The sequence below is a fragment of the Ipomoea nil genome, unplaced genomic scaffold (genome assembly GCF_001879475.1).
Source record: "Ipomoea nil cultivar Tokyo-kokei standard unplaced genomic scaffold, Asagao_1.1 scaffold1977, whole genome shotgun sequence".
Taxonomy (NCBI): Eukaryota; Viridiplantae; Streptophyta; class Magnoliopsida; order Solanales; family Convolvulaceae; genus Ipomoea; species Ipomoea nil.
The window spans coordinates 1,026,925-1,098,565 of NW_017618405.1; the positions used below are offsets into that span (position 1 = coordinate 1,026,925).

General features: G+C 37.7%; 5 protein-coding genes, 2 long non-coding RNA genes and 1 pseudogene across 9 annotated transcripts; 5 read left to right on the top strand and 3 right to left on the bottom strand.

Annotated features, from left to right (window-relative positions):
* Positions 1-1,683: 1,683 nt before the first annotated feature.
* Positions 1,684-3,942, top strand: LOC109147128. The gene is made up of 3 exons (XM_019294771.1): positions 1,684-3,123; positions 3,217-3,358; positions 3,518-3,942. Exons 1-3 carry the CDS (start codon positions 1,684-1,686, stop codon positions 3,940-3,942), a joined length of 2,007 nt encoding a protein of 668 aa, XP_019150316.1.
* A 6,921-nt stretch (positions 3,943-10,863) lies between these two features.
* LOC109147129 lies at positions 10,864-11,875 on the top strand (annotated as a pseudogene).
* Positions 11,876-13,276: 1,401 nt separating this feature from the next.
* On the top strand, positions 13,277-21,722 carry LOC109147174 (endoplasmic reticulum metallopeptidase 1). Of its 2 annotated transcripts, none has more exons than XM_019294806.1 (21): positions 13,277-13,612; positions 13,844-13,929; positions 14,062-14,163; positions 14,272-14,378; positions 14,473-14,573; positions 15,011-15,098; positions 15,527-15,615; positions 15,750-15,889; positions 15,993-16,158; positions 16,288-16,423; positions 16,527-16,623; positions 16,878-17,007; positions 17,214-17,276; positions 17,437-17,555; positions 17,833-17,960; positions 18,100-18,324; positions 19,001-19,161; positions 19,895-20,058; positions 20,493-20,575; positions 20,665-20,750; positions 21,371-21,722. In XM_019294806.1, the coding sequence occupies exons 1-21, from the start codon at positions 13,400-13,402 to the stop codon at positions 21,512-21,514; spliced, it is 2,628 nt and encodes an 875-aa protein (XP_019150351.1). In that variant the 5' UTR covers positions 13,277-13,399; the 3' UTR covers positions 21,515-21,722. The 2 variants fall into 2 exon arrangements, with proteins under 2 accessions (XP_019150351.1, XP_019150352.1); XM_019294807.1 differs by having other exon boundaries at positions 13,400-13,612; positions 17,217-17,276; positions 21,371-21,514.
* Positions 21,723-23,772: 2,050 nt separating this feature from the next.
* LOC109147176 lies at positions 23,773-24,729 on the bottom strand. 2 transcript variants are annotated; one of them, XR_002048587.1, is made up of 3 exons: positions 24,681-24,729; positions 24,494-24,571; positions 23,773-24,042 (listed from the first exon to the last, which is right to left on the bottom strand). It is a non-coding gene; the product is annotated as an uncharacterized LOC109147176 (long non-coding RNA). The 2 variants fall into 2 exon arrangements; XR_002048586.1 differs by lacking the exon at positions 24,681-24,729 and having other exon boundaries at positions 24,494-24,586.
* A 40-nt stretch (positions 24,730-24,769) lies between these two features.
* On the bottom strand, positions 24,770-26,075 carry LOC109147175 (zinc finger BED domain-containing protein RICESLEEPER 1-like). Its single transcript, XM_019294808.1, has 2 exons — positions 24,985-26,075; positions 24,770-24,897 (listed from the first exon to the last, which is right to left on the bottom strand). Exons 1-2 carry the CDS (start codon positions 25,535-25,537, stop codon positions 24,854-24,856), a joined length of 597 nt encoding a protein of 198 aa, XP_019150353.1. The 5' UTR covers positions 25,538-26,075; the 3' UTR covers positions 24,770-24,853.
* A 1,240-nt stretch (positions 26,076-27,315) lies between these two features.
* LOC109147177 lies at positions 27,316-28,047 on the bottom strand. Its single transcript, XR_002048588.1, has 2 exons — positions 27,932-28,047; positions 27,316-27,800 (listed from the first exon to the last, which is right to left on the bottom strand). It is a non-coding gene; the product is annotated as an uncharacterized LOC109147177 (long non-coding RNA).
* Positions 28,048-50,548: 22,501 nt separating this feature from the next.
* On the top strand, positions 50,549-51,230 carry LOC109147130. The gene is made up of 3 exons (XM_019294772.1): positions 50,549-50,851; positions 50,910-51,086; positions 51,156-51,230. The coding sequence occupies exons 1-3, from the start codon at positions 50,549-50,551 to the stop codon at positions 51,228-51,230; spliced, it is 555 nt and encodes a 184-aa protein (XP_019150317.1).
* A 2,376-nt stretch (positions 51,231-53,606) lies between these two features.
* On the top strand, positions 53,607-54,840 carry LOC109147132 (uncharacterized mitochondrial protein AtMg00810-like). Its single transcript, XM_019294773.1, has 3 exons — positions 53,607-53,634; positions 53,739-53,809; positions 53,986-54,840. The coding sequence occupies exons 1-3, from the start codon at positions 53,607-53,609 to the stop codon at positions 54,838-54,840; spliced, it is 954 nt and encodes a 317-aa protein (XP_019150318.1).
* The last annotated feature ends 16,801 nt before the right edge of the window (positions 54,841-71,641 follow it).

Below are 71,641 nucleotides of genomic sequence, written 5' to 3' on the forward strand. Positions count from 1 at the left end.
TAATTATCTTAATATAGCTAGATATATTGTTCATTTAATTTAAGATATAATTATATGTATGGTAGACTAAGTACAGTAACATTGTGGTTAATGCATATTATACAAAGAAAATTTCACACAAGAGACGGTTTGTTTACATTTTACTACAACTCAAAATTCTATGTATGATATATTTCAAGGAAATGTTGGATACCCTCTACGCATACTATATAATAGTAAGTGTCAACTATTGACTACATTTTTTATTACTTTTTACCCGTGTAGTAGTTTTATAATGTGTGTTGAATTTTGTATGCAAGATGGGAGTTTAATATGATCTTAAATTAAGAATGCGGGTCAAATGGGTTGGGTTCATCTTCAAGTAACACGCAGTCGCATTGTACTTTGGAAAACATACAGACTTTTCACGTACACCCTGTATAATACAATTGGTTATCATAGAATTTATTGTTTTTTGTAGTACCATTTCTTGAAGTTTATTCAATACTAAAAATATATTTCAACGTGGCACTAAGTTATAATGTTCTTTCATGCAGGTAGTGAAAGAAATCTAATGAAGAGTCACTTATTGAAAAACGATTCACCGTTACCAACTAATTCAACTATCCATTTGAGTGATATTATAAATTGTACGTATGTATTGACTTGGAAGTACAAACATCATAACTATTTTAATTTGGGTGAACTATATATATGTTATATGAATACATTTTATGGTATATATGAAAGGATTGTTAATTAATCACATACACCACAAATGAAATACGTGGATCTCATATACAAACCGTTGCGTCCAAGAATCAGCGATGTATTCGTTCTGCCATAAATCTCTCGAACAAAAACCTAATATGTACATAATTTATGGTTCAAACATATGTAACTGTACAATGAGTTGGGGGCCATCATGCAAGCTGAGGAAGTCTTCTGGAAACAGAGATCTAAACAACTCTGGTTGAAGATGGCGATGCGAACACAAAGTACTTCCACAAAACGGCTACGGCTCGGCGTAAACAAAACCTTCTATCCCGAGTCAAAGATCATAATGGTAGCTGGACTGAGGGGGCGGAGATGAAAGTTGTGATTCTCAGGTACTATGAACACATTTTTTGTGCGGGCACTTGTGATGCCAATTTGTTTGGTCGGGTACGTGAGAGGGTGACACCCGAGATGAGAATCTCCTTGTCACAACCTTTCACCTTTGATGATGTCAAGACAGCTCTGTTTGATATGAAACCAGAAAAGGCACCGGGCCCGGACAGTATGTCCCTGGCATTCTTCCAGCATTTCTGGCCCATCCTGGGTCATGACTTGTTTGTCTTCATCATTAATTGTGCAGAAAGTAAACAGTTTCCACCGGGGTTAAATGCTTCCAATGTTGTTTTGATCCCTAAGAAATCCGTGCCGGAGAAAGTGTCGGATCTTCGCCCTATTGCACTTTGTAACGTTGTATACAAAGTGCTGGCAAAGATGCTTGCCAATAGATTGAAAGGCTGCCTGGATCAGGTGGTCTCTTAATCGCAGAGTGCTTTTGTCCCTAGCGGTTTGCTCACTGATAACATCATAGTGGCTGGAGAAATAGGACATTATTTACGGAGAAAGTCTGGTGGAGTCCAGGGATGGGCTGCCCTTAAATTAGACATGGCCAAGGCATACGATAGAATGGAATGACCCTTCCTGGAGGGAATGTTGAGGGCCTTGGGGTTTGGGGGTGACTGGGTGAATTTATTAATGCTCTGTGTCAATTCAGTGAGCTATTCGATCTTGGTAAACGGGGAGGTGGCAGGACAAGTTCGTCCCACTCGGGGCATTCGTCATGGTGACCCGCTGTCACCGTATCTTTTCATCATTTGTGCTGAGGGTTTTTCTACTCTCCTGCAAATGGCGGAGGCTTGCAGGGATATTCATGGTGTGAGGGTGGCCCGGGGGGCTCCGGCCATCACTCACTTATTTTTCGCTGATGACAGCTTGCTTTTTTTCAAGGCAAGTGAACGAGAAGCACTTAAAGTTAAAGAGTGTTTGGATGTGTATAGCCGGGCCTCGGGACAGCTTATCAATTTCGAGAAATCTAGTGCAGTGTACAGCTCAAACACTCCCTCTCATGTCCGGGCGGTAGTGTCTGAACTCATTGGGGTTCCCGAAGCGGCAGATCTAGGACGTTATTTGGGGCTGCCGTCGATGTTGGGACGTAACAAAACAGCAGTGTTTCGTTACATCGAAAGCAATGTTCGTGCACGGATTGGGATGTGGCAGAATAAACTTCTTTCTCGTGCTGGTAAGGAGGTCCTACTTAAGAGCATAGCACAAGCCTTACCAATTTTCACCATGTCAGTGTTCCTACTCCCGATGCGAGTCTGCGACACATTGGAAAAATTGTACAACCGCTTCTGGTGGGGCGGGGGAGGACAAGACAGACGAGGGATACATTGGCTTAGCTGGGGAAGAATGTGCATTCCCAAGTCGAGGGGCGGGCTAGGCTTTAAAAAACTACATGAATTCACCATGGCACTTCTGGCTAAACAAGGATGGAGGATATTAATCAATCCCGAGTCCTTAGTCAGTCGTTTGTTAAAAGCACGCTATTTTCCCACGAAGGATTTCATGGACGCACAGTTGGGGTGTAATCCGAGTTTTATATGGCGCAGCATCCATGCGGGGCGGAAAGTTTTAGATTTGGGAGTCACTAGGCGTGTTGGGGATGGGATGGATACGAAAATTTGGGGTAGGGGTTGGTTAGCGGGCGACTCGCATGTAAACTTACGCACTCCTTGTGTGGAGTATTTGCAAGACGCGAGGGTGCACGGACTGTTGGACGGTCAGGGACAGTGGGATTTAAGTATCCTTAGGGATATATTTTTGGAGGAGGATGTGCCCAAGATTTTGGCGACTCCGGTGAGCAGCCAATTTCGAGATAGTTGGCGTTGGGTGGGCGATGTACGTGGTTGCTATACTGTCAAAAATGGTTATCGGCGTCTTACGGAGGAGGCGAGTTCACAGAATACCGCCGATGGCTTTCAAGCGTGGAATGCTCTCTGGTCAGCGCCGATCCCCCCGAAGGTGAAAAACTTTCTTTGGCGGTGCGCACTAAATATCTTACCTGTTCGAGACAACTTGCGGATAAAGATGGTGTGGATTGGTGGTGGTTGCCCACTATGTAGTTACCCAACTGAATCACAGGAGCATCTTTTTTCTCGCTGTGTGTTTGCTGAGACTGTCTAGGGCAGTAAGAATGTTCTACAGGGCCGTAACTTCTTCGAATTTCTTTCGACTGTGATTGGTAACGCGACGGTGGATGTCGTCATGCATGCGGCTGCAGTTCTCTGGATTGTTTGGTCCACACGAAATGATGTAGTGTGGAAAGGTAAACAACCACCGGGCCCTGAAGTTCGAGAATAGGTTGCAAGGCTGCTGGAAAGTTGGAAGGAGGTATACATTAAAACTCTTTCTGACTCTACCGTTTCAATCAATAAAAGCTGGGTCCCACCTCCAAGCAATGCCATTAAATGTAATGTTGATGCAGCGGTGTTCGGGGCAGGCGCTAGCTTTGGCATCGTTGTTCGGGACCATGGGAGGCGATTCATTGCGGCGAAGAGTGGTTGGTTGAATGACGTGGACGATCCCTATATGGCTGAAGCAATTGGTGTAAGGGAAGCTCTAACGTGGCTCAAAGCTCAGGATCATAGTGTCATTATTTTAGAGTCTGATTGTTTAAACTTTTGTACTGCTTTTAATTCTGTTATTTCTGATTTTTCGTATGTTGGCCTAGTTGTGAAGCAATGTGTGTCGATTGCTAGGGACATGGGATCGGTGAAAGTATCCCATGTGAAGAGATCAGCGAATCGTGTGGCTCATGCGTTAGCTCGGGTGACCGTTTCTTTGTCTGACTCCGGGGTGTGGTATGGTATCCCACCTATTTGTATTGAGAATGTTTTAACCCAGGAATGAAAGTTTCGATGTTTTGCTCAAAAAAAAAAACATATGTAATCAATTATGTATACTTTTTAATTGTTTTCTAACCTATTTTTTAAGCATTTATAATAAATTATTAATATATATTTACACGTTTTAATACCATATATGAACAAATAGGGATTTCCAGTAAGACGTCTAAAACTCCAATTGATTGCGATATGGAAGTTGGTAAACAATCAGCATTCAATCCTAGAAATCTAACTCCTGATTTTGATGATGTTTCGCAACCAATCAAAATGGAAGCAAATAATAATAATTGTTAGTGTTCGACTATACTTTTGTATGTTTATAGTATTCTTGATTCAATTAGTATGAGGTTTTTTTTTACAATATGCAGACTTAGGTGACCCGGAATATACCTACGAGCATTGCAATGCCATTTTTTGGTATGAGGAAAGGGTTAATAAATCAATAGTGTGTAGGTCACCTAAATATTCAGCATGTTGCGCCCAGGGAAAGATTAAGTTACCGCCAATGACGGCTCCTCCAAGGTCAAACACTATTCATGTTGGGTTGCTATCGAAGAAACCGTTTTTGTACATGGCCAATTGTATGTTGCTTGTGTCTAGGGTTAGCAATCCTAAGGGTTTAAAATTTTTAATTTGTAATGATCTTAATAACAGTTGTACTTCTACGCCTAATTCGATTACCATGAAGTTCTTAATAATTTGTAAATACAATTACAATTTTTGGACTTATTATTATTGTGATATATGTATAGTTTATTATTATCATATATCCATTACTTTTTTGTTTATAACAATAACACCGTAAATTAAAATTTTATTTATAGACTGTGCATCGCACGGGTACAATATTAGTTAATAGTATAGAAGTATAGATAGATTTGGGGATTAGGAGTAATTGTTTCACTAGGAAAGAATTGGTTGGTAAGTTTTTTGTTTTGTTTTTGTTTTTTTTTTTTTTAAATGGGCGGTTAAAGGTCTAAACAACAAACAATATAAATTGTCCCTTTTGCCCTTCATTTTAACACCCACTTAACACCAAAGCTAATGGGTGACCATTTTGACTTAAAATTCAATAGTCAAAGGATCACTTTGGGTGCAATTAAAAGTCAATGAACCAATTTGAGAAAATGTCATAGTCGAAGGACCATTTTAGGAATTAACTCTTTTAAAAAATAAAAAATAAAATTAAAAATACTAGGGCGCCTTGTGACACCCCGGAAATTAATTCCTTAAATCCGAATTTAATTACTTAATTAAATCCTAATTGCTTTGCAATTCCTCCTTAATTCCCTTTTAGCATAGTTGAGGGACCTAATTTGACTAAGTCCTTGGCTTTTTTAATTTAGTCAATGGGAAGACTTGGTGCTTTATTGCTTGTACTCTAGCCTTTAATTATCTCCTAACTTTCTTGTGGAAGGAAGAGGTCATTTTGGTCTTTTCACAATCCTAACTTGGAACCCAAGACATTTCCCCAGACTCCCACCTTAGCATTCCTCACTTAAACAAGAAACACCTTTCTCTCTACACTCTAGCTTTCTCTCCAAGTCTAACACCCCGTGTTACGGCCTTCAAACCCGGATTAATTATTAAAGTAATCCCGTTAACAAATGGTTAAAAAGGATTTAATTTGGTTAGGATTCCCTTAATTAATTAGTGTGGTCCACAATGGATCGTGGACCCTTGCCTATATTAAAGACTTTAAGCTGGATAAGAACAAGGAGAGTTGACCTTCTACCACCCAGACTCTAATTAGGATTCCCTAACTCTATAAATAGGGGATTAGGAAGCAATTAGAACCCTCTCACCTCTCATAACTCTATTACACGAAATTCCCCAAAGAATCGTAACAAAAGGGATTCCCCACCACCGAGCCTAGGAAGATCAATCAAATGAGAATCTTAGAGAAGGACCTTAGTAGCCAAGGGAAAATTGATATAGGCTAAGAGGTAACACATGTCTTACAAAACCTATTTTCCTTGCTATCTTTTATTGATTGGCTCCGTTGAATGATTGAATGTATGGTTTTGTATTTGTGCTTTGTTAGAGCTTGTCTATAGGAATCTGTGGTATGGATTATTGTTATTCTTGATATTCTTGATGGCCCTATGTGGTCTTGGTATGTTCCTGTATTTAATTATGTTTAGAGTTCGTCCTTAGGGTTGATATTGTAAATCTTGTTGTTGTGATGTTCTTGGTGTTCTTGGGTGGGTTTAAGCATGCTCGGGTGTTGATTCAAGGTTAGGGCTTGTTCTTAGGGCTTTGCATATAGATTCCTTGATGATATTGAGGTTCTTAATGCTCTTGGACCATTTTGTGTATAATCTCGAGTCTTGACATGTTTAGGAATTGTGTTTAGGGTATAATTGTGGTGTTTCTTGGTTTAATTCTTGTTGTTCGAGTCCATGTTGTTATTGATATATGTTGGGATGTGTTTGGACTTGGTTTTGGGTTTAACTGATGAATTTCCTGAAAGGGAAAAATGCCGAATTACCACCGTACCAGTGGGGGGGTCGATGGGGGAACGAACCCCACTTGACCACCCGCCGGGTACCGTCCATCGTACCAGCGGGTGGACGACCACCCACCGTGTACCCGCTGGTACAGTACCCCCGCCGGCGGGTGGACGGCGGGTGGTCACCACCAACTGGCACAGGCGGGGCGGGGTGTTGATTTACCCTGTTTGTTGTTTCCCCATGCCCCGTTGTGCCCCGTTTGGTGTTTATGATGTCTCGTGTGATGTTTTGAGTACCGTTTTAAGAGTTGTGTGCCGTGGTTATTGTTGTTGTTGTTGAGGATTGCTTATTGTGGTTGATTGAGTGTTGTCGATTGCTGTTATCATCGTGTATTGGTTATGGTGATTGATTGGTCCATGATGAGAAAAGAGATGTGATTGGTGGAAAGGATTTGTTGGTGGTATAGCACAACGAGTGCTCGGTCATTGTGTTATAGGCACAGACCACCCTTGGTTTTCTTGCTAAAGGCATGGATCAAGTTATAAGCGCTGTGGTGCCACGTCAATGCTATAGGCACTGACCCCTTGATTATAGTGCTATAGGCACGGGTCATGCGAATGGTACTGCGGTGCTACCATGTTGGTGGTATGTCGGTGGGGAGCATGCATGCTCCGGAGGGATAAGGGAGGCGTTATAAGGGTGGCCTGGAGGTACAGGTTGGAACTGATATAAGGATGGAGAGGAGTAAAGGTTGGAACTTGGTATAAGGTTGGATCATGGATGTACTCTCTATTGACTGCTTGATGTTATGGATTGTTGTTGAACCTCATTGTTGCCGTTGTTTGTTATTATTAAGCTTTGTTATTATCTTATCGTGCGAGCTTAGGATGCATGGTAGTATCTTTATGAAGTCAACTTGTTGTTGTATCTTGAGTTTTGATCTTAGTTTTAAAGTTAGCGTTGTTTAGGATTATATATGTATTTCAGTCTCAAAAGGATTTCCTAAACTATTACTTATTGTATTCAACGGGTGAGAGTGGGTTACTCAGCATTATTCGCTAACGGTTGTTACACCATATGTTTTTCAGGTGCAGATCAGTAGCTTCGGAGTGCGCTAGATGGATGCAAGGACTTAGCTTAGATAGTTTTAGCCTTGGAAGATGGCCTGCGTGCCTTGACTTGTATTTTGGATATTGAACTTGAATTATGTTCGGTTTAGTTAGTTAGCCTGTGCATCTAAGTTCTCAAGCTTGAATGTGGCATATCACCCCGACTCTTATGCTTAGTTTCTGCTCTGTTTGGGTAATTAATGATAGATTCGCCTTTATTTCATAAGCTTTAAATGTTTTAAAAATTAGGGGTGTTACACCAAGCTACCCTAAACCCTCCCAACCTAACAAGAGAAATCTTTCATCTTCTCTACCTTGAAGGCCACCAAGTTTCCACCTTTCCTCATCTACAACCTTAGGAAGGGTAAGTTCTAGGCTTTATTGGTTTTATTACTTAGTTTTTCACCTCCTTTACCTAAGACTTCTTGTATTTGTTGGGTTTTTTGTTTGTGTTTGAAAGATCTTTTGGAAGAGGACCTTCAAGGAGGATCTTAGGAGTTGAGGGAGTGTTGATTAGGCTACAAAGGTAACCCATGTCTTACAAAATCTATTTACACTTGCTATTTATGATTTCTTGATGCTATTGAGTGATTCTATACATTTTTCTTGTGTAAATGCCTTGTTAGAGCTTGTATTTAGGGTTCTTTAATGCTATTCAATGAGCTATTCTATGTGTTTAATTTCCTTTATTTATTGATGTGAGTTTTGAGGTGTTTTGGACTTGAACTTGAGGATTTTGACAATTTTCCCAAAGTGGGATTTGGACTCTCTGTTTGGTACCAACGGGTACATTGGTGGGCAGTGTGCCACCTGCCAGTCCACCCGCTGGTATGGGGTTGGTAGTGGCAGGGGGGGGGGAGGGCGGTCCACGGGTGGTTGACCACCCGTTGGTACGTGTCGGGTTGTGTGGCGGGTGGTTTGCCACCAACCGTGCCGCCCACTGATACGTTGGTTTTTTGCCTCCGTTTTGTTGACCCGTTGTGCACTTTTGTGTCTTCATTGATGTTTCGTAAGTCTAGAACGATGTCTTAAGTACCTGTGATAGGACTTGTGAGTCTTGAATCATGTTTTGTGATCCAACTTGGTGATTCGTTGGATTTATGTGAAGTCTATGATGTTCGTATGAGCCTTTATGGTTATCTTGTTGAATTGCATGCTAGCTACGTTGTTCGTTGGTACTAGTATGTGTTTTCCTCGTATTGGTCGTGCTTATCCTTAATGAGGATTGGTGACTTGTGTTCACCAATCGTTGTGGTCTTTTGATTTGGAAATCCTTCGATATTGTGGCAATACCTTTGAATGTCTCCTTCGTATTTCTCTTGAATTCCTTCGATTGAACCTATCGTTGTGAGCTTGTACAATTGTTGTACTTATCTTGAATGGGCTATTGATTGAGCCTTGATTGTTGTATCGATGACTATGTGTTATGATTGTTACGAGATTGGTGGTAATGAGCTTTGCTCAAAATGAGATCGGCAGTATATTATCACGTGATAATGAATTATATTTATATTTATGAGATCGGCGGAAATTGATTGGCGGTAAGATTGGCGGGGAGCTAAGTCTCCATGATGGTATAAGGTTGGACTTGGTGTACAGGGTGGCACTGGGAGGTACAGGATGGAACGGTGTAGAGGTTGGAACTTGGCATAAGGTTGGAACTTGGTCATTAATTATGATTCTTGTATCTCTTGCTTATGAGCATATCTTCATATGTGACCTTTTGATGATTGTTTGTTGATTTCCTCTCTTTGATGATTACTCTTGTATTGAGTCATTGTCTCTTGATTGGATTCTATTGTTTAGCCATATGTTGATCGGTATGATTGAGTGTATCTCTCGATGAGTCAAATGATGTTTCTATCTCTCTAGTTTTTAAAAGCTAGTGTTGCTAAGATTATACTTACGTATTCCAAGTCTCGAAAGTGGTTTTCTTATAAAACACACACACACACACACACACACACACACACACACACACACACACACACACACACACACACACACACACACACACACACACACATATATATATATATATATATATATATATTGTACCCAACGCGTTTGAGTGGTTACTTAGCAATTTTCGCTAACGGTTGTAATAACATATGTTTTTCAGGTACAGAGTAGTACGTCCAAGAGCGCGCTAGTTGGAGCCGTGTAGCTAGTCCTAGTTTCCCCTTGTTAGACTCTAGTTCTTTTGGTGGCCTGTGAGCCCGTTATGTTATACTTTGACTTATGAATAGTATACTGTGGTTGATAGATGTTTTTGGCCTGTGCATCTAAGTTCGTAACTTAGATGTGGCGTAGCACCCCAACACTGTTTACTTTAGCTTCCGCGTTAATTAAATCATCATGGTTAGATTTGGCTTACTTCTTAAGTTTAAACTGCTTTAAATTATGCTTAAAATCGGGGGGTGTTACACGCCTAGCGATTTTTTCAACCATGATTATACTAGAGACAACACTTGCGTTTGGCGTAATTTAAAAAAAAAATTTAATTTTTTTTTTAAGAAACTTATTTGATAGATGCGTTTATGACATGAAACACAGGTCCCAAATGAGTTTTTCCTTAAATTATATATATATATATTTTAAAACCTTCCTATTTTTGTCATTGTCTTGTCTTTTCGTCTTATTAACCTTGCAGATCAAGCCCACGAGACCCGCATTTTCGCTGGTAAAAAAATTCTAGACCCTAACTCGCCTAATCGCGGGGTAGTTTAGGGCTGGGCTGCGGCTTCGGCTAGCCTTGACGCCCTTGCATTATATTCAATCATTATTATGTGGATGAGTAAATACCAGCCAAGGTCCCTCGAGTTTAGTGGTTCCGCCATCAATGGTCCTAAACTTTCGTTTTGACATTCCATCATCCTCCGAGTTTCAAAATTGGCCTCCAATAGTCCATCCGTTAAGTTTTTCCGTCTCAACCATGAAATCTTAGGGGTATAATAGTCTTTTTGTTTAATTCACACCCAAATATAGTCTGTCCAGCAGATCACTTAAAAAATGAGTAAATACCTCCAATAGTCCTTCCGTAAATGGGACTATCCTCCTTATTATACCAGCCAAGGTCCCTTGAGTAAATACCTCCAAACGAGTAAATACCAGTCAAGGTCCCTCGAGTTTAGTGGTTCCGCCATCAATGGTCCTAAACTTTCGTTTTGACATTCCGTCATCCTGCGAATTTCAAAATTGGCCTCCAATAGTCCTTTCGTTAAGTTTGTCCATCTCAGCCGTGAAATCTTAGGGGCATAATAGTTTTTTTGTTTAATTCCCCCCAAATACAGTCTGTCAAGCAGATCACTTAAAAAACGAGTAAATACCTCCAATAGTCCTTCCATAAATTGGACTCTCCCCCATATTATATCTCTTTCCCTTCTCATCTGTATGTACATTCGCCGGAGATGAACCCTAGTATGAAGCATCCGATGGCAGAGGTGAACGAGGAGAGTCCATTTGGCTCCTTGACTGCCGACGAGTTTTACTTGCGCCACTCGGTGAGTCACGATTCCGAGTTCGTCAGCAATCCTCGCGGTCTCAAGTTGTTCACTCACTGGTGGACCCCGCTCCCTACGACGAAGGTGATTGGCGCCGTCTACGTCGTCTACGGCTTCACCGGCGACTCTAACTGGCTCATCTAGCTCACCGTCGTGCACATCGCAAAGCAAGGGTTCGCTGTATGTGCCATCGACCATCAGGGCCACGGCTACATCGAGGGGTTGAAGGCTCACATACCAGACATCAACCCCGTCGTCGACGATTGCGTAGCGTTCTTCAACTCGTTCCGTGACCGCCACGTGCCGCCTGAGCTGCCTTCGTTCCTCTATGCCGAGTCTCTCGGCAGTGCGATTGCTCTGCTTGTAATCCTCCGCCACTGTGATTCTGCCCTGAAACGGTGCTTCGACGGCGTCATTTATAACGGGGCCATGTGCGGCATCAATGATAAGTTCAAGCCGCCGTGGCCGCTGGAACATTTCCTTGACATTGCGGCATACTTAATCCCGACTTGGCAAGTGGTCCCCATGCGCGGCTCCATACCTGACGTCTCATTCAACGTAAGATATTTCCTTTTCCGCCATTAAATTCCGTTTTAGAGTAGTTTCAAGTCTCATCGAATTTGGTTTTGAATTTCCGTCACGTACGAATGATGAAGTAGGAATGGAAGCGGAAACTAGTGATAGCAAGCCCCACTAGGACCATGGCGAGGCGACGAACGGCGACGGTGCCTGAGCTATTGAGGGTGTGTAGGGATTTGCAAGCGAGGTTCGAAGAAGTAGAAGTCTCGTTCCTGATCATTCACGGCGGGGAAGACGTCGTTTGCGACCCGGCGTGCGTGGAAGAGCTGTACCAACGCCCTAAACTTTCGTGATGGGTTTTTTTAGTGAGGGAGTGATGATTTTTTTTTTTTTGAGGGAAATCGATTAAGTTTGTTGAGCAGACAGACTGTGTATTTGGGGGAATTAAACAAAAAGACTATTATGCCATAAGATTTCACGGCTGAGACGGACAAACTTAATGGAAAGATTGTTGGAGGCCAATTTTGAAATTCGGAGGATGACGAAGGCCAAACCGAAAGTTTAGGACCATTGATTGTAGAACCACTCAACTCGAGGAACCTTGGCTGATATTTACTCTTATGTGGACCATACTATCAAATAATGTACATTCAGTACAAAAATAATGTACTTTTAATATATTAAAAATGTACATTGTATTCAGAGAAAGTATATTTTTTTTTTATATAATGTACATTCAGTACACGAATAATGTACTTTTAATATATTAAAATGTACTTTTTGTTATGGTCCACAACATTGTATTTTGCCCATTATATTACAGAGCAAAATAGAATTAAATTTGTATGGAAACTTACAGCTGTGTGGAGCATGGTAAAAAAACCATGTCATTTTGCTTAATTTTATTTTTTCGTACGCCCATTTGCAACCTACATTTTTTAAACTCATAATGTACATTATTCTAAAATATAATTGATACGAATCTGGTTGGCCCGATCTTTACATTCCAATAAAAAATAATATTTTAGAAACGTTTATTAGGCTAGGTGAAATCTGACTTGAAGGTTTAATTTAGGTTTGGTAAGGGTTGTTTTTGTGGTTTTTGAATTGATTCTCGCCCCACGCCCGGTTATAGAGCGATATGAGAATGGTTTGACGCCACAAGTATGATTTCACACTTGATAAGTCAGGAATGCCATAAATCACTCATGACCGAACTCATCCCGAGTTCTAGAAAACCATCTCAGTTTTCATTCTCAAAAATTCATCACGAATCTATTTTATTCATAACTTGTCTCCCTATAGTTGTAGAGTTTTAGTAATTTAGGACTATAATCCTCAAAATAACTAAAATCCCAACAAACTACAAATAGATAAATACAAAATTAATCTGAAGATAAATACAAATAATAAAATAAGCATAACAAAATTAATCTAAAATAGTTATCCTAATTAATTTAATTATTCTAATTAAATAATAAAACTAATTATAAAATAATTCAACGGTAAATTGTTGTTTCCTGTGGTCGCAACAATAATGTACAATATTCTAAAGCATAATGTACATTATTTTAAAACATAGTATACATTATATTACGCAAAATGTTTCAATATTCTAATACGTAATGTACATTATTTTAACACATAATAATATTATGGTATACAAGTCCACACAAAGAATTTGGCCCAATAAGCTGCCAAAAGTGCGCAAGTTTTGAACGTCATTTTGAGCTGATTCCCTTTGTATTCTAAATTCCTATAAGTGCCCCTTCTACTCCACCTTCCTCACTCTCCCTCTCTTTTCTTCGGATTTCGGACTGAGATCTCCGTTCCAGCAGATTTCTACCGGTGAAATCGGAGGCAGGAGCTTTAACGGAATGGCTTTGACGTTGAACTCCGGCGACGTTGCCGGATTCAAGGTTCTCTTCTCGCTGGTAATCCTCTATGGACTCGTATCATTCCTAGCCTACTCAGTCCTCCACATGAAGTTCATCACGCCTCTCGGCATGGATGCCTCCCTCGACCGATTCTCCGAAGCCCGAGCCGTCGAACACGTCCGCGTCTTAGCCAAAGACATCGGCGGCCGACAAGTAAGAAATCATATCTATCTCCAATTTATACACGCTCTCTAGACTATGTGTATGCTCTTAGAGCTCTGCTTTTAATTTCGTGCGCATGTAGATGAAATCTCTTATGTGATTGTGAAGCTTAAGTTTGAGATGAAAGAAAAAAAAAACATTGTTTGAAGTTTTTGCATTCGTGATGCCTTGTTATATATAACTTCGCAGCTTCTTGGCTTTATAAACAATTAATTAATGTAGGTAGGGACTCCGGGTTTGAGACAAGCCGCGGAATACATAAAAACGGAGTTGGAGACCTTGAAGAAGAGAGCTGGACGCAATGTTAGGTTGTTTCTCATTTTCTTTTTCCTTGTTGATACACATAATTATGTTATGCTTGCTTATTGATGCTGAGCATTTTGAAGTTCGTAGTCACTATATTTTAATTCATTAACTTACTGATGTTTTGATTGTTGAAGAGTGGAGATTGAAGAGACCGCAGTCAATGGTTCTTTCAGTATGATCTTTTTAGGTTACAGCATCTCTTTTACTTATAGGAACCTTACTAATATTATTATGAGGTACACCAACAAGCTATTTTTTTCCTCTTCTTTTAAGACTAAGTTGTAGACAATAGCCTTAAAATGTGTTGTCTATATGACATTTAACTATTTTGAATTGGGTTACAGAATCTCATCAGTTCAATCAGGAGATAATGACCCATCAGTGTTAGTAAATGGCCACTTTGATACTACACCTGGTTCTCCAGGTGCTGGTGATTGTGGCTCATGTGTAGGTAGGTTTTGGGGTGGTTTTTCACTTTTACATTTTTACTGGAGTGTAATAATCTGTGATTTGTATATTGATTGTGTTTTCTCTACTTTTACCAGCTTCGATACTAGAATTAGCCAGGGTTACAATTGATTCTGGTTGGATTCCTCCTAGACCAGTTATATTTCTATTCAATGGTGCAGAAGAACTCTTTATGCTGGTAAGAATTCTTTGAAAAGTTTCTTGTCAAAAGAAGGGTTCCTTCTCTTAAGAATTCTTTAAGAGTTTAATATTTTCCATAATGATTAAAATAAAACCCTCTCGGTTTTTTTTTTTTTTTTTTTTTTTTTAATTTGACAAAAGTAGTTCTTGATACCACCTGTAATATTGCAACTTACAATTAGATTATCTGGTGTTCTTTTATTGATACTCGTGGTAGATTATTATTATAGGATCTCGTTTATAGTGTGCTCTACTCATTGTTTTCACTGGAACTTGAGTATAATAATCTGTCTACATTTTCATGGTATTGTATTGCAACATTGATTTAAGTTATCTTGTGATGGTATTATAAAACAATAGTCATACTGCTTCTATGCAAACCAATTTGGTTACTGTTATCTTATTTATTTGTTTCTTTTATTTTTATATTTTCAGGGCTCACATGGGTTCATAACAACACATAGATGGCGTGAGACAATTGGAGCATTCATAAATGTTGAGGCTTCTGGAATAGGAGGGTCTGGTAGGTAATTGATTGTTTATTATTTTACATGTGTTTTAGGCATTGTTTACATGCTAACTATTTTTTAAATTGAAACCAATCCTTTTATGTAAGCCTTATTATTATTATTATTCATTTTCATAATTTTAATCTAAGAGCTGCTTGTTGTGTAATCACTCTATAGAGGATATATATATATATATATATATATATATATATATATATATATATATATATATAGAGAGAGAGAGAGAGAGAGAGCTTTTGATAATATGCTTGCTATTGCCATTTGTCCCCATATAAGAAAACTTGCAGTTATGCTCTAATGCTTGTTCTTGCATTCTGCATCAGAAAGAGTTCAAATTTTATTTTCTTGCGCATTGATATTTGCTACATTCTCCTTTACAGTGGAATGCATGTTGATTGTTTACATATTTTCTACTTAACAGATTTAGTGTGTCAATCTGGACCTAGCACTTGGCCTTCACAAGTTTATTCACAGGCAGCTTTATATCCTATGGCAAATAGTGCAGCTCAGGTTTTGGATTTACCTCACTAAATCCATTTTCTAGAACATGATCTGCTTTAGGGTTTTTTTTTTTTTTTTTTTTTTTTTTTCCCCAACAAAATCCAATTAGTGTTGCTCAAAATATTCTGCCAATGTTTTTGCAGGATGTTTTTGGTTTTGTTCCTGGTGATACAGATTACAGAATGTTTGCTCAAGACTATGGCGATATTCCTGGATTGGATATTATCTTTCTCCTGGGGGGTCGTTTTTATCATACCTCCTCTGATACTGTTGAAAGACTATTGTATGCATCACAATTGGTGTTTTGGTATAGTTTCACTTTATTGAAATTCTTATATTTCTTTGTTTACTTGTATTTGATCTGATACATCAATTTTGTAAATCAGACCTGGAAGCCTGCAAGCACGTGGGGACAATTTGGTCAGTCTGATAAGAGCATTCACCAACTCCTCTGAACTTCGGAATGCACATGAACGAAAATTGCATACAGCTTCTCAACATGGATTAGTTGATGAGCGTGCAGTTTTCTTCGATTTTTTCTCTTGGTTCTTGGTAAGGCACATATCTCTAATTTTTTTTACTTCTATATATTTTTTCCCTTCCGTTTTACTCTATAGAGTCAGAGATTAACTGTGGCCGAATTGACATCCATTTGTTTTTGAATATTTTTAAATGATTCAGATATTCTACACAAGAAAAGCTGCCATCCTGCTTTATAGTGTTCCTCTTGCTATCTTTCTTTTTATGCCGCTTCTCTTACGTTTTCGGACTTGGGGATTGACCTGTTCTTTTGCTACCCTTTTTGATTATATTAAAGGTAATGGCCATTCTTGAATCAAGAATTATTTTATTTGATTGGAACGTTCCTCGCACAATTTGCTTTCTTCTACTGTGTGAAGTAGTCATTTTCCATTGTGCAGGATTGCTATATCATGCTGTTGGACTTGTTCTTGCAATTGTGGTTCCTATTATTTTTGCTGTCATGAGATTATTATTTTCTGGGACTTCAATGAACTGGTACTAGTTTAATACTTGCTGGTTTACTTTTATCAGGCACTTTTAAAATTACTGTGGTCTTTAACCCTGATCTTTGCTTTGATTTTTTTTTTTTTGACCTTTGCTCATTCATACTCTTAAAACATTAGCATTTGATTATATTTAAATGGTTCTAAATTAATCAGACCACTTTTAATATCCTATCTTATGATTTAAAGTCAGCAAAATATTTTGCACTTGGAAGATTTAATGTCTCTATTCTTTTATAAATGTAGGTATGCAAATCCATATCTGGCATTTGGAATGTTCGTACCTTTCTCTCTTATTGGTTTGTTGATTCCAAGATTTGCTTGGGGACATTTTCCTCTATCTCAAAATCTCTCTCTTCTTGGATTATCAAATCAGGTACATTGTTACTTTTCAGCTGTAGATTACTGTCATTCTTTTTAAATTTGGTAACTTGCTTGTCTATAATGCATTATTTTGTTGAGGGTAAATTTAAAATGATAAATGTATATACTCACTAATAGTTTAAGCTTTTGGTTGAAGTGGATCACACACATCATTATACAGCTTTGGTTACTTGGCTTATTGTCTGACATGGTTTTCTGCAGGAATTGGTTACTGAAGCTAGATTTTGGGGGGCTTTTGGATTTTACTCCATAGTGACATTGGTGCGTGATGGTACTCCTTTAAGCTAAAGAAAGAGTGATAATTATCTTACGTGTAGTCAGTCTTCTTTGTCATTGTTTTGTTTTGCTACCTCCAAATTAGTAAGTATATACTTTTGTATGCATCTAGAGAAAAGATGGCTAAGTGACTTTCTGTAAGCAGGCATACCTTGCAGCTGGACTGAATGGAGGCTTCTTGACTTTTCTTATTTTAGTTTTCATGATTCTTGCTTGGATTTCCTTCTGCCTTTGTAACAAGGATTTTGGTCATGAATCACTCAGGTAGAAACTTAAAAGAGTATCTACATTAATTTCCAGCCATTATTCATTCTGAGGCAAATGCCCTTTCTGTCTCTCTCCCACTTTGTCTAAAGCTTGCTATGCCATCTTATTGTGTATAAAATTAAATGCATTCTCCTTAGACATGTTATTCATTCATACTCACCAGACAGGCCATTCCATTTCTGGCTAAAACTGCTCTTCTACTCCCAAAGAGTGAATAATACCTGTTGGCTTTGTGTTTAGATTTTTTTTTTAATCAAAAGTAGTTTTATGCCAGGTCAACTGCATCTTATGTAATCCCTGCAATACCTTGCGTGATGTATGCGGCTTACTTTGGTGGGTTTCTGGCTATTTTTCTGATTGAGAAAATGGGCATGTCTGGCTCTCATCCATCTTATCTGTATGGTTAGTTTTACCAGCCTATTCTACAATGAATTCGTTACGCTCCCCTTTAATGTGTCTATAGTACAAAATTAAAAGGAATTTGGGTTTTGCTAAGTCAATTTTCAGCATTGTCTAAATTTAGAATGCCAAATGCTTGCAGGTTATTTTATTCCAGATGTGATAGTCGCAGCTACAATTGGGGTTATAAGTGGTTGGTGTATTGGGCCTCTTATACCTGTTGTTGGCCAACACTTAGCCAGGAAATCCATAATGCAGGTCCTGCTGCACATTGGTATCATTACAATGGCTGTGGCATCACTGGTCTTTCCATACAGCACTGAGGCGCCTAAAAGAGTTGTTTTTCAACATACAATTTGGAATGCAGGTATTTTGAACTAGTGCTTCTTCTTGATGGCTCTAAACTACCCTCATCAATAAAAATAATAATAATGAAAAGGAATATTTAGTTAACAGTTTGTATGATTGATATTCACAAATTATTCCTTTGTTAGACATGTAAGCTTGTTCGTAGGTGCGAGTAGGTATGATTTTCTTGCCTAGTTCCTTGAATTGGACAAAAATGTAGAAAAGACTAATATAATGGATTTGTTGCCTTGTCATTTTCAATAATGAAATTCTTTGCAGCTTCCTGAAACAGAAACTGGATAAAATGCTGTGTCCATGGTGAATACAAAAATGTTATATCAGGGCTTTTTATTGGTGGGGGCTGTTGTGGTTTTCTTTTCCTTCTCCTTTTTGGCCCACATTTACATCTTGTAAGCATAAACTTTTAAACTGGAGAAGAAACTTTGTAGAAGTACTGGTGAAAATGCTGAGTTTCAACCAGTACTGCATACTGCAGTGCTTTAATCACACAACAATTTGTACTCTGGGATTTTTATATAGGAAGCTTCAATTGGTACTACATGATTTCATGTAGCACTAATGCATTGCTTTTATTACACAATAGTTATGCAAGATTGTACTCTGCAATTGTTTGCATAGTTTAATGATCTGTCGGTTAATATCTTTTCTAATAAAACTTTATCATTTTCTGACAGATTCCAGTCAAATTATGAGTGCCAGCTATGATTTTGCTGCAATTGATTCCAACTCTATGTTTTTTGTCTTCAAGCATGCACCTGAATTGGCAAATGAACTGGGGACTAATACAGAATTATCTTTTCATAGTGTTGATAAGTCTCACCCAGATGACTGGATGGTAATTAATTAGAAGTTTTATAGCCCTTTTTTGCTTCCTCATATCTCCTCTGTTACATCTATAGATGAGTTGCATTAGTTTGCATCAATCAGAAACTACAGTAATTAATCAATCTTGTCTTGTTTCTTAATGTTTATGTTATTGCTACACTCTAGTTTAGCTCCAAACTGAGGCCATGCATCTTTAGCGATACAAGTACACATTTCACTTTACACTTCAATAATTTTAAAAAAATCTTATTTGCACACATACAGCATGAATTACTTTTAGAGCTTACTCCCACTGTCCCATTTTGTAATGGGTAATTGTGTGTGACATGGTTTTTAAGGAAACAAATAAGATTTGATATTATTGTCAAATTTTCCCTTCCCAAATGGACATGCGTAGTCAAATCAATTTACAAAGTTAAAAGGGTACTCCCTTTTCCCCATTTTACCTATCTGTACTATTCATTGGTCAACCAAATTCATTCTTCTTTGCTTATTTTGTTTAATGTTTTTCATGATTTTTGAATTTTGATTTTTGTGTGTGATAGTACTTTTAATGTAGTTTATAAATATATAAATTTATATACGAATATTAAATTAAGTATTACGCAAAATTGAATTGTAAATAACTTGAGTCCAGCCTCGTTATATGAGCCAGACAAACAATATTGCATTGCATTGCATTATTTCTTCCTCTAGAGTTTATTGTAGTGCAGATATGTGATCCTATGATTGTTTCTTTGTAGGGAATTTTCCCAGTATCTTTCCTCTTTTCAACAAGTTTTAAGTTCCCTACAAAGCCTGATTTCATCCTGAATCAGTACAAAAGCTTTCCACATTTATTTGCTCACAAGCCTCAGAAGCTTCTTGGTGGTGGCACTCGTAGAATTTACTTGGAGTTCTCCTTGGGGTAAATGTTGACCATTGGATTTCATTTCATGCTTACATTTTCAGTGAGAATTTCTTTCAGTCCTAAATTGAGTTGCCAGATTCAGTTATTGTTTGCAGCATATAACTTGATTCTGCTCTGGAGTTGTGTTCTTGTGGAAATTTTTACATTCCCACTGCTCCATTATTACATTTAGTTATTTATTGAATGTACTAAATGTGTGGTTCTGAACTTCTGATGCTGCAAATTGTCTCAAGATATTACTGGTACTACTAGCTAGATGTCAGTGTTGTGTTATATTACAAGTATAGAGGACCTCATAATAGATGTTTTACTGTATATGTTGGCAATTTATATTTAATTTTGTAGTGTGTTCCCTTAAACATATTAGTATGTTCTCTTACTCTCTCAGGTATATGTTTATAAATCTTGATTTTTTTTTGTTGTGTTTATAGTTCCTTGAAGGAAGTCTGGGTTTCAGTTTTTAATATCACAGGTCCATTATCCAGTTGGTCTTTTGCAAATAACAAACTTCCAGGTGAAATATTTTTCCCTCTTTAGCTGTGAATGGGGGGTGCTTTGTTTTTTCTTCTTGCTGTTTTTTAATCCTCATGGAATTGTTTTCAGCTCCTGAAAGGGATGGTAATGGTCCCCCTTCATATATATGTAGATTGAGCGGTGCAAGTAGTGAAAATTGGACATTCTGGTTGGAGGTAATAATACCTTTAATGTCTTGTTTTTCTGTTCAGTGTTCATAGAGTAGTATTCTTTCCCCCTACGATTACAACTTTGGAAGGATCAAGGATGTTTTCTATTGTTTCCTCATTCAGATTTACTTCCTAAATTAAAATTTCTCAAAATACGCAAATAACATAATTCATTGTGAACATGTTATTGTTACGTACAATACTGAACACTCGTCAACATCTGTTTTCTGTGTTTTCTTTCCTCATAATTTTTTAAGACTTGGTTGTATTTTCTTTGAAGTTCTTCAATTAAATTATAAAACTGTGGAGATAATAATCCACAAGCAGAAAGCCAATCCACATTGTTAGAATTTGATTAGAGAACTCCAGGGTAAAGAAATTTGTTTTCTCATTTACTCTTTCCCGAAACTGTCCATAGATATGTATGTGTTTGTGTGTGTATTTATCATTGTAGTTAGAGAAATATGCAGCGGCAAGGCCGGATGCCTGGATTTGAATCTATACCACACATTTTCATTCCCTTGTTTCCACTTTTAAGAATATCTTGTCTTGTTATAAAAGCTCTACCCTATTTGAAGTTTATTTTTTCTTTAATTTCCAATTTCTTACATTTTTCTAATGTTTAGGCAAGTAGCTCAGGAAACATAAGGGTTGAAGTGGGTGTAATCGAGCAGCATCTAACAGAACAACAATTGAAGTTGAAAGGACTTTTTCCGAATTGGATGGATGTCACTGCATACACCAGTTTTAGGTCAACCTATGTGTTCTAGTTTGTAACAGATTTCTATTTCCCTTATACTATAGAGATTTTAATACAAACTGTAGTACAGATTTGTTTCTTACCCTCAAATCTGATTCCAGGTGCCTCTTGATATTATCTAGGTTTTTTTTTTTTTTTTTTTTTTCATATTAAAGGCTGTTAGTCAGACTTGTGCATTTGGGACAATATAGAAATAAAAATATTTTAAAGTTTTGAAAGTCCTTCCATAAGGATCTGTACCGTCAAGTCATGTGGACATCTTGTTATGAATTAGCTGAGGTTGTCCATTGATGAAATGTTCCAATTTCTTTAATGAGTGTTGATGGGGAAATACGTAATTTAGGGTTTTTTATTTTTTTATTTTTAAATTACTGTAGATTTGTTTCTTACTCTTAAATTTGATTTCATGTGCCTGATAAAGGGTTGACTTTTAACCCTTGATATTATCTACATGCCTTTTTTGAGTTTTCGTTTATGGTAAAGGCTACAAGTCATACTTGTGCATTTGGGACATTAGAAAATCAAAATATTCTTAAGTTTTGAAAGTCCTTCCATAAGGATTTGTACCCATCAAGTCATGTGGACACCTTGTTATTAATTAGTTGAGGCAGTCCATTATATTGATGAGATGTTCCAATTTCTTTAACATTAGAAAAACTTTAACATTGCAAGTCATAAGATCCACAACAATAATTTACATTATAAAATTGGTGCGGTATACTAGTGACATACTATCAATCAGTAAGTAATACTATACAGTTTGCTCGGTAGGGGTTAAGACAAAATAGTATCGTTCTCGAAAGTTTCCAGTTGGAGGAAGTTAAGCATTATAGCGATATATTACTTTTCTAAGTGGATCGAAGTGAAGCCCTAACAATGACGTCTCAATAGTGTGAGCAATTGCTAGGCAAATATTGGTACAAAGGTGACCTAAGCGTTAGTAGCATATCCTCAAGGTAACTACCAAGTTGAAAATGTGAGCAGAACGCTATTTAAAGGGCTAAAGAAGAAATTGAGGAGCGATGAGTAGAGCTAGGATGTGGAGTTACAGTACATCTTATAGGTGTACCGTACGACCCTTTGAGAAGTGAGTAAGGAAATCCCGTTCTCGCTGGTGTATGGTGTTGAGGCCCGATTACAAGTGGAAATATGGTTTCCAACAACCAAGGAAAAACAATATGACCCACATGAGAATAAGCAACTAATGGCAATTGATTTGGACCTTTTAGAAGAGAAACGAGGGCGGCGAAAAGAATAGTAGATTACCAATAGAAGATTAAGGCGTACTATGATGCTCGAGTGCGATCACGGTATTTTTAAGTTGGAGATTACATCTTACGTCCTTGGGAAGTGAGCAAACCATTAGAAGGTGCAATGGCAAATTGGCTTAGAATTGGGAAGACTCGTATGTGATTTTGGCCGTTATTCGGTCAAGTACGTAGAAACTTTAGACAATGACGGGAAAACACATCGACCAAATTTGAAATTCCAAGCACCTTACTTATTTTTATAGCAAATAGTTGTTTCACGATATTTGTAATGTGGATCCTTTGTTTCGTTGTTATGTCTTCTTAATTCTGATTGATGGTTTTATTGGGACCGGGTCCACCATAAACCGGGTATAGAAACACAGAACGGGGGTAGGGCGCTAGGCCTAAAACAATGCGTACAAAAGCCCGAGGTACAGGCCCAGAATGGCGGCCCAAATACAAAGAACAAGGCCCACAGGATGGGCTATAGCTGACTATGCTACTGATAGGAATCAAACCCAGGTGACTGGATTGAGAGTATGAGATCAAGACCACTAGACCAGGGTGTCTGTCGTGTTTGAGCTACCCCTTGCTAAGGATCCAGGACCCTTATTTATAGCATACCCCTCTCCTCCCTTGGCGTCCACGTGTCCCCTGTAATCCCTCGCCACACCCCCATTTATCGCTACACACGCGGGCACGTTCGCTGTAGCGCCAAACCTTACCGTCCGCACCACGCGATCCCCGCGACGCTCACTGCCCAGCACCTAGGGGTGGGCACGGGTCGGGTTCGGGTTCGACCCTTGCCAATTAGAATCACCCGAGCATTTTCAGGTTCCCTCTGTTATAGTCCGAAAATCGAACCGAATATTTCGGATTTTTTTTCGGGTTCGGGTGCTTCGGGTAAGGTTCGGGTCGGATCGGGTGCAACAGACCCGAAAATGTATCATTGTTCAAAAAAATTTGCAAAAATCAATTTTTGAGCAAAAAAATTATGGAAGCAAACAGCAAACCAAAATTCTAAATCCAAATATCAAAAACAAAATAAAAAAACAAGCAGAACAATAATTACAATATGAAAACCCAAAAGCCAATTTGCTAATATACTTAATTACAACCACCAAAAAGCAAAAACTAAATACAACATAATAAAATATGATGAGGGAAATGCTAAGTGTTCATTTTCTGGATTTAGTTTCATCCCATTCAAATAAGCAAATATTGATCTAGTGATGCTTGAGTGCTTGACCTTCACCAGTGGCATGCTATTCATTCTGCTAATTAGAACCTACAACAAAACAACATCAACAATAACATAATAATAATATAATAAAAATAATAACAACAACAGAATTGATATAGAATTTAAAGTTTTATTTTTCAGATAAAAATCACAGACAAAGTTTAAATAATGAATGAAAGTTACTTGGGTAATGATATAGCTGTCAATAAACAAAAACATTAGACTATCAAAAAGACAAGGATTGAGCATATCCCATTACCAATTCAAATATGCATTCTTAATTAAAAATCTAAGCAGGATATGATAAAAGTATCATAGCAGCATACATAAAAACTATTACAAACAACAACTATGAAAGCATGTAACTCAGAAGGCATATAGCAAAAACTCAGAAAGTATGTACTTATAAACCACACAGACATCAACACCTCTTGGAAACTCACATTCTTCATAGTTACCAAAAAAAAAAAAAATAGCATTGTTAGCTATCACTTACCAGCTGCAAATAGGCAATTTCAGAGGTCCAACAAGTTACAAAATTCCACTGTTAGCTGCTTAGCTTCCCAAAAACATGCTCAAAACAAACAAAAAATCTATTAACAATTAACCATTAAATTTATAAATGTGCTAACAGTTAAAATAAAAATTAGAAAAAATGTAAACTTTGAAGTGTAGACACTTACCAAAAACACATTGTTACAGTGTTACCAACGGGATCACAAAAATACACAGTTTGTTAATATACTATTACATCTTCCAAGAGACTAGCATTGCAACAAAATCATAACCTCCAAAAAAAAACCATTAGATATAATATATAGATTAAAAAACAAAAATCTGGCAACTTGCATCCATGTTACTTATCACCAATATTTAATTCCAAGTCCTTAGCAACCACATCTATGACATAAAATACAAATAGATGCGTAAGAAATTAACTCACAAATAATGTATATGAAGTTAAGAAGGAATAAAATATATTATTACCTCTTTCTATGTTCTCAAGAATATTGCAATCTTCCTCAACAAGAACTGATTTTTTGTCAACTCCAATCCAATCTTGGGCACAGACGAGTGCTTCCACCATTTTTGGTGTTAAGCTACTTCGGAAGTCATCTAGCACCCTTCCACCAGTGCTAAAGGTAGATTCAGAGGCAACTGAAGAAATTGGGACAACTAGAACATCTCGTGCCATTTCAGCCAATATAGGAAATCTAGGTTGATTAACCTTCCACCAATGAAGAATATTAAAAGATTGTTCATCTTCTATATCTTCCCCCAAATATGTGTCTAATTCTGTTTTTTCAATTATAGAACCAGATTGGCTTTTGAATATTTTAAATCTGCTCATTACAGATGCAACGCCTTGACTACCCAAATCACTAGTTTCAACAGTTGCAGCGTAAGAAATTGAACCCAAATTTTCAGAACCAGATTTTAGAACATGAGATGGCTGATGCCAACTTTTGTACTGATTAAACAGTTTGTAAGTTGCATCTTTGATCATGTCTTCCAACTTTTTTTCCATCCTTTTCCCCATGCATTTCTCTTAACACAAATGTAAGGAACCCTAACTTCTTTGTTGGATCAAGAATTACTGCTATGAAAATCAGTTTGTTCATCTGTTCAGGCTGTCCCCAATACTTTTCAAATTTTGTTATCATTCTTTCTGCCATCAAACTGAGTTCAATATCATCACAACATTTCCACTCTTTCAAGATATTATCAATTGCACTTATTTAAGGTAGAAATGTATTAGCGGTAACATATGAACACCCTGAAACCCTAACTGTCATTTCATAGAAGAATTTTAAAAACTTGACCATTTTTCTCACAACTTTCCAATCATTTTCAGTTGGTACATTAAATGATCCAGCTTTCAATTCCTTTTCAAACTGAGGATCTTGCCTCTCATACCTCTCAAAAGCCCTCTTAAATTTTTCTGCAACATCTAGCATCATATAAGTGCTATTCCACCTAGTTGGCACATCTAAACAAAGAGCTCTTTTACATTCAATTTTCTCCCTCTCAGCATAGTCCTTAAACTTTTTCAACCTAGCGGGGGATTGCCTAACATATCTAATTGCAGCTCTAATAGCATTCACAAACTTAGATATGTCTTTTAAGCCCTCTTGAACTACTAAATTCAGTATGTGGGCAACACACCTCATATGCAAGTGTTCAGAATCACAAATGCTAGTACCCCAATTCTTTAATACAGCTTTTAAAGATCTAATTGCAGTATCATTAGCACTAGCATTGTCTAATGTAATACAGAATAGTTTGTCAATCCCCCATTCAATAAGGCATTTCTCAATTGCTTCAGCAATATCAGCACCTCTATGAGATTCAATGGGAGTAAAATTTAACACACATTTTTGCAAACCCCACAGTTCATTTATCCAATGTGCTGTTATACACATATATGAAATTCTTTGATTAGATGTCCATGTATCAGTTGTAAGAGAGACTCTTTGTTTACTTTGCTTGATTATGCTCTTCATATCATCTTTTGTGTCAGCATAAATTTGCAAGCAATCTCTAGTTATTGTTCTCCTAGATGGCAGCGCAAATGTTGGTGGTAAGCAAGTACTAACAAAGGTCTTGAAACCAGATTTCTCAACCACACTAAATGGCATTTCATCTGTTATTATCATTGAACCTATTGATGTTCTTGCAATGCAGTGATCAAATCTCCAATTACTTGGTTGACCTAAAACAGATTCACCCTTATCATTTACAAGGAGCTTGTTAATTTAGAATTGAGTTTGACCTGGATTTTTTATGTTAGGGTTCTGTTTGCAGGTTACCATGTGATTTTTAAGATTGGTTGTTCCATGTTTTTTCGGCTCTGCTACCCACACCCTCTTACAATAGATACATTTAGCTTTCACCAAATCGCCCTTATCATTGATTTTTTTTTTAAAATGAGCCCAAACATCTGATCTATCTTTCATTTCTTTCCTTTTTTTTTGGATTTCTGTGTAGTTCTAACAGGTTCTATTTGTGGATCAGCTGTTTCTAAACCAATTTGTTCAACTACTTCATTAGGTTCAGCCATATGTGATAATTTTAAAACCCTAAAGGAATATTAAAAAATTTCAAAGAAACATTAAAAAATTTTCTGGGCACATAAACAAATTTTCTGATATAGAAAAAAAAAAAATAAATTTTTTGGGCAGTGTATAAACAAATTTTCTGATATAGAAAAAAAAAAAACAAAAAACAAATTTTCTGTTTTAGTTTACTTTAAATTATAAAATTCACAGTATGTTCAATTCACCATAAGATATGACAATATAAATTCAAGAGTATAAATTCACAAAATAAACTAAATTCAAGACTTTATCACTATATTCACATATAATCACATTTTGACACATATATACTATATACACATACAATTCACAATTAATTTTACTTACCTCTTTCTTCATAAAGCAAGTACAAAGCCACAAACAAATATAAACAAATTTTCTGAACAGTGTATAACACTATAGTTTCTGGGCACTAAAAAGCACATAAAATAAAATATAAAATAACATACTAACATACACAAACAAATTTTCTGGGCAAACTATAATGATAATTTTAATGCCCTAAAGGAATATTAAAAATTTTCAAAGAAACATTAAACAAATTTCTGGGCACAAACAAATTTGCTGATATAGAAAAAAAAAAAAAGTAAGCAATCAAAACTGCCAGACTGCCAGAGAGGAGGTTACCTTTCTTTCGGCCTAGTTCTTGAGTATTTGAGTGAGAGCTCAGTCCCTTACGGCCTAGGGTTTATGAACTTTGAGTCACTGAAAAAACTCCAAAGTACAAAAAAATTAAAATTAGAGAATCGTTTATCAGAAGATCAGAAGATCGAATGAGATCTTAGATATAGATTTTTATGGTGACTAAAGAAGTAAAGAGAGGATGCGAAGCTTACCAGTCACCGGAGACCGGAAACTCTTGAAGGCTTGAACAGTCTAAGTCGAGAGTGGAGACCGGCGGCTTTTAATAGTTTGAGTGGAGATCTGAAGCTTCACTGCTTTAATCTTTCATTGTTACATCGTTTATCAGAAGATCAAGCGAGGGGGTGAGCCGGTGAGAGTGGGAGAGTAACTGAGTGAGGGGTAGACAACGGAGAGTGAGAGACTGAGAGAGGGTGACCGGTGAAAGTCGAATGAGAGATTGAGAGATGCGGAGAGTGGAAGAGGGTTAGAGGCGCAGACTTGCTGAGGCGGGAGACCTGAGGGTTAAGAGTGAAAGAGATGTGTGAATATTCTGGAAACCCTAGTTCGTTTATATAGTGGCTCGGGTTTCGGGTCAGATTCGATTAAAACCTAATGAACCCAAAATCCGAACCGTATTTTAGAAACCACTGCAGCCCAGATTCGGGTTGGACCCGTTTCAATATGGATTCGACCCGTTTCGGGTTTAAACGGATCGAATCCGTGAAAAAACGGGTCAGACCCGAAAATTGCCCACCCCTACCAGCACCCCCTCGGGAAGGGGGGGGGGGGGTGCCGTTGACAAGGTCGGGGGCGCACCGCCCCCGCTGGCCGCGCCTTGGCCTGAGGTGGCTGGCGGGACCCGGCGCCAGCCAGTCGCTGGCCGGTGGTGGAGGTTGCCCGCCCGCGAATACCGCTCATATATATTTGCCGCGTCTTAATACATAATGGTTGATGTGGGTTGGTTGTTAGACGTGTGCTTATTGTGTGGGAAGTCTCGTGTTCGACCCTCATTGGTAGCAGACCCTTTTCCATGATGGGGCTGGCTACCCCGCCGGTGGTTGTGCCCCGGAAATCCTCTCTCTCTCCTTTTTGGGCCACCACGCCCCCTTGTCTTCTTAGCCCAATAGGACTTGGTCCAATCTCCTATCTTCACCACCCCCACTTGGGTCAATACTATGCTAATAAAATGGACCCCCGGGTCCCATATCCCCATCACAAGTCCCCCACTTCTTTTAGGTATCTTGATGCCTAAAGGAAGTAGAATTCAGTATCACCACATCCTCTCTTTCCCCAACTCAAATTCTAGTTCCGAATTTTCTAGATATTTGTCGGTTCGTGCCACCCTCGTGCATCGCTACCACCTGCCATCCCCGCGATTGCCACGCGTCATGCCATTACCGCGCGTCGTTACCGCACGACCCTAACGACCATCGATCTCTTACTTGCTTCATCACCTCACCTTCAGGATCTGGTTTGCTGGACACACTTCTTGCATTGGATATCTTCCTTGCTATTCACGACCCGACTCCTTTTGAATATTTTGTTGTTTTACACGGTTCTCCCTTACTGCTTTGTCCTGCATTTGTTAATTCCTCCATGCTGCACCTGCATGTGACCTTTTTTTTTTTTTTTTTTTTTTTTTTAAATATAACTGATGATTGTAGGATGGCGCAGTGCGGGATGCGATGCCTGCACGTCCCCTCCATCAAAACCATGCGGCTTGCCAGGGGCAAGTCCGCGCATGTGGGTTGCGATAACCCAGACGCCCTGTCTGCTAACACCATGCGGCTCATCGGAGGCAAGTCGGCGCATGTGGGTTTCGATGACCCACACGCCCCATCCGCCAACACCATGCGGCTTGCCGGGGGCAAGTCCGCGCATGTGGGTTGCGATAACCTACACGCCCCATCCGCCAACACCGTGCGGCTTGCCGGGGGCAAGTCCGCGCATGTGGGTTGTGATAACCCACACGCCCCATCCATCAACACCGTGCGGCTTGCCGGGGGCAAGTCCGCGCACGTGGGTTGCGATAACCCACACGCCCCATCCGCCAACACCATGCGGCTTGCCGGGGGCAAGTCCGCACGTGGGTTGCGATAACCTACACGCCCCATCCGCCAACACCATGCGGCTTGCCGAGGGCAAGTCCGCGCATGTGGGTTGCGATAACCCACACGCCCCATCCGCCAACACCATGCGGCTTGCCGGGGGCAAGTCCGCGTATGTGGGTTGCGATAACCCACATGCCCCATCCGCCAACACCATGCGACTTGCCGGGAGCAAGTCCGCGCACGTGGGTTTCGATAACCCACACGCCCCATCCGCCAACACCATGCGGCTTGCTGGGGGCAAGTCCGCGCATGTGGGTTGCGAATTGCGATAACCCACACGCCCCATCCGCCAACATCATGCGGCTTGCCGGGGGCAAGTCCGCGCATGTGGGTTGCGATAACCCACATGGCCCATCCGCCATGGCCGGAGGGCCAGCATGCATAGCACATAGGAGCACATAGTTGAGGTGGCCGTGGGCCAAGCATGCAGAGCGCATAAGAGCGCATGTTTCGGAAAAGAGTACTGATGTTATTATTCGCATGATGTAACGTAAAGCGGTAAAACTATGCAAGCTACCTTATTATTCCATCTAAGCCTCCGGACGGGGGGGCTAGCTCCTCTCTTAGGTTTTTGGCGGCCCTTCGAGTCGTGGCCTCTTACCACCCTCATCCTCCTCTAGATACTTTAGGCGATTAGCCTCCTCCGCCTCGGCATACCGATCTGCTTTCGTCATCAATGCTGAGTATGACCTCGGGGTTTTGCGCCGCAAGCTCTTGTATAAGTCTTAGGCGCGGAGCGCCGCAACGAACATATCCATCGCCGATCCGCCATCCATACCTTCGACCTCGGCCTCTTCTTTCCTCCACTGCGAGATGAATTCAGTAAGAGTTTCATCACTTCCTTGCTTGATGCTGGCAAGGTGCGTGAAGTGCTTCCTGCGCCTTTTTCCCCTCATGAAATGGGTGATAAACCTAGTGGCCAGGTCCTGGAATGAATTTAACGAGCTTCCCTTCAAGCTTGTGAACCATCGCTGCGCCCCTCCCGACAGCGTTGAGAAAAATGCGTGACACATCAGGGCGTCCGACGACCCCATGAGCATCATGGCCGCCTGGTATGTCAAGATGTGCTCTTGGGGATCGTCCGTCCCGTCATATCTCCGAATGTTGGGGGCTTTAAAGTTAGGGGGGAGGGGTTCATTCATGATATTGGGGGTGAAAGGTGGGGTGAGTGAAATATTGTGTACCACGGCGTTAGCACCATACTCTTTCCACCGCACCAACTCATCTATCTTGGCCTTCATTGCGTCCAACCAATCCGCTGGGGGGTTGACCCGCGCTGTCACCACCGGGGGGCGATATGCACTCTCGCCTTCAGCTTCTTCCAGACTTCCCTCGCGGGCGTCACCCCTCCACGACCCTTGACCACGTGGCATCACGAGTGCCCTCCTCCTGTTTCCCAGGGGATCAGACCTTGGGCCTAGCGGAGGCTGCCCAGGGTGGATAACGTTGCCTCGTTCGTCCTCTTGTCTTCCTCCCCCGGCACGAAGTGGGGCGGGCGCCGGGTGGATAACGTTGCCTCGTTCGTCCTCTTGTCTTCCTCCTCCGGCACGAAGTGGGGCGGGCGCCTCCGTCACACCGCGGCCGGTGTTTCGTCCACCCCCACTACGTGGTTGAAAGGGTAAATGCTCTCCTTGCGAGTCAGTACCCTCCTTGCGAGTCAGCCATTTCGGCGTACCTCGGAATCTTGCTTGGGCGATGGAGACTACAAACACTGGCTAATCGTTTCGGTCCCCACAAACGGTGCCAATGATGGTTTTATTGGGACCGGGTCCACCATAAACCGGGTATGGAAATACAGAACGGGGGTAGGGCGCTAGGCCCAGAACAATGCGTACAAAAGCCCGAGGTACATGCCCAGAATGGCGGCCCAAATACAAAGAACAAGGCCCACAGGATGGGCTATAGCTGATTATGCTACTGATAGGAATCGAACCCAGGTGACTGGATTGAGAGTATGAGATCAAGACCACTATACCAGGGTGTCTGTCGTGTCTGAGCTGCCCCTTACTAAGGATCCAGGACCCCTATTTATAGCATACCCCTCTCCTCTCTTGGCGTCCACGTGTCCCACGTAATCCCTCGCTACTCACCCATTTATCGCTACACACGCGGGCACGTTCGCTGTAGCGCCAAACCTTACCGTCCGCACCACGCGATCCCCGCGACGCTCACTGCCCAGCACCCCCTCGGGAAGGGGAGGGGGTGCCGTTGACAAGCTCGGGGGCGCACCGCCCCCGCTGGCCGCGCCTCGGCCTGTGGTGGTCCCGCCGGCCAGTTGCCGACTGGTGGTGGAGGCTGCCCGCCCACAAATACCGCTCATATATATTTGATGCGCCTCAATATATAATGGTTGACGTGGGTTGGTGGTTAGACGTGTGCCTGCTGTGCAGGAAGTCTCGTGTTTGACCCTCACTGGTAGTAGACCCTTTCGCATGATGGGGCGTGTGCTACCTCGCCGACGGTTGTGCTCCGGAAATCCTTTCTCTCTCCTCCTTTTTGGGCCACCATGCCCCTTGTCTTCTAAGCCCAATAGAACTTGAGTCAATCTCCTATCTTCACCACCCCACTTGAGTTAATACTATGCCAATAAAATGGACCCCCGGGTCCCATATCCCCATCACTGATTGTACATCGTTATGTTTGTACCTAGGCTTCCATGCTTTGAAATTTGACTTGTAATGTGGATTCCTTTCTCTAGTTGTTAATTTCTATTGTGGTAATGTTTAGGTCTTGGGCGCTTGTGCTTTATGTACACAGTTATTATTGTTTCACCCTAATTGCAAGAAGTATGGTACCTTTTCGACCGTATCGGATTCCTAAAAGTACATTTATACATGTTACCTCTTTTACCGTATCGGATTGCTTCATGCACATCTATTATTCGAGGATTCTATTGGCTGTATGTAGCTGTCAACAAACCGAAGCCCAAGATTCATTTTGGCAATTGTTATATCGTGCACCGGTGCACAATGCATTATGCACCTTTAAAATATATTATTTTCTATGTGCATAATTTTATAGTAGAATACACAAACTCCTAACATAATACACATAATCTAATATAAAACATAATATATATAAATTCTTAACATAATACATATAAACTTTTAGAACGCATGCACCTGGTATAATTTGCTTCATTTGGGCAACCAAAGTTTGAGATCTATCTTAGAAACTTAACTGAAGCCCAAGACAATCATTATTCCATGGACCATGGTCCACACATTTATATGAACCATAAATAAAAAGTATATTTTTAATATACTAAAAGTAATTTATTTGTATACATAAAATACATTATATGAAAGTACATAATTTTTTTTTATATTTTTTTTGAAAGTTACTGGCTCTATTACATTGTAGTATCTGTTCATATACTTTCTCAACCTACTGAAACACAAAGAACCAATAACGCCTCCACTGAGGCTTGAACTCATAATCTTCCAAATGAAAGTCCAACCCGGGTACCATTAGACCACATAGTCCTGGTAATAATATATATTATCAAATAATATACTTTTATTATATTAAAAATATATATTGCATTCATAGTCCACACAATAAATTAACCATATCTTGGCAATCTAAGTCCGATCAATCGTTATACCCTACACCACGGCGCACATAGCACTGTGCGCCGCGCGCCTCCCAAAACAACGTCGTTTTGGGATCGTTTTGGGAGGCGCGGTAGGAAGTTGCTGGGATTATGTGTATTTGTTCACACAGTTATGTGTATTTGTTCATATAGTTATGTGTATTGGTTCATACAGTTATGTACATTTTTTATACAATTATGTACATTCTTTTTATACAATTATGTACATCCGAATCAGAAAATTTGTGTGTATTATGTTAATAGTTGATGTGTATTATGTTAAAAGTTTATGTTTATTATGTATTATGTTAGATTATGTGTATTATCTTTTAAAAAGAGTATGTATATTTTGTTATATAATTATGTACATTCATGTATACAATTATGTGTATTCTAGTATAACATTATGTACATTCTTGAACAGCGGGTTTTTTTTTAAAGAAAAAACTACTGCCATTCACTGGGACGGAAAATTTCAAAAAAAAAATAAAATAAAATAAAACGACGTCGTTTTGCATCTGGGCCCATAGTGCAACGCACGCCGTGGTGTAGGATATAAATTGCCAAGTCCGATCTACCGTGTCAACCAAAGCCCAAGAATTGCCAAAATCCATCTTAGCGATCTAAGCCGAGATCTGTCTTGGCGGACAAGACCCTAAACCTCTCTTGGGGAAAATTATGTTGTGCATCCGTATGCACCATGCATGGTGCATACGGATACAAAAACGACGTTGTTTTGCATCAAAACGTGCGTCCTATTTTAAAAAATAAAAATCAGTTTCGATTACCAGCAATAACATTATGTTGTTTATTTTTTAGTTCATTCATTCTGAATTTTTAGTTATGAAATTATGGATGTGTAGGTATGCAATTCTGGATTTATAGTTATGAAATTATGGATGTGTACATGGTGTAGTTATGCAATTCTGGATTTTATAATTATGAAGTTATGGATGCATAGTTATGCAATTCTGAATGTATAGTTATGCAATTCTGGATGTATAGTTATTTAGTTATGGATGTGTAGTTATGCAATTCTGGATTTATAATTATGAAATTATGGATGTGTAGTTATGTAATTCTAGATGTATAGTTATGAAATTATGGATGTGTAGTTATGCAATTCTGATTTTTTTTTTTTTTAAGTTAGACGTCAAAACAACGTCATTTTTGCATCCGTATGCACCATGCACGGTGCATACGGATGCACAACATAACGATCCCTCTCTTGGTAAATGAAAACGAGTTCGCATAAGTTGACACGGTTTCAACCAGGGCCGATTTTTTAATTTTTGTGGTCTCATTCTTATAAATAAATGAGGCCCTACCAAAATTATAAGCGCAATCTTTAATGGTGAATGCTGAATGGTATTGGTGGTGGATGGTACAAGTTTCAAGTTAATTATCTCTTCAGATTCAAGGCTTGAGACATCGTCTGTGCCATTAGGGAAACAAATGATTTTACCATGCTCAATTAATTAAGTCCTGAGAGAGAAGTGATTTGGAATAAAACTGATGAGTTTTAGGATTAATTGTAGATTTTTTTTTTAATTTCTTAAGTAGTTAGGTCAAAGATAAATATTGGGCCCTCTAAAAATTGAGGCTTTGTGTTATTGCCCATCTTGCATGCCCTAAAATCTGGCCATGGTCTCAACAACCATACCTCCCCATGTTTAAGATCTGTCTTGGCAACCAAACTCACAACTCATATTGGAATTTGACGATAGGTTGGAAAACTCTAGACCAATATAATGTTGAAAAAGACGCTAGGCACTTGATTTATTTATTTTTTTTCTTATTATTTAATTTTTTAATTTTTCAGTGGTAAGCAATTATTGCAGTATGCACGCGTATTGACTATTGAGTATTGAAAGTATTAAACTATTAATACGTTAATTATAGTTCCCAGGCGTTGATGGATGAATCATCAACATCAGATCTGAACCCACCTCAAGATCTCCACTGTAGGTGTACGTGAAGGGCAACCGGCAGGCGGAGAGGCAGGCGACGGGCGGAGGGCAACTGGCAGGCATAGAAGGAAGAGGTGTTGGAGGCGGAGAGGCAGGCAGAGTCGCAATCGAGGCAAGCGTTGCCGCGTCGGTGTGAAGGACAAAGTACCGTCGCCGTCTCCACCGACCATCCTCACACTTGGTGGTCGCCGTCACTGTCGTCGTCGTCGTCTCCACTGGCAATCTCCACCGCCCTTTGCACCCTCTTCCTTCTCCACGTCGCCGTCGCTTCTGGTCTGAAGTCGCCAAAAAAAAAAGGTTGCGACGATTTGGTCGGCTAGGCGGTCTAGGTGGCCGGCCGCGGAGGAGGCCGATTCTGGCATTCCTCGACGCGGTCGAACGCCGCCTAGCGCCTAGTGCCTATAAGCAGGGACGGAGCCAAAGGGGGGGGGGGGGAGGGGGCTGCTGCCCCCCCTCACCCCACCCCATATATAATTTTTGTAAGTATATATGTATATATAGTATATGTGTTAGTATTAGTAAAATAAAGCTATTAAATTTTAACAAGAAGTGATTTAGATGAGTTGGTTAAGTATATGTTGAGTTATTATGATAAAGAGTAAGAGTTCAAATCTTGGTAGTAACATATTTTTATAGTTGGCTTCAACAATTTTTTTTGACTCCTTCCCTAAGGTTTCAACAGAGTCACGTTTTTAATAGCTTTTTAATATTTAATACATACACACATATATATAACATTCTTTTATATTAATAATGAGATGTGTTTTTTTTTTAATTATCTCTTTTGTTTTAATGTTTCGCCTTTACTGAAAAAAAAAAAAAAAAAATTCTGAATCCGACCATACTTCTTCGCCCCCCTCAACCAAATTTCTGGCTCCGTCCCTGCCTATAAGCCTTAGGTAGCATCGGGGTTTCATCAACACGGGTAATTAAATAGGTGTATAATCATTGAAACACATAAGAGAAATTAGAAATATATGCATTACCTATGGTTATGTGGTCTGCATTATGAATGTACAGTTATGAAATTATGAATGTACAGTTATGGAATTATGAATGTAAGTTATGGAATTATGAACACAGAGCTCTGACATTATGAACTTACAATTATGAACATATAGTGATAAAATTATGAACATAGAGCTCTAAAATTGTAAACATAGAGCTTCGAAAATTATGAATGTACAATTATGGAATTATGAATGTACTGTTAGGGAATTATAAATGTACAATTATAGAATTATGAATGTACAGTTATGGAGTTATGAACACAGAGCTCTGACATTATGAACTTACAATATGAACATATAGTGATAAAATTATGAACATAGAACTCGAAAATTGTGAACATAGAGCTTCGAAAATTATGAATTTACAGTTATTGAATTATGAATGTACAGTTACGGAATTATAAATGTACATTTATAGAAGTATGAATGTACAGCTATGGAATTATGAACACAGAGCTTTGACATTCTGAACTTACAATTATGAACATATAGTGATAAAATTATGAACATATACTCCTATAACGAAGCGGTTTGAAATTTTTTTAAAAAAATAAAAAATAAAAAATAAAAAAAGTGGAAGATAGCGGGTGTCCACAATGCATGCTGGACACGGGTCCATAGCATAACGATTGATGAGCCTGGGGCTGGGCCTGTATGTAGGCTTTTTGTTAGGCTCAAGCTTGAGCCTACAGTTGGTCTGGTCCGGCCTGGCCTGAAACCTCTTTAAAAGCCCATTTAATATATAGACCTTTAAAAATGCTTCAAAATAGGTCCGAAATTGGGCAAATTATTGTATGGACCATGGTCCACAGAATTGTGTGGACCATGAATATCAGGTACATTTTTAATATATTAAAAGTACATTATTTTTGTACTGAAGGTACATTATATAAAATAATGTACTCTTAGTATATTAAAAATGCATTTTCAAAAAATGTATCTTACGTATATAAATAATGTATCCTTAGTATATTAATAATGTACTTTTTATTATGGTCCATACAATTGTGTGGACCCATGCAATAATGATTGTTTTAAAGTCTTTTAAAGTTTACCTGTAAAAGATTTACAAAAAATACCTAATACATAGATAAATATATTACCACAAAGGGCACAAATCCATGTATCATATATTCATATTATAAAATTACAATCAATCAATAACCATAAAATGACAAAACCATAAGTTCATATTTAATAATATAATATCCAACAACACAAGTTTAATAAGTAGAAGTTCATAATACAAAATTTAATAATACAAGTTTAACTACAATTCTACAAGTCCATAATACAAAAGTGTAACACAATATAATATGAGTATGCCTTGATACAACAGACCTTGAAGTAGTATTCCAGATTTCTCAGAGTAGCTTTTCAATCTCTAGAGCACCTGACCATTGGTGTCCACATAGATGGTAAGTACTAACTACTAAGTAGGTAATATACTAATAATTATACTGTTTAATAAACAAGCAACAAACTCCAATTTCACAGAAAATTAGCATTTCAATGACTTCATAAACAACAAGGTAAGCAAACATTATTAATTTATTACTAACATTTTAGTAAACAACTAAACAATTTCAATTAGCAAATAGCAAACATTACTAAACATTTTACTGATATAGTGACATTACTATGTAAACCAGTATACATATTTCTAAACAAATCTTCAAGGAGCAACAGTTTCAATTTCTAGTAAACCAGTATACTAAAATAAAGAATTAATCTTAGTTTTATATTATAAATTACAAGGAATTGAATTAGCATGCCTCCAAGAAGTAAGTAATGAGTGTAGACACAAAAATGATATATGCTTTTAACAGGAAACCACCAAATAAGAAAACAACATGAGATGGAGATAATAGTACCTATACTATATCAAAAAAGTTTAGAACCTATAGAATATAAGGAAAACTCTAAAATCACAATACCAGAAGATATATGTATGGATTTTGAAAATAGATGAATAAAACCATTATAAAAAATAATACCATTAGTAGAAAGATCTAAACTAAGTTTTCAGAAACAAATCATAACAAGATCCATAGAATAAGGAAATAGACAATTTATACCCAAAAAATTAGATTTAGTAAATAAACAATATAATAGAATTGAAAGAAAAATAAAAGTAACAATGTTTAATGGAATGGTTGTAACAGAAGGCATAGCAACAATAACTACATATACAAGTAAGAGTTTTGTCCATATGGTAAAATTAATGAAAAAGAATGTATTACCATGAACCTCAAATATAAAATTTTCAAATGATGAAAGAGAAATTATAGTAACTGAGTCAATAGTTTTAAAATTTAAACTAAAAGATTTAGGGAAAATTGCATCTTTAGTCCCTGAGTTATAATCAAGTTCTGACTCAATCCTTAAGTTATGGCAGTATCCGAGTTTAGTTCCTCAGTTATGAGCAAAGTGACAAGTTTGGTCCCTAGCGTTAATATTCTATCTATAGTTAACGGAAAACTTAAAAACAATTTAATAATAGAGGGTTAAAATAAGAATTTCCAATTATAATCCCCTTCTTATGTTGAAACCCACTGCGCAACCGTCATTATTTTCTTCTTATATCTAACGGAAGTGGGAGATTTCAGAGCTTGGGGAAGAAAAAGACCTTCATTTGTTGATATAAGAAAAAAAGAATGATTGTTGCGCAATGAGTTTCAACATAAAAAGAGGATTATAATTTGAAATTCCTATTTTACCCCTCTATTATTAAATTGTTTTTAAGTTTTCCGTTAGCTGTAGACAGAATATTAACGATAGGGACCAAACTCGCCACTTTGCTCATAACTGAGGAACTAAACTTAGAAACGGCCATAACTTAGGGACTGAGTCGGAACTTGGTTATAACTCAAGAACTAAAGATGCAATTTTCTCAAAGATCTATAATATAATATTAATATAGGAGTACTAGAATATGATAGTCCTTACAAACTACTATTAGGGAATGATTTTGCAAGTAAGATAAGATATAAAATAACAAATGAAGGAACTGAAATAAATTATCAAGGAAAAATTAGATTTGTAAATAGGATATGAATATATCAAAAGATATATAAAAGAAGGAAAAGGAATTAAGACAAATAAAAGATATAATAGAAGAAAATCTAATAGATTTATAAAATGTCACTACAAGAATTAAGACATTTAGTGACAATTTTTTTGTGACACTTTGTAATTTAGTTACAAATAATACTCTTTTTGTGACTAAAAAAATGTTCAACACTATTGCTTATGATAATTGTGACAACTATTTTTTTTGGTCACAGATAGTATGGTAATTGTGACAAGTATTTGTTACAAATAAGTTGTAACTATTATTAGAATGATATTGTCGTAACCTAAATGTATGTGTCTTTTGGCGACAATATAATTATAGTGGGAACATAAGTAATTGTAACAAAATATAGTGTGACACACAAATTTTGGTACTTTTTTTGTGACAAATTGTTGTTGGTCACTCTGTTTTATATATTTGTGACAACTCTTATTGTCAATAAAAATACACTTAGAAATGAGATACGATTGTGAGAAAAAAAAATTATTGTCACTCATATTGTCATTTTTTTATGAAATTGTTACAAATATTTAATTTGTGATGCTCTATTATTTCCTAAACAAAAATTACTAAATTGTAACAATAATTATGTTGAATTCAAGTTTTGTCACTAATGTTATGATAATTGTGATAAGTGATTATTTGTTACAATGATTTTGTCACTATAATTAAATAGAAGAATATTATGTGAAGTTATGTTGTAGTCAATGTTTGCCACTAAAATTGCATTCAAGTTGGTGCCAAAGTAATTTGTTGTGAACTAAATATTAAATATTATGGTCAATTAAAATGCAACTAGTTAGTGATTCTTAAAATAAATGTAATTGTGAAAATTAAATACATTTTGTAATCGCTCATTTTTTTTTACTTTCTTTTTTTGTGACATATAAGTTCATTATCATTTACGGAAGCTATCTAACAAATAATTTCGCAAGTTAAACTGTTCCAATTCATTTCATTACAAATGTTAAAAAGCTCATACTTATCACTATTTAGCTTTAAGAAGGATATGACAACAGACAACCAAAGAACTCCAAAGTTAAGCGTGCCATCCTTATAGGATGGGTGACCTACTGGGAAGTAAGCATAGTGCAACGCTAAAATATATCAATTGGTATTAGAGTTGAGGTCACAGGTACGAATCGATCCAAATGGGTTGGGCGTAGGTCGAGCCATGTCTAGTCCCGGGACCAATAGTTATGCTGTGCAACCGAATGTACCATGCGCATGGTGCATACGGTTCAAAATGACGTCGTTTTGATTAAAAACGCGCGTCCCACTTTTTTAAAAAAAAAAATCAGGTTCGACTCTCAGCAATAGCATTATTGTCGATATATAGTTATGAAATTGTGGATATATAGTTATTAAATTGTGGTTATATAGTTATGAATTTATGGATATTTAGTTCATTCATTGTGGATATTTAGTTCAATCATATATTGTGGATATTTAGTTCATTCATTGTGGATTTTTACTTCATTCATTCATTCATTGTGGATTTTTACTTCATTCATTCACTGTGGATATATAGTTATGAAATTGTGGATATATAGTTATGAAATTGTGGTTATATAGTTATGAATTTATGGATATTTAGTTCATTCATTGTGGATATTTAGTTCAATCATATATTGTGGATATTTAGTTCATTCATTGTGGATTTTTACTTCATTCATTCATTCATTGTGGATTTTTACTTCATTCATTCATTCATTGTGGATTTTTACTTCATTCATTCACTGTGGATATATAGTTATGAAATTGTGGTTATATAGTTATGAAATTGTGGTTATATAGTTATGAATTTCTGGATATATAAAAATACTATTGCCGGGAATCGAACCTGATTTCTTCTTTAAGTGGGACGCGCGTTTTTTTAACCAAAACGGCGCCGTTTTGCAACCGTATGCACCTTGCAAGGTGCATTCGGTTGCACAGCATAATTTGCGTCCCGGGACAGGGTGGGGGTGCAGAATTGTTGGGGGTCCATCGGGTTGACCCCAAGTTCAGCCTATTAATTAGTTACTACCTTTTAGGTCACTAATAAAAATAAAATAATTAATTGCAACAATTTTAGTTGTCACTAGAACAATATTTTGTAATAACATATTTGGTCAGAAATTATACATTTATTGTGACAACTATCGTTATCACTCACATACTACTTGTAGTGAAAGTAAATATTGTCACAAAGTAGTGAGTAATTGTGACAACTTTTCAAAAGTCGTCACTACTACAATAGTGACGGAGGATATAGTGACGACAGGTGACGACTTCAAAAAATGGTCACTAATTTTAATAGTGATCAAAATTGATAGTTTCAGTAACAACTTCTGTTGTCACTAAATGTGAAATTTCTTGTAGTGTGTAATTTTGGGGATTCTAATTTTTCAACAAAAAGTACATTTTGCCTCATCAAAATCTTATTGCAAATATTCCTAACATAATACATGTCATGCTTGAATGTCATTTTGCACAGGCAGTTTGAAGTCACTTTGATGTTCAAATCCGTCCTACTGTGTCAAACTAATTTACTGAATGGGTGGACAGTGTCCTTACTGTTCTATGCACTGATCTTATTTGTACGTTTGTGATGTTTTGTTGAAATATTTGGGTAGCCAGAAATGATTTGGTCTAGAATAGGCGACCTACAGAAATGTCCTTCATGGCAACTAGATGTGTCCAACGAGTCCTTCATGGCAACTAGATGTGTCCAACGAGATGGTGTGTTCTCTCCCAGGGAGGCTGAAGCTATGGCGATGCGTGAAGCCCTCAGTTGGCTCAAAGCTCACCAGTATGGCCATATCTATGTTGAAACTGAGGTCTTACTGGTTGTTCAATGATTATCACATAACTGTAGCATATTATCTTTTCATCTTTTACTTTTAGACATTAAGAATATTATGTGTGAATTTATACAAGTGCACATTTCTTTAGTTAAACAATCTGCGAATAGCGTTGCTCAGGCTTGCTAGGGAATCCCTTTCTATGTCAGATTGTGCGAAGTGGATTTTTACCCCTTCCTCTTTGCTTTGTAATCACATGAGACTGGATAAAAAACAAAAACATCTCATTTTTTAATGACAAGGGAAATACGCAGGCACTACTTGAGCGGTAGGCTACTTCCATCGAGGGTTGAACTTGTAACTTTATAATTACCAAGTCAACAACCTAACCAACTTGGCTTAAGTTTCCCTCAATTTTTTTCCATTCTTACTATTAGGACTCTACTAGTAGTATTAGACTAGATCTCTATTATATTAAGAGTATTATACTAGATCTCTATTTCATGTCTTTATATACTTTGTATCCGCTGCTCTTGATCAATACACAGAAAATATATTCTCATCTGGTATCAGCTAGGTTTTCTCTCATGGAAAACGTCGGTGTTAATGATGGCTCTGTTCTTGGTTCTTCTGAACGGACCGTTACCGAGATTCCTACGATGCCTGCGAGTGGTAGACTGTCATCGGCTCATCACTTCGTTTCTTTAAAGTTGACCTCCCGAAATTATCTATTCTGGCGAACTCAGATGATTCCGTTTCTTGAAGGCCAATGGCTTCTAGGGTTTGTTGATGGTACACCACCTTTTCCGATGGCATCGCCGCCCCTAACGTCGACCGCGGACAGCGCCCCGGCGGCGGTTTCCAATCTCCCCGCCCGGCAGCTCGCTTGGCGTCGGCAAGACAAGGCCATCCTCTCCATGCTCATCTCCTCTTTGTCCGAGGAGACTCTTCGTTTCGCCGTCGGCAAGGGCACCTCTCGGCAGCTTTGGCAGGTAATCGGACAAACCCTAGGTTCGTCTACCCGCTCTCGTGCACTCCGGCTACTCGGCGAGCTTCAGGGGCTCCGTCAAGGTGATTCCTCAATATCTGATTACCTTGGTCGTGCCCAGATGTTGATTGATGAATTGGCCCTCGCCGGTCGTCATGTTGAGTTGGATGATCAGAATTTATATGTGTTTCGCGGTTTACGCCCGGAGTTCCGACCGTTGGTGGCAACCCTAGCCCCTGGTGCGCCTGTTCCCCTCCCGGAGGTTGCGGATTTTCTTGTTTCGCAGGAGTGGATCTGTTCGGACGACGGTGCGGCTCTCGGCGCATTAGCAGCCTTGGCCGTAAGCCGTGGAGGTCACGGCGGCCACGGTGGCAGTCCACAAAATCGAGGTGGTGGCGGCCGCGGCAAGGGGCGCGGTGGTCGTGGCCAGGGGCGGTCCAACTCAGGCCCTCGGTGTCAGATTTGCAACAAGCAAGCGCATATAGCTATGGCGTGTTGGCGTCGTTTCACTCCTGATCTAGATCCTCAGGCGAATGTTGTCGTTTCTGATGTGGATGGTCCTATGGACGACTCTCATCAGTGGTTCCCCGAACTGGTGCCACAAATCATGCTACCCCTAATCCCACCTTATTGACGTCCTCTACTACATATGATGGTCCGGAGACACTTCGGGTCGGCAATGGTACAAGTTTGCCTATTGTTACTGTTGGTTCTACTTCGTTAGCCACTAATTCTAGGTTGTTTCGTATGTCTGATGTTTTGCATGTTCCTTGTTTATCTTCTTCGTTATTATCTGTTCAGCGTTTTGCTAAAGAAAATAATGTCTTTTTTGAGTTTCACCCTTCGTGTTTCTTTGTGAAGGACATTCAAACCAGGACCACTCTTTTTAAGGGGCATGCGTCCGGGGGTTTATATGCCTTGCCTGCCTCGCGTCCGGCTCCCGCTGCTTTCGTTGCTACACGGTCCTCTTTTGTTTGGCATATGCGGCTTGGGCATCCACACTCTCGGGTCCTGCGTCAAGTTTTAGCCTCTTCTAGTCTTAGTTTGTTTAATTCCAGTGATCTACCCAATATTTGTTCCTCTTGTCAATTAGGCAAGTCATCTCGTTTTCCTTTATCGCGTGTTGAATGTACTAGTTCGCATCCTTTAGAATTAATATATTAAGATATTTGGGGCCCTGCACCGATACTTTCTGCAAATGGCTTTAAATATTTTGTATTATTTGTGGATGATTACACTCGTTACGTGTGGTATTATCCTATGCGAGCTAAGTCTGATTTATATGCGATATTTGATAAGTTCCGATTGATCACTTGTTGAACGTTCATTCTCTCGTAAAATTCTGTCTTTTTAGTCTGATTTAGGGGGAGAATACAAAAAGCTTGGTTTGACTCTCGCGTCATTGGGTATTCGTCACAAGCAGTCATGTGCGTATACTCATGAACAAACGGCAGAGTAGAACGCAAGCATCGCCGTGTTGTCGAAACGGGACTGGCGCTAATGGCCCAATCCTCTGTTCCGTCTCGTTTATGGGATTATGCCTTCGAAACTGCTGTGTATCTTATCAATAAAATGCCCACTCGTGTCTTGTCTGATAAGTCTCCTCACTACCTCTTGCATCGGTCTCCGCCCTCTTACTCATAGTTACGGGTTTTTGGGTGTCTGTGTTTTCCTAATCTGCGGCTCTATAATCGCAAAAAACTGCAATTTCGGTTGTCTCCTTGTGTCTTTCTTGGATATCCTCCGTCTTTTCGTGGTTATCGTTGTTTAGACACTAACACTAACAAGGTTTTTATCTGTCGCCATGTGCGGAGCTCGGGACTGCATGACCATGTTGCTCTATCTACTGATGTCACTACTGAGCCTACGTGTTTTACTCAAGCGATCAAATTTCCCGAATGGCGGGATGCAATGGATTTGGAATTTAATGCATTGGTGCACAACAATACATGGCGGCGTGTTCCTTTTAAATTAGGTATGAATGTAGTTGGCTGTAAGTGGGTGTTTAGAACCAAGAGGAAAGCTGATAGTTCGATTGAGCGTTATAAGGCTCGTTTGGTTGCCAAGGGATTCAATCAGGTTGCTGGTGAGGATTTCTTTGAGACCTTTAGTCCCGTGGTTAAACCGACTACGATACATCTTCTTTTATCCTTAGCTATTTCTCGTGGATGGATTATTCGACAGTTGGACATACACAATGCTTTCCTAAATGGCGATCTCGCTGAGATGGTTTATATGCGCCAGCCCCTGGCTATGAAGACAAAATGATGCCGGGCACGTTTGTCTCCTTCAACGTTCTTTATATGGGCTTAAGCAAGCTCCCCGTGCTTGGTTCACTCGTTTGCATGATTTTCTGGTTTCTGTTGGTTTCTCACCTTCCAAGACGGATGTCTCTTTATTTATATATTCACATGGCAATACTCGTCTATATTTTCTGGTTTATGTGGATGATATTTTGGTTATGGGTTCTGATTCGGCTCATGTGACTGCTCTTATTGACAAGTTGGCTCTTGAGTTGAAAGTTCGTGATATGGGCGTGCCCTCGTTTTTTCTGGGTATTGAGACCATTCCGTTGTCTGATGGCATGCTTCTGTCTCAACAACGGTACATGAAAGATATTCTAAAACGAGCAGGTATGGTTGATTGCAAGCACGTGGCCACTCCGGTTTCAACCACGAAGGCCGAGACTGAAGCTGTGGTACCATACGCTGATCCCACTCAGTATCGCAGCTTTGCAGGTAACTCGGCCTGATCTTTTCTATGCAGTTAATCATTTGTGTCAGCACATGCACTCTCCCTCTACTGCGGATTGGGCGGCTCTTAAGAGGGTGTCACAGTATGTAAATGAGACACTACATCTTGGTCTTAAAATTGCTTCTTCTCCTTCTCTGGATATTCATGCATATTCTGATTCGGATTGGGCTGGCAATCCTGATGATCGCAAATCTACTAGTGGTTTTGCTGTGTTTTTGGGGACCAATCTTGTCTCATGGGTTTGTCGAAAACAGCGCACTGTGGCTCGTTCATCAACTGAGGTTGAATACAAAGGACTGGCTGATGTCTCTGCAGAGGTTACTTGGCTCGTCTATCTGATGAAGGAATCGGGTTTGCGCCACCTTCTGTGCCCAAACTCTGGTGTGACAATCTGGGAGCTACTTATCTGTGTGCTAATCCGATGTTTCATGCTCGCACCAAGCACATTGAGATCGACTACCACTTTGTTCGTGATAAAGTCGCAAAGAAGGAATTACAAGTCAATTTTATTTCTACCAAAGATCAGATAGCGAATATTTTTACTAAATCTCTTTCGTCTGTGCGTTTTAATTTACTCCGTTGCAAGCTCAATGTTTTGGCTGACTAACCTTGTGCTTGAGGGGGAGTATTAGGACTCTACTAGTAGTATTAGACTAGATCTCTATTATATTAGTAGTATTAGACTAAATCTCTATTTCATGTCTTTATATACTTTATATCCGCTGCTCTTGATCAGTACACAGAAAATATATTCTCATCCTTACCCTCTATAAATATGACTTGATAATTAATAAAGAGAAAATGTCAAATTTTCCTTCAGTTATATTATAGTTGTTGATTTAGTTTTTAAATTATTTACGTTATCATTTTTATCCTTCAATTATTTCTTTGGTGCCTCTTTTCACCCAAACCTTCATGGAATGCTCAATATAGAAATAAAATTTGAGTTAATTTTATTTCTGGTCCTAGATTTATAGGTGACAGTCACTTTTAGTCTTTTTTTAATCAGAACATTCCCTTTTGGTTCTAGTATTATTATGACATGACCAATTTTGGTCATTTATTAAAAATTGTTGAAATTTTGTTAAATACAAGGGCATTTCGATCTTCAATTATGATTTTTTTTCAAAAAAAATAAACATAAAAATATAACAAGTCAATGCACTTTGTGTTAAAAAGATCAAAATGTCATTCCATTTAACGAAATTTCATCGATTTTGTTGATAGAGGATCAAAATTGGTCATGTCATAATAATACTAGGACCAAAAGAGGATGTTCTAATAAAAAGGACTAAAAGTGGACTGCCACCTATAAATCTAAGACCAAAAATGGAATTAACTCAATAAAATTTACTAATTAAATTGAAATTAGAGGGTTAAAATTGTTAATTTCTTTTACCCTAGTGCTACTCTTCTCCCTCCAATCCTCCAATAGTCTTTTCCCATAGTGAAAAAATAAAAAAATTAAAATATCTGCCCCTGAATTCTTGTTGAAGAAAACTTAAACACATGAATTGTTGATGACAAGCAAGAGAATACTTGGGTTCAATGGACCTCCTAGTTATAATCTTATCTTGTATTATAAACAAAAAGAATACAACCAATCATATAATTCCTTGTATGTATTGTGTTTTCCCATCTTTTCAGGTTTCATTTTGGATCATTTGTGTGTTCATAGCTTATCGATCATTTCTATATGTATGTCGGTTTTTTTTTTTTTTTTTTTTTTTTTTTTTTTTTTTTTATCCTATGTCGGCTATTTTATTTGTTCTTAATTCTAGAGGATTTTTTTTTTTTTTTTAAATACAATATATTTAAATATTCTATATTATTAGTTACATCTCGATAACCAATCATATTTAACTCGATGTAATTAAAAATAATAATTAATTGGAAAAAGATCAAATACAATCTTGAACATTATATGAGAAATCAATTAGGTTCTCGAATTACTCAAAAAAAAAGAGGTTTTCGAACTTTTAATATTTACAATTACGCACATCAATTAATATGTCATTTTAGTGCATTGAAGCGTAAAAATCGATTAGTGGTAGTAATAGCAAGTCGTTAGGGTTTCGGCGATTCTCCGTCTACATCTGAAGAAAAAAATCAACAACCAACCCATCGAAGAGAGCTCGTAGGTCACCTTCTTTGAAGAAGGCGACTTGTTGGCACTGTTGCAAAAATCCCGCCTAGGCACCGATTAATCGGCGCCTAGGCGCTAGGCGCTGGCCGGCCGCCTAGCGTATCACCATAATCGGTGGTCTAGGCGCCTGGCCGACTAGGCGACCGACTAGGCCGCCTAGGCACTGACCGACTTGGCCTCCTAGGCGTCGACTAGGTCTCCTAAGCACCAACTAGGTCGCCTAGTCGACCAATTAACTATTGGTCAATTCTTTTTTAAATGAGTTATTTCACTCAAAACAACATCGTTTTGAGCGAAATAACCCCTAAATTATTCAAACTCTAGATGTTTTTTAGGTTAATATTTAATATTTTAGTATTAACTATTAATGTATTAAATAGTTTATAATTATCAAGTCTTAAAAATTTTAAAAATTTTAAAGAAATTTTTTAAAAATAAAAAATACACTAGCGCCTAGGCGCCGATTAATCCCCGCTTAGGCGCCCTAGGCGCTAGGCGCTCCCCGAGCGCCCGATGGGCGCCTAGCGATTTTTTCAACCATGCTTGTTGGTCACCTTCTAAACCGAAGAAGGCAACCGACGATCGCTCATCAGTCGCCAATTGTTGTCTTTTTTTTTTTCAGAGGTAGTCGGAGTATCACCGGAACCCTAACGACCTGCTATCACTGGTCACTAATCGATTTTTTTGACTTTGATGTACTAAAATGACGTATTGATGTGCTTAATTGTAACCTGTAAAAATTTGAAGGCCTAATTGATTTATTGTATAAAGTTAATGGGTGAATTTGACAATTTTCCTTAATTAATTGGATAAAAAAAATTTGGACTTGTAAAGTATATGCTTCATTTGAGTCATTAATTCTAACATGAATTAGCCTTTCAAATCATTTAAAGGACGCCGTAGGTTGATATATTAAAATGTCATTATTATTCCGAAGTCAATGATGTTACAAAATTATAAACTTTTTTCACAAAATTGGAGCTTTCTCATTTAGTCAAACTTCCAACAATTATTGAAAAACCTTGTTAATTATTGTATGCCAAATCCTCTTCGAGTGTCTGGTGGCACTATTTAACAAATGCTGCAAGCTAAGCTTATTTGATATGATATGATCGGTGAGTCATATCATCTTGATTATCACTACTTTGACTCTTCATTTCTTTTCCATTTCTGTTTAATTTCACGTTTTCTTAACTTTCTTTATATAAATTCTCATTACCTAAATAAAAATTAGATAAAGTTTGGACCAAATTTGATATATACGCATAATTTCTATTTCTCATTCTCACACTTGATTGAAAAGTTAATTGTGAAAATCGAAACTTGCTAACATATATGCTTGTGATTGGGAGTGTCTAATAAAATTACTTGTTGAATAACTTCATACATGTAAAAAGGCGTAAAAGAACCACTTTGAAAAATAACAAGAATAAAAATAAGATTTTAAAAATGAGTTTAAAGAAAAAAGATAGAATAAAAGTGAAAACAATTTTATTTTTTTTTAAAGAGTGTTTTTTAAAAAGATATTATGGGAGGAACGTTTGAAATTAAGGGTTTTAAATTTATATGCATTTACTAAACATAATTAAAAACGTAATTATAATTTAAAATGAGTATAAAATTCTTAATGATCTGTCAAACACATCCCTAATATTTTGGTTATTTTTGGGTTGATAGGAAAGACAGTGATGCGTGAACATGAAAAGTTGCATTATTCAATGAACAGTACCTTGTACAGGATTTTATTTGCCGACAGGCAGACCCTTTATCGTAGATTCGTAGGCGCCAATTGTTATACAATTGTATTGTAAATTCTACTTCAAAAATTATGTCTACAGTTAACCATTTTTTTTAATCTTTAAACAAATTAACGACATATCACATAATGGTATCCGGGTTGGACTTCCATTTGGAAGATTGTGAGTTCGAGCCTCAGTGGAGGCGTTATTGGTTTTTTGTGTTTCAGTAGGTTGAGAAAGTATATGAACAGATACTACAATGTAATAGAGCCAGTGACACTAAAAAAAAAAAACGACATATCACATAATATATATATATATATATATATATATATATATATAAACAAATTAAAGGCATATCACATGATAATTATAGAAAATAATACTAACTACAGATATAAACCGTTAATTGCATATATTAGAGGACAAGCCTATTACTGGTCAAGGATAGTCAATAGCCGTTAGGAAGTTAAAGGCAGTTATTTTCTGTTAAGATGGTTCACTGCCTAAACTGCATTTCTTATTCTTTCTCATATAAATGGTGTAAGACTTAGAAGGAAAAGTTGTAACAACAGAAATCAATGAAACAGTATCTTTCTTTCTTCCCTTGATCCATCTTACAATTCATGATATGGTATCAGAGCTCTGAAGATCATGGCATGGACGGGAGGAACAAACAGACCTCAAGCATCTCAGACCACTGCGCCACCAACACCAGTTCCGACGATGACTCCGACGACTCCATTCGACCCGAATGATGTAGCAAGTCCCTTCTTCTTGCACCATAACGAGAATCCATCACCGATTCTCTTCTCCGCACTCTTGGATGGGCGGAATTATCATCCCTGGGCCAGGGGAATGGAGATGGCCCTGCTCTCAAAGAATAAGCTAGGGTTTGTGGACGGAACCATAGCTATGCCAGAGATCAATGATGTTAAGTTCCCTTACTGGAAAAAGGTGCAATAATATGGTCTGCACCTGGATAATGCGTTCGCTTTCATCTGAGATTGCTCAGACTGTTCTCTGGGCGGGAACGGCAGAAAGAGTGTGGAAGATATTGAAATCGCGATTTGGTGAGGCAGACATATTTCGCGTTTCGGACTTGCATGCTGAGATTCACCAAATTCGACAAGGGGATCTCAACATAGGAGCATACTTTGCTAAGTTGAAAGTCTTGTGGGATGAACTGCAGGTAATAAGGCTTTTACCTACCTGCAGTTGTGCTAGAAGATGCGATTGTGGTTTGTTAGATAAATTGCAGGCTTATCTTGACAGTGATAACCTATCTGTCTTCTTGAGAGAACTCAATGACAATTATGTATCAGTCCAGTCGTAAATTATGATGATGAAGCCCTTGCCTTCTGTTGATGAAGCCTTTTTGATAGTCCAACAGCAAGAAAGAAGGTTCAACAGTGGAATGTTGAGCTCTCTCCCTCAAATGGCAGATAATTTGAATGCAGGGAGTGTGCTCTTGAGTCAAACTTCAGGGAACAATTCTGGTTTCAAGAAGTTCTATCCTAATGGAAACAAGAAGCCCATTTGCACCCATTGTGGATTCACTGGGCATACAGCTGAGAAGTGTTACAAAAAATACGGGTATCCTCCCGGTTGGAGGCCAAGAAACAAAAATATAGGGGCTGCAAATCAGGTTCAAGTAATAAATCAGAATCCACCAGAAAAACCTGTCTCACTATCCCAGAGTGAATATATGATGTTCAAGCAGTTGTTGCAGAAGGAAACTGCTATCCAAAGCTCTCCTTTGGACATAGGAGTCACATCACAAGCCAACATGATCTCTGCAAACTTCATTCCCAATGCCCAATATGAAGGTACTGCTCTTTCTTCATCTAACTGTAGCAGAATTCCCTGGATCTTGGATAGTGGTGCCACTCACCACATTGTTTGCAGTCATTATATGTTGACAAAGGTCAAAGAAACTCAGGGTATGTATGTTGAGCTCCCTAATGGGAACAGGACTGCTATCACACACATAGGAACTCTTGTGGTGTCAGAAGATATTGTGTTGCAGAATGTGTTTTGTGTGCATGCCTTTCATTATAATCTGGTATCTGTTAGTGAGCTAATCAAAAACTCCAGGTGCAAACTACTCTTATATTCTGACACATGCATCATACAGGATCAAGTCCTTGGGAGGATGATTGGAATGGCTAGATTGGAAAAGGGTTTATATCACTTGATGCAGCCTGAATTCTTTGTTTCCTGTGACAAAATGCAGAATGTAGAAGTTAATAGCTGTGTTGCTAGTAGTTTGTGGCATACTAGATTAGGACATACATCCTTGTCAAAATTGAAAATGTTACAGTTGTTGGATTCTGATTTGAAATCAAATAAAGAATTGGCTTATGATGTATGTTATTTGGCTAAGCATAAAGGTTGACATTCCCAGTAAGCTCCACTGTCTCTGTTGCTTGTTTTGACATGATTCATGCTGACATTTGGGGGCCATATCGTGCACACACCATTTATGGCCACAAATATTTTTTTGACCATTGTAGATGACCATAGTAGACTGACCTGGGTCTTCTTGATGAGAGCTAAACATGAGGTTAGAGATCTGATTCAAAGTTTCTGTGCTCTAATCCTCACACAGTTTGGGAAAATGATCAAGTGCATTAGAACTGATAATGGGCAGGAGTTCAAGATGGATAAATTCTACCAAGAGAAAGGGATTATTCATCAAACCTCATGTGTCTACACTCCACAACAAAACAGTGTAATAGAGAGAAAACGTGGACATATTCTGTGTGTTGCAAGGGCCTTAAGGTTTCAGGCAGGTCTATCAGAGTGTTTTTGGGGAGATTGCATCCTACAAGCAGTCTATATCATCAATAGGCTACCCTCTAATGCCTTGGAAGGGAACATACCACACCAGATTCTGTTTGGAAAGCCTCCCCAATTCAGTCACCTCAAGACCTTTGGATTCTTGGCTTATGCTGCCAACCTTAATGGCCACAAATCCAAATTTGCTCCAAGAGCAAGAAAGTGTTTATTTCTGGGATATCCTAATGGAACAAAAGGATACAAGCTGTATGATTTGCAGACTAGAGAGGTGTTTGAACTGTCTCCAGAGATGATGCGTTTCATGAGAGGATCTTCCCTTATGCCTTGCAGCACAAATCAGATACTCAGGTACCCCCATCACCTCTAGTTTTACCTACTAATGTCCATTTAGCTGATGAACCCTTGGCACACCTGATGTCAAGGGCTAATCCCATTCCACCTAATCCAACTGAACATCCCCAGCTCAGTACACCCTCAAATAATAACCCCATTGCCATACTGCCAGCTCAAAATGAACCCTCAGATAATAACTCCATTGCCATACTGCCAGCCCATAATGAACCCTCACAGCAACAACAAGTAAGAAGATCCACTAGGCATGTGATCAGACCAGCCTATCTCCTGGACTATGACTGTCAACTGCCTAACAAAAGAACATCTCCTCATATTTTGTCTGCTGTTCTGTCCTATGACAAATTGTCACCCAATTTCAAAGCCTTTGCCCTAAATATATTGAATATAACAGAACCAAAATCCTACAATGAAGCCATTCTACATGACTGCTGGAAATTAGCTATGCAGGCTAAAATAGATGCCCTCCAAGCCAACAAAACCTGAGAACTAACAACCCTTCCACCCTCCAAACAAGCAATAGGCTGTAGATGGGTATACAAGGTCAAGCATAAGTCAGATGGGACTGTGGAAAGGTGTAAGGCCAGGTTGGTAGCTAAAGGATACACTCAGACATGTGGACTGGACTATATTGATACCTTTAGTCCAGTAGCTAAGATTACATCCATAAGGACTCTGATTGCTGTGGCAGCTGCAAAGGGTTGGCAATTACACCAATTGGATGTAAACAATGCATTCCTCCATGGCGATCTACATGAGGAGGTATATATGCATCTCCCTCCAGGTTTTGTTACTCAGTATCCTAGGCAAGTATGCACACTGACTAAGTCCTTTATGGCCTAAAACAAGCTAGTAGGCAATGGAACTCTAGGCTCACAAGTGAGCTGATCACCCTAGGATTTAAACAAGCTGTTTGTGATAATTCTCTGTTCACAAAGGGGTCAGGTAACAGTTTTGTGGCATTATTGGTATATGTTGATGATGTCATACTGGCAAGTAGTGACAGAGATCAAATTCAACAGATAAAAGATCATCTCCATTCTACTTTTCAGATCAAAGATCTAGGCAATCTAAGGTTCTTCCTTGGACTTGAAGTTGCTAGAACTCAGAAAGGGATTGCTGTTAATCAAAGAAAGTATGCCCTGGACCTCCTTAAAGAAACAGGCTTTCTGAGTAGTAAACCTGTGAGAACCCCTATGATACAAACATCAAAGTTGAGCCAAGACACTGGGACACCATTAGAAGAGAATTCTCAGTATAGAAGGTTGATTGGGAAATTATTATATATGACCATAACAAGACCAGATATATGCTTTGCAATTCAACAACTATCCCAATTCCTAGACAAGCCTACTACTGATCATCTCCAAGCAGCTCACAGAATTTTGAGATATGTGAAAAACTCCCCAAGCAAAGGCATATTTTTTCCAGCAAACTCAAGTCTCAAATTGAGAGGGTTTGCAGACTCAGACTGGGCTGCCTGCATTGATACTAGAAGATCAGTAACAGGGTTTTGTATGTTCCTAGGAGAGGCTTTGATCTCCTGGAAATCCAAGAAACAAGGAACAATATCCAGATCATCTTCAGAAGCAGAATACAAGGCCATGGCTCTTGCTGCCTGTGAGATCCAATGGTTGATCTATCTTCTTGAAACATTGGAAGTAAAAATGGAGGGGCTTGCTGTGTTATATTCTGACAGTAAATCAGCAATAGCAATTGCTGAAAACCCTGTGTTTCACGAACGAACAAAGCATATAGAGATTGATTGTCATCTTATAAGGGAGAAACTATAAAAAGGCATCATCAGATTATTGCATATTTCCACTGACAACCAGACTGCTGACATCCTAACCAAACCATTGCAACCTCTGTCATTTCAAAAACTTATTTCCAAGCTGGGGCTTCATTCCATGTACACTCCAGCTTGCGGGGGGTATTAGAGGACAAGCCTATTACTGGTTAAGGATAGTCAATAGCCGTTAGGAAGTTAAAGGCAGTTATTTTCTGTTAAGATGGTTCACTGCCTAAACTGCATTTCTTATTCTTTCTCATATAAATGGTGTAAGACTTAGAAGGAAAAGTTGTAACAACAGAAATCAATGAAACAGTATCTTTCTTTCTTCCCTTGATCCATCTTACAATTCATGATAGCATATACAAAATATGTTAACTGTAAACATATAAGATTTTAGTTAACATTTTATGTGTCTGCACACTACTGGAAATTATGAAATTTTCGATTACCTAAAAGTGATCTTAAATCAAGTCGAAAGCCTTGTTCCGACCACTTTTGGTATTCGGGAAAACCTTTGTTGTTATTTCCGACCACTTTTTAGTATCAACTTGATTTAAGATCACTTTCAGGTGGTCGGAAATTTCATAATTTCCAGTAGTGGAAGTTAATATATTTGTACATGTAGTTAATTTAACAAGTTATGTGTATGTAGTTATAGTGTTATGTGTTGTAATTATCATGTGATGTGCTTTCAATTTGTTTACAGGTACAAAAATTGTTAACTCCAAGTACATAATGTGTCTACTACAGGTACATAATCTGAAAGTAATTTTTAAACCAAGATTTATAATGCAAAGTACGTAGAGCCTAGTCAGTGGACCATAATATAATTTATCCACAAACTTTTATGTGGACCATGGTCCATACAGTGTTGTGTGAATCATAAAAAAAAAATATTTTTAATATATTAAAAGTATATTATTTGTGTACTAAATGTACATTATACAAAATATATAATGTACTTTCAGTACTCTAACAATGTACTTTCTTTGAATATAAAGTACATTATTAATATACTAAGAGTACATTATTTGATATACTTTATATACACAAACAATGTACTTTTTATTTGTGCCTCACACTATAATGTTTGTAATTTAGCATTAAGCGTTAGCCACCAGGCAGTAGGGCAAGCAGTGGCCAAGCCACAATGGGGCAGTGTGGGCAGCTGCCCCTCACCCCCTACCTCCACCCCTACCCCTACCCCTACCCCTTTCTATTAATATATATGTACATGTATAAATTACTAAGAAACTTTGTTGCTCAGTTGGTAGAGCTTTGAATTTGACATAAATGTCATAGGTTTGAATCCATCTTATTGCACCTTTATATATATTTTAGCTTCTTATCTTTATTTTAGCTCTTTTCACCCTTCAATAAATTAAATATATCTTTTTAATTCTACTTTTTTTTTTGTGAATCACTTAGCTAATGTAATCAACAAGTTTATATTATACGTACTTCATCGTATTCAAATTAATTTAGAAAAAATTTATAGTTGATCTCATTAAAAGAAAATTAGTACTCAAAAAAAAATAGAAAATTAAAATTAAAGTATTTATTAATATAATGTCTTTTCTATTCAAACTATTTTATCTAATTGATTATATTTTATATTTTGTAATAGATATTTTTATAACATTTCAAAGTGTTTTAAAATTTTCACCCTACCCAAGTATAGTTTTGGCTCTGTCTTAACTATCCTATTATTCCTATAGTATATCATAAATATTGTATTATAATTTATTTAAATAATATAATAGGTGTTTGATATTTTGTCATTGATAATTCTAAAGTCATTTTACTCAATTCACACAATTTTTTGGATACGCCATTGAGGGTGGGAGGCATCAAATAGTTCCAAATTATCAGTACCGTTGCTTTAGGCATCCGATACATCATACAAGCAAGCGCCAACCGTTGAGAGTTTAGAGCTGTCAAAAGTTTACTACCGAATATTATATTTTAAGATAAGACGATATGCATGAATAAGATTTACAATATTTTTTTTTTTTTTTTTTACATAATTTGTATGAATCGTTAAATTTAAATGTAATTGATAAATTGTATATTAACGATAAGACGTATCACATGACGCATTATTAATCAACTTTGGTCTAAATAATATTTTATCATACATTACGGATGCATTACCAAGTGACCAATCTTCTGATGATATCATTTCCTTGATTCGAGGGATGAGAAGTGTAATTTTGGATTAATTAATTAAGTTATCGAATACAATAAAATATATACAATGCAAGAATCACATAAAAATTAAGATCTGATTATAATACATAAAATTCTAATAGTAGGGATTCAGTTAGGGTTCTGATTGCATAAAGAGTGCAAATCGAGTACTAATGTTGGGTGTGCTTGGGATTGCGCTCCCTCCAACTTTCATTCGTTATGGAATATTTTAAGTTATTATGATCGAAGTTTGGGGTGAAGAGGTAAAGTGATTTTTAGGGCCTAGCTAATGATTGATATATTCTTTAATTTTTGGAAAATACAAAGATAAAAAATTGTTCAAAATCAAATATTTTGCTTACAAAAGGCAAATGTTCTTGCCACAAAGGCTTTACACCCCAACCTAACAAGATGGTAGAGGGAAAATTACGACGACTCAGCAGTGTCTTAGGTGTGATGATCAGTGTCTAGTGCCCATAATGAATGATGGATGGTATACAAGGCTTACCGGTCGAACCGCCCTCAAGGTAGTTGGTTGAACCGGTAACCACAACGACTGGGCCGCATGGACAAACAAGCCCCAAAAGATAGCTGGGCCGATAGAGTCCAAGAAGGATACCCGATACGAAATAACTTAGGAGTTTAATTAATAGGATTGGGGTTACTACTCATCATGTAATAAGGATTGGATTTCCTATTTCTAATGTAATAAGGACTCTCAATATGAGGCCGTCTAGGAGTTTTAATTCTTTTAGGGCTCTCAACCTACTTATATAAATAGAACCCATATATGGGGAAGGGACAAGCAATTATCATTAATACAAAATATTTATTTTCTCTATATCCTCTCTATATTTCTCATATACCGTTATTTTAACAGTAGTGCTGGCTAGTCGTTGACTGTCCAAAAGTCATAAAACCGACAATGGTGTTATATATGGAAATTGATACGAAAACTTTACATATGTTCCCCTTAGCAATCCCAACACAAGTTCCCAAATCCTTAAAACATGGTTATCACTCGCCAACAAGCCTAGTCTGGTCGGCTGACTCGTGATTTGCTTGAAACCCTAAGGTGACCAAATTCCTATGTACCATCTTATCGCTCCACCCGGGCAAGGGAGAGTGACGAAGAAGAAGACTCACAGGAAGAAGAGGTGTGGTTATCCACTGGACTGGTCGCCAAAGTCCCACTGGTCGACCCCGAGAGACAACGCCCAATGGTGGTAGAAGCCGCAAAACACCTCCTAAAGGCCCTACAGTGGGACTTTGCGTCGGAGTGGATGGTCCTCACTAAGACGAACCACGCAGGCCGCAGTCAACTAAAGAGAACTGTGAGTGTACAAAAATCATACGCAATATATTGGCATATTATTTGTAAAAATTTAGATTAATTTTTTTAGGCTATTATTTTTTAGACAGAAGGATCAAAATTATGCTAACAATTTCTACAGAGATGAAGTCTTCAGGCAAGCTTTTAAATGAGTGATTCTCATTTTTCTAAAGATATATTGAAATATGAGGTCTTCATGCAAGATTTGAGATTGTGATGCTCATTCTTTCAAAGAAATATTATAGCTAAAATTATGGGTCGTTGCATCAAGAATTATTACTATAAATGGCGTGGATGATAGGTGAAGCAAATTGAAGATTAAAAAGGTAAATACTTAGCAATTCGAAGGTGGAAGCAATTTGCAGAAATTACAAGCCTAATTCTTATATTAGTTACTCCTCTATATTTTCCTACACATTAAGCTACGAACAGCTTGCTGCAATTTCAAAAACTCATTCCTAATTCTTCTCTATATCTTCCTACATATAAAGCTATACGTACAGTACTAGACAGAATGTACGTGTGAGTGGATGTGCTTTCATGGTTGAGATTTGGTGAAGGTTTTTTGAAGTTGAAGTGGATATTTGGCATGCATGTACTCAATCAGTAGATTATGTAGGTTGTGTTAGAGTAGTTGGCTAATACCATATCTTTGATGATCATTTAGTGGATTGGGGTAACGTGAGTTGCCCCGCAAACGTAGGAGGGTTTGCTTTGAACTGCGTTAACAATTGTTGTGTTCCTTGTTTCTTTTCTTTACTTTGTTTTCTATATTGTTATCTTTTATTGTGTGTGATTCACGCTTAAATTAAAGATAATTAATTGAATTAAAAATTAAGTAGAATCCATTTAGGAATCTCTTGCATTCAAGATCCACGATCCTTTTTCAATTGGTATCAGAGCAGGTGGACTTAAGTTATTAGTCCATCGATTTGGCTATATCGTGTTTCTTGAACTCAAGTTTTCAGCGTGTGCGTGTGCTTTTCTTATTATTTTTGCTTTGTTCATTCTTATTGTGTGCTAACTATTTCATGATGGAAAGGCATAGACTACCTCCGAAATTAACATGTGATTATTATGCATATCGGAAAGCACGTACCAAAATGCACCATAGAGCTCAAGGTGAACGGGTTTGGAGAGTCGTCCTAACCGGATGGACACATCCTACCAAGGCTCGAGCTACTCCAGAAGATCCTCCAGTACCCAAACCTGAAATAGAATGGGATAAAATCGAAATAACCAATGTCGGCTATAACAACAAAGCTCTTGACACAATTTTCTCACAAATGCATGAAAGTCAGTTTACTTTAGTAACATGTTGTGACTCAGCCAAAGCTGCATGGGAAATTCTTGAAACTACTTACGAGGGCACAAACTCCGTCAAGCAATCAAAATTACAACTTGTTCAATCTGACTTTGAGGAGTTTCGAATGAATGAAGACGAAACCATTCTGAGTTTTCATGCACGTGTTCAAGAACTCGCAAATAGAGCCATCGTGCTTGGTGAACCTTTTCCCAACCAAAGCTGATTAAGAAAATTCTAAGATCCTTGCCACAACGTTTTAGAATGAAGGTAACTACTATTCAAGAAAATGTGGGTTGGGAGAATAACTCTGTTGCTCAATTAATGGGAAACTTGCAAACATATGAGATGGAAATCATTTCGGATTACACCAAAAATGAAAAAATTGTTACCTTTACCGCTGAAGATCTTGATTCTATATCTGATCCAGATGAGTTAAATGATGATCCAGTCGTTTTGTTAACTAAACAATTTTCTAAGTTTTTGAAATAGGTTAAACAAAAGAACAGTTCTCGCAACGGTAAGTTTCAAAACCAAAAGGGATCAAGCTCAAACTCATCAAAGAACACGTCAAAAACTGGAACATCAAACTACAAACCTTCCTCATCACGTTCATTCCAGTCGAAAGGCAAATCAAATAGCAAAGGTATTCATTGCTATGAATGTGAAGGATTCGGCCATGTCCAAGCAGAATGTCCCACATACCTAAGACGTAAGAAATCCATGACTGCATGACTTAGAGTGACGTTGAACCTGAGTCAGAAGCTCCTGGATCTGATATAGAGAAAATATCCGAAAATTTCGTAGCCTTCGTTGCTATAACTGGTGCTGATCCAAAACCTGAAGATGTTGTTGATTCAGAAGGCGGCGAGTATACCTCAACGGAAGATCTAGAGTTTCCAACCGCTTCATATGAATTAGAATACAAAAAATTGTACTCCAAATGGGAGATTTTACTTAAAGCTAATTGTTCTTTGTCTAGTCAGGCTGGGATATTAGATAATGCTAGGAAAGTGGAGAGCTTTTCGTAGGCTCCCAAATTAAACCCTAAAAAATGTAGTAGCGGGAGTAAGGATCGTTCCCACGAGGAGTAACTAGTTTAATTTTTGTGCTTAAGAAAATGATGGAGATTTGGAATAAAACGAAAATAAGAATTAAATAAACGAAAAATCGATGAAGAACAAAATATTGAAAGCACTTGAATAAAAAACCTTAGATAGTCAATATCCACCTCCGAAATTTAGCACTGATCATTGATTCAAAAGGTAATTAATATACACTTGAATTTTTATCGTGAAATTATTTCATTCCCGTTTCCCTTAGTTGTAAGTAAGTAAAGCACAAGCGGTTTAGTTACCCCTAACTACTAAATAATCTAAGACAAGCTCTGTAGATTTGATTTAGTAGCAGCAATATAAATTAGGAAAACTGACAAACTAAATAACACAAGCACAATCAGTTGCATTTAATTTAGGTAAATACTCTACTTGAGGTCAATTATCACTAACACCGTCAATAATTAATCTCAATCGGTACTGAAATTAGAATAACTTGTAGCACAAATCATTATCTAATATAGCAAATAATTATATCAAATAAATAACTAGTAAGCCTCCCTAGCAATTAAATGATACAACTATTAAAATAATTCAAAAGAATATTTAATACTCAAATGTATAAAAATTATATAACAAAAATAAATAAATTTAATAATCTCCCAGTATAATCAATTCCAGGGCTTTAATTTACTAAACCAAGCTAAAGAAAATTAGCTACGCAGGACCATTGATAACAACTTCAAAGAATTTAGATATTCAAGGGGAAGAATGGTTCCCCTCAATGCTACTGCCATCATCCATTTATACTACTTGGACTAACAAACTCTAGAATTCATTGCATCCTCATGCCAGTTGTAATCCACTCATATTAATCCAAAAGTTTAGCAACAAATTGAAAAACTCTGCAACTTCCATCTGTCGCTGATTCCTGCAAATTAGATGATAGAATGACTTTGTAAGCTTCACATAATTGGGACCCAATTAAGGATTTAATTTTTATAATTAAATTAACACTCCTTAGGTAGTAGCTAATTCAAAACATCAACATTGGTTTAATACTTACTTCCTAAATTGGTATGAAACAAATGCATTGTTTTCTTTTAAAGGAAAAACACATAACTTCATTAAAATAAGCGTTCAATACACGAAGGAATAGAAAGCAACCAAATTTGCGGACCAATTTGAGAACGAGTAGCTCTTGCGATAGCATGAGCAAACTTATTCACTGATCTAGAGACAAACAAAAAGGACACTGCTTCAAAGTGTTTTCGTAAGTCACGGCATTCTTGAATCACACAACCCGTATACGAAAGATCCGGTGCTTTACTGTAACACCCCACTTTTTCTAAATCTTAATTACAAATCTAAACCACAATTAATCATAATCTAAGCAGCGGATAAACAACTAAATAAGATAACTAGTGAGAATGTCACCGCCACAACCACCTCTCCGTGGTGATTGCACAGGCTAAGGGTAGAACTAGAAACAAAGATTTAATAACTAATATCCATAAAATTAACTGAAAGTCATAAGGGGGAAAAAGGTACCCCGAAGTCTACATCATCCAACGTCATCCACAACATAAATCTAAAATCCGGTAAATAAAGTCATAATCAAAACATAAAGAGTTTAGACTTCTATAACTACTAGACTAGTCTAACTCGATCACTTCTCAACGTTGGGCCCACCTGAAAGGGGTTTTACAAAAAACACATAGACAAATAGGAAAAACACCCGTTAGCACGAAGCTAAGTATAACCACACTCAATCCTTTAAAGTACTATAGAGTATACTTTGAAAAATATTTGATAACATTCATAATTAACAATCCCATCTAATAGGCAATTATAGTCACATCACATACTTCTATATGCTTGCAACCTATAATATCAACTGGCATGCTTCAAATACAAATAACTCATCAACATTCTCTTTATGCAAACATGTGCTATTTATAAGTATACTCATACACTCGCTTGTAAAATAAATTACTTTTCTGTGGAGGTTTCTTAGAGCCACAAGGACTCGCTTGCTTTCTTTCTTAGAGTCGCAATGACTCACTTTCTTTCTTTCTTTCTTTCTTTCTTTCTTAGAGTCTCAATGACTCGCTTTCTTTGCAAATGGACGAGGTAGGAACTTCACCGTATCGTGAACGAACCTATCCAGGCACGGCGTCTAGCCGGCCTAATACTCATCTCGTCCACCGAACCACTCTCTTGGTTCTATGCTCAAACTCTGTGGAATCAGGTATCGAACTTTTAGCATGCACACCCCCTGACCAGGATTCCAAGCCTGGCGGACAGTTTCCAACCTCGTAACGTGGGAATACACCGCGTTACATGTACTGGGACCGCAATGTCCATAACAAATCATCCGAGAGGACATAGTCCATGAGATTGCTTAATGAGTTATTTGATAGCATGAGATTGCTTAATGAGTTATATGATAGCATGTGATTGCTTGTTAAGATATATGATAGCATGAGATTGCTTAATGAATTATTTGATAGCATTAGATTGCTTAATGAGTTATTTGATAGCATGAGATTGCTTATTGAGTTATATGATAGCATGAGATTGCTTATTGAGTCATACGATAGCATGAGATTGCTTATTGAATTATATTTAGCATGAGATTGCTTATTAAGTTATGTAATGATATGAGTTGGTTGTTAAGACATATTTTAGCATGAAATTGCTTGTTAAAGATTAATCATATTAGTAACCATTAGCTTGAGCATGAATAGTGTATAATGCCATGTTAAGTTATGCATGTGAAAGCATGAGATCCTGATAAACTAAATAAATTGAGAAAGTATGCATATTTGATAATTAGGTTGCAAGCATATAGAAATTCTGTCGAGTATGTTTAATTGTTGCTTAAGTGATCGAGAATACTTGATCTAGGTGTGTGAAACAAATGTTTTCCAAAAGTATATACGGTAGTATTTTACAGGGTTGAGTGGTGTTATACTTAGCTTCGTGCTAACGAGTTGCTTTCTACTTGTTGTTTGTTAACCCCTTTCAGGTGGGCCCAGTTCATGAGAGCGTTCGAGTTAGACTAGATTAACTTAGTGTGCTAGTTGTAGTCTAAACTCTTATTTCAGTTATGTTATTTTGAGACTTTGGTTGTAGACTTATCCAGATGTTTTGATGGTGCTGGACACCGGGGTTTCATTCCCCAAGTTTGTTTTATGTAGTAAGTTTGTGGATGTTTAGATCATTTCTTTGCCTGTGCAATCACCGTGTTTGGTGATTGTGGCGGTGACACCTCTTAATGATGTTTAGTAGACTTATTATGTTGGTTGGTATTCCTTTTTAAGGTTAAGTATTTGTTATTAAGGTTTGAGAAAAGTGGGGTGTTAATGGAACCTTCTGCGCTGTCTACCCAAACGAGGACCATCCAGTTCCACGAAGATAGACGTGTGATCTAAATTAATTACGTCCAAATTACCAAGCACATTGTGCTCAAATGACATGTAGTGACCTCTCCTATATGGGAGGTCATGAGATCAAACCTCAGTGGAGGCATTGTTAACTCTTTGTGTTTCAATAGGTTGAAAAAGTATGTTTGAACAGATACTACAATGTAATAGACTTAGTAGCATTCAAAAAAATTACGTCCAAATTTTTTACCAAGGCTTGATTATACATGATGCACCAATCAACTCCCGCGACAGCCCTATCCAACCTTTCCTGAACCCAATTAGCGGTACCTTTCCCTCGTTCCCATGTGAATCTTCTTCCTTTCATACCAAGATAAAAAAGATGGCAGTCTTCCAAAGCCTTATTAAACCCCTCAAGAAGAGCATTAGGGTGAGGGTGATGTCCACGTTTTTCACTGCTTAAAGCAATATCATTAAAATCCCCAGCTACTAACTAGGGAAGATCAGATTTAGTAGAAAGAGATTGCAATAGATCCCAAGACTGTTACCTCCTGCTTCTCTCGGGAAATTCGTTAACCGCTAGGAGTTGCTATCAGGCAGCCGCACCCGGATGTCAATGTGATTTTTCGAGTAGCTAATTAGGCTTGCAACATGCTTATCCCTCCACAACAAGGCTAAGCCTCTACCAATACCTTCTCCATCAACGTAAAACAATCCTTCAAAATTTAACTTCTACTTAAGACGCTCGACATGAACCTGGCAAACCTTAGTCTCCATTAAGAAAATGAACACCGGCTTTGTCTTGGCTTCTAGCGCCAAGATTTCACGAACTGTTCGTGGATTGCCAAGTCCACGACAGTTCCAACTTAAAAGACTCATTGGGATGGCGGGGTTGGACACCACCAGCTCCCAACAAAAGTAAGTTTTTGGCACCACATCAACCAACATAGTAGCAATTGAGGAGTTAGAGATATCTTCATCAATTTGACGTCGCTTCTGATAAAAAATACTGAGCTCACCAACGGTACTGTCAGTACACGTGTTCACAATAGGAAAGTTACCAAAAATAACATTCCCCATATCACGCGTCAACTTACCATGCATGGCATCAGATGAAGATCCGTGTACGTGCAAGGAAAGTGAATCAACATCTGAATCAATTTTATATTTTCCTTTTTCATTCTGATTCGTAGCTATTCCCGGCGCAGTCCACCGGCGACGCTCCGCCGTCGTTTCTGGTGCAATCCACCTCACGCCATCAGACTAGTTGTTCCTCCGATTTCCGACGCGTAGTTTTGGACCATAGGGTTTCTCCAACACAGAGTTCTTTCCACGCCCCGCTTTTGGACAGAATCTATCTCCATTCCCCAACACACCACACACAAAACAAAATGTTGGAAGCCGTTCGTATCGAAAATCAACCCAGAACCATTCCCCGTTGTCCTTCTTCAGCTTCTACCTTTTTTTGAGGGGTTTAGTAACATCAATTTCAACCCGTAGTCGGAAAAAAATACGCATTGTCCCATCAAAATTCTTCTCATCCAACATGATAACATGGCCAATAAACCCACCTACTGCTTGTAGGACAGCTTTAGATCGAAAACCAGCCGGGAGATTGTGCACTTGAATCCAGAATTCTGCATGGTCCAAAACTATAGCCTCTGGATCTACAGCTAACGAGATCCGTTTGAGAATGAGTAAACTCTGTTCAAAAACCCAAGGGCTATCTTCAACGATTTGGAAAACATCATCCTCATTGTAGAACTGAAACATGTATCGCCTACCTTGTAACTCCTTGACATTCATTCCTCACGATGGCCTCCAAATCGAAGCCATAGTATCTTTGAAATAGAGGAACTTAATCGGTTTGTCCGTCACTAAACGGCCAACACCGTAAAACTCCTCTTCTCCTTCCAACGGACCTAGCGGGACATTTCTGATCTGATGAACGACATCCTCATCTTCCAAATTGGCTAATGAAAGTGTCACCACCGAGTTCATGATGCTATCGGAATCCATCATCAACACTCACACAACGGCAGAAGGAAACTCACAAAAAAAAAGGCTCACACACGGAGGAGGAAAAGCCCGCAAAGAACGACGAGAGGAAAATAGATATGCTAAATAATACATTGTTATTTAATTGAAGTAAATACTACTATATTATGCTAAATAATACAAATATAGTTATTGTAACATATACAAATAAACTATAATATTTATTATTATCAAATTCCCCCCACACTAAACACTTGCTCGTCCCCAAGCAATAATATTATTTGCTAAATAAATTAAAATGAAATTCCCAAAACTCATAACACATCATAAACAACAATCTGAAGCACCCTGTAATTAGTAAGTTAACACCCATGTTAAAAAATGGAGAGAACTAAATAAGTAAGCCCTCACAGGAATACCACTCATCACTCAAGTATTGAAAGGTATAAATTTCACTCCCGTTCGTTCTTATAAAATTGCTCTACCATAGGCTTGCATATCTTCTCAATCACCGCTACAAGAGTCATGCATGACACAAATCATAAGGACTTTTCACAGGTTGTAATGGGGCTAGGGCTAAGGTAGGAAATATTTAGGAAAGTAGCTCAAACAAACCTTCAAACTAGATGAACAAATAAAGACAAAGAATCCAACACCTTTAATTCCGATTCAAAAACACATTCTAATGATGCTACAACAAAACTATCATTATCAAAAACAAAAACAAAAAAAAAACAAAATAATCTTCCTTATTATTACAAGAACATTTAGTTAAAAAAGCAACATCAAATAACTACTCATTATTTCTTCTTTTTTTTTTTTCAGAAATTCCCAACAACACTTTTCTATTTCAAACATATATTCTTCATTTTCTTCCATTTCATTTTTTCAAATTTTCATACTTTTTTTTTTTTTTTTTGGATCATGAACTGCCTTCATTTACTTTTTCGTAAAAGACCAAAATCAAATTGGCAACGAAGATACAACCCACCTCACTCTCAATCATATCAACAAAATCAAGTGATCTCCCCCACACTTATTCTTCACAAACCATGTATGTTACAAAAATAATTTAAAATTTTCTCCACTAGTTATTAAGTTGGGTCGAAGCATTATTTTCATATATAAAAGGCTTCTAATGTGGTTCAAAATAAAGAAAAGAATGACCACAAAGCTTAAAGTGGGTTAACAAAGGAAAATAAATCATAGGACAAACTGGTTATTTGGGTAGTGAGGCTCAAAATCAAATAATGGCCTTAATCACGCTTGAATCATGCATGTCCAAATTAGCTTTAAAGATAATCAAGGCAAGTTCTAGAAAAACAAAATTATGGAAGAAATCACACGATAGAAAGAAAATAAGACCGAAGTGTCAGTCAACGGTTCAAAATCTCACAGGTTTCTTGCTTACTTAATCTAGCCACTACATATCAAACAAGAAATGCTAACAAACTAATCACAACTTTCCAAACTATTTATTCACTCATGTTATGAACTCCAAGAAAGGAAAATATAATATTTTTAAAAAAATAATACTTATTTTGCAGAAAATAGTAGTAAAATATTTCTGAATTTTTTTATAAACAAAATAATAAACCTAAATTCTCTCTCCCACACTTATTATCAACTGTGGGTGGTATGCAGTTAACACTTTATGGGTAACATGGTACTTCCTAAGTAATGCTTCAACAGTGCGATTTCAAAAGTGAGTTCCCTTGTCACTTATTATAGCTCTTGGAATTCCAAACCTGGAAAAGATGTTAGACTTGATAAAATCTGCAATAACTTTAGAATCATCAATCCTGGTGGCTTTAGCTTCCACCCACTTTGAAACATAATCAATAGCAAGTAAAATATAAACAAAACCAAAAGATACAGGAAATGGGCCCATAAAATCAATGCCCCAAACATAAAAAAACCTCACAAAATATGATCGGAGTTTGTGGCATTTCATTTCTCCAGGATAAACTACCTGACTTTGGCACACATCACAAGACTTACAAAATGAGTATGAATCTCTAAATAAAGTTGGCCAATAAAACCCACACTCCAACACTTTTCGTGCTATTCTTTTAGCACCAATGTGACATCCACAAGCATAAGAATAACAAAAGGCAAGGATTGAGACAATTTCATCATCAGGTACACATCTTCTTACCACTTGGCCAGCACAATGCTTCCACAGGTACGGTTCATGCCACACATAGTACTTGGCATCACTCTTGATTTTATCTTTCTGGGCTTTAGACAAATCATGAGGAAACTCGTTAGCAACAAAAACAATTGACTATGTTAGCATACCATGGTAAAATCACAGTTACGGCAAATAAGTTTTCATCAAGGAATGCTTCTTGCAGTGGAGGTTCAATTTCTATGTGCACCAAACGACTCAAATGATCTACTACAAGATTTTCTGACCCTTTCCTATCTTTTATCTCCATATCAAACTCACTCAAAATGAGTATCCATCTTATCAATCTTGGTTTGGCTTCCTTCTTTTTCATCAAGTAGCGAAGGCCTGCATGATCAGAATAAACTATAACTTTAGTGCCCAACAAATAAGACCTAAATTTTTATAAAGCAAAAACAATGGCTAAAAGTCCTTTTCTGTAGTAGAATAGTTTTTCTGAGCATTATTTAAAGTCCTAGAAGGAAAAAAAAGATAACATGGGATGATTTCTCAATCTTTTGGCCCAACACAGCCCCTACTGCGTGATCACTTGCATCACACATAATCTCAAATGGGTAGTTCCAGTTAGGTGACTGAATGATCAGCGCAGACGTCAACAACACTTTCAATTTGTCAAATGCTCCTTTACACTCTTTATCAAACTCAAAAGAAGTCTCTTTTTGCAACAATTTTCACAAAGGTAGGGCTATCTTCGAGAATTCTTTGATAAATCTTCGGTAAAAACCTACATGTCCAAGAAAAAACGAACTTCCCGCACATTAGTAGGATACGACAGAGATTCTATAATATCAACTTTGGCTTTATCAACCTCAATCCCTCTAGATGAAATAACATTCCCCAAAACATTACCTTGATCAACCATAAAATGACATTTTTCATAATTTAACACAAGATTACTTTCTATACATCTTTTCAAATAAGTGAAAGGTTATGCAATCGGTTATCAAAAGAGTCTCTATAAACTGTAAAATCATCCATGAAAACCTCTATTATATATATGCCCAACATAATCAGAAAATATGCTAACCATACACCTTTGGAAGGTGCCCGGAGCATTACAGAGGCCAAACAGCATGCGCCAGTATGCAAAAGTGCCGAAGGGACTTGTAAAAGTTGTCTTTTCCAGGTCTTCTGGAGCAATTTCAATTTGAAAATAACCTGAATAACTATCAAGAAAACAAAAATAAAAACGACTAGCTAACCTTTCTAGCATTTGGTCAATAAACGGAAAGGGAAGTGATTTTTTCTTGTTACAGCATTCAACTTTCTATAATATATACAAACTCGCCACCCATTTTGAATACGAGTGGGAACCAGTTCATCATTTTAGTTTTTCACAACTGTAATTCCTATTTTTTTAAGGAACCACTGAAGTTGGGCTAACCCACTTGTTGTCTGAAATTAGATAGATTATCCCAACTCCAATGAGTTTAAGGACATCTGCAAATTAACTAATTGGAGAGTATCCATTGAAAATAAAATTAGGTATTTTAAAATTTGAATAAATTTTGTTATTTTCTAATAAAATGTGGTACTGTTTTAGAAACAGTGATTCTGTAGTCAAGTTTTTGCAATCTTGGAAGCGAAAAAAGAGAAATTCATCAATATCAGGGATGTCGGTAATCTCTACTTTATCAATCTTCTATTTTTGAAAATTCTTCTTTGTTTGATTTTGAAATGGTTATTCCTTTTATATCTTATATATCTATTTCTACGTGTTAGTTGTTAGGTCCGGTCATGACCGTATCTGATATTATTTGTGTGCCTTTTGTGCTAACTGTTATGAATTTGTGTCTTTTAAGTGCTTCTGTGTTACTTGCTTAATTGCTTTCAAGTTCTGGGTCTCTTATTTCAATTTTACTTGTGTAGGTTCCTGTGCCAAAAGATTCCAGAAACATCAAAGAGAATTATTATGTAGTTGATGTCTCTATTTCAACTTCAAGCAAAAGATGAAACAGTCACGAAGATGGAAGGAAATTATTCTACTGATTTGTGTCCTACTTCTGGTGCATTATGATGGGAGTATTATGATTGGAATGTTTGTTGCTTGGTTGCTTGATATTTTCTTGTTTAGTTAATTGGTTGTGGATATTAATCATGGGGATGGGTGTTGAATTACTGGTCTCATTATGGATGAATGTTGGATAAATTTCTTGCTGGCTTACGAGAAATTACAAGGCTGGAATTGCTCCCTGCCCCTGGTTCAGACCACTCGGGTACTCCGTCAGCTTCCGAGATGATCACCTTTGTCAATTTATTTGACAAAAAGAGGGAGTAATTTGGTGAGGGGAGCATTAGAGGAGCATCGGTGAGGGGGAGCATCAGATTGTTGGCAATCTCTGCATTTTGTTACTTTGATAATACTTATCTGTTTTATATTTTATGTTGGATGTTGGATATTGGTTTATCTCTATCTCTTTTTGGATGTCTCGTGTTGGATGTTGGGTTATCTGTTTTGGATTATCTATTGGATTCTCTTTATTTTGGTCTATGAATATTGATTGAATCACTTTAGGTTGAATGGTTATCTATTTTGTTGTTGGATGACTTTTGGAGTTTGAGATAATGGATTATCTATCTAGTTGTTTATGGAAGCCTATTTGAAGTTATTGGTATGGTATTCTCTTTGGATTATCTTCTTTTATTGTTATTGTTCTTATAGGCTACTTGTATTAACAAATATACTTAAGGCTTGTGTTAAATGAATTGTTTAATTATCTAATTTTTGTATAAAGTATATTTGTTTTTAGTTTTGTCAAATAATTGTCAAAGGCGAAGATTGTGAGTGTACAAAAATGATACACAATATATTGGCATATTATTTGTCAAAACTAAGATTTATTTTTGTTAGGTTATTACTTTATAGATAGAAGGATCAAAATTATGCTAACAGTTTTCTACAGAGATGAAGTCTTCAGGCAAGCTTTTAAATGAGTGGTTCTCATTTTTCTAAAGATATATTGAAAAATGAGGTCTTTATGCAAGATTTGAGATTGTGACGCTCATTCATTTAAATAGATATTATAGCTAAAATTATGGGTTGTTGCATCAGGAATTATTACTATAAATGGCGTTGATGATAGGTGAAGCAAATTGAGTATTAAAAACCGAAATACTTAGTAATTCGAAGGTAGAAGCAATTTGCAACAATTACAATGCTAATTCTTATATTAGTTACTCTATATTTTCCTACAAATTAAGCTACGAACAGCTTGCTGCAAATTCCAAGACTCATTCCTAATTTTTCTCTATATTTTCCTACCTATAAAGCTATACGTATAGTACTAGATAGAATGTACGTGTGAGTGGATGTGCTTTCATGGTTGAGATTTGGTGAAGG

Coding starts and splice junctions, on each gene's coding strand:
- LOC109147128 (XM_019294771.1), top strand. CDS start 1,684: ATGTTGAGGGCCTTGGGGTTTGGGGGTGACTGGGTGAATTTATTAATG. Junction 3,124..3,216: donor ACAACTTGCGGATAAAGATG/GTGTGGATTGGT, acceptor GAGACTGTCTAG/GGCAGTAAGAATGTTCTACA. Junction 3,359..3,517: donor AAATGATGTAGTGTGGAAAG/GTAAACAACCAC, acceptor ATGTTGATGCAG/CGGTGTTCGGGGCAGGCGCT.
- LOC109147174 (XM_019294806.1), top strand. CDS start 13,400: ATGGCTTTGACGTTGAACTCCGGCGACGTTGCCGGATTCAAGGTTCTC. Junction 13,930..14,061: donor AGAGCTGGACGCAATGTTAG/GTTGTTTCTCAT, acceptor TGATTGTTGAAG/AGTGGAGATTGAAGAGACCG. Junction 17,008..17,213: donor TTCTTGGATTATCAAATCAG/GTACATTGTTAC, acceptor CATGGTTTTCTG/CAGGAATTGGTTACTGAAGC.
- LOC109147175 (XM_019294808.1), bottom strand. CDS start 25,537: ATGGGGAAAAGGATGGAAAAAAAGTTGGAAGACATGATCAAAGATGCA. Junction 24,898..24,984: donor TCTTGAGAACATAGAAAGAG/GTAATAATATAT, acceptor TTTATGTCATAG/ATGTGGTTGCTAAGGACTTG.
- LOC109147130 (XM_019294772.1), top strand. CDS start 50,549: ATGGCATGGACGGGAGGAACAAACAGACCTCAAGCATCTCAGACCACT. Junction 50,852..50,909: donor AGTTCCCTTACTGGAAAAAG/GTGCAATAATAT, acceptor GAGATTGCTCAG/ACTGTTCTCTGGGCGGGAAC. Junction 51,087..51,155: donor TCTTGTGGGATGAACTGCAG/GTAATAAGGCTT, acceptor GATAAATTGCAG/GCTTATCTTGACAGTGATAA.
- LOC109147132 (XM_019294773.1), top strand. CDS start 53,607: ATGGGACTGTGGAAAGGTGTAAGGCCAG. Junction 53,635..53,738: donor GTGGAAAGGTGTAAGGCCAG/GTTGGTAGCTAA, acceptor TTGCTGTGGCAG/CTGCAAAGGGTTGGCAATTA. Junction 53,810..53,985: donor ATGGCGATCTACATGAGGAG/GTATATATGCAT, acceptor CTGTTCACAAAG/GGGTCAGGTAACAGTTTTGT.